This window comes from Scaptodrosophila lebanonensis, unplaced genomic scaffold (assembly GCF_003285725.1).
Source record: "Scaptodrosophila lebanonensis strain 11010-0011.00,11010-0021.00 unplaced genomic scaffold, SlebRS2 tig00000232-arrow-arrow-pilon, whole genome shotgun sequence".
Lineage (NCBI taxonomy): Eukaryota > Metazoa > Arthropoda > Insecta > Diptera > Drosophilidae > Scaptodrosophila > Scaptodrosophila lebanonensis.
This window is the reverse complement of record NW_022060622.1, coordinates 169,254-241,342: the sequence shown is the minus strand read 5'-3', so window position 1 is coordinate 241,342 and position 72,089 is coordinate 169,254. Positions and strand designations below refer to the sequence as shown.

The following is a 72,089-nucleotide window of genomic DNA, read 5'->3' as shown; positions in this document are numbered from 1 at the left end:
CTTAACGCCTGAGCAAAAGATACTCCTGAAATCGTAGTTGGTGGTATATACGGCAAGTTTTGTCGGATGACAGGGTTTCGAGCTGCGGTTTTTTGTTGGCTTATGCGACTTTTTAACTCTTTGTACACAGGGCAACCTCTATAGTTGGCAGTATGGTTTCCCCCACAATTGCTACATTTCTTCGCAGATGGGTCCTCCTTATTTACGGGGCAGGGCTCAGAGGGGTGTACATCCCCGCAGGCAACGCAGACTGCACGTAGGGTACAATAGGTTTTTGTATGCCCATATTCCTGGCAGTTTGTGCATTGGACAGGTCCATTTCGCGTATGCGGTTCCTCAACTGTAATTCTACGGTGCAGTAGATATTGCAGCTTATAAATTTGGTGAACTTCGTTTTTACCTTAGGCATGCAGGTGTCAATTCTACCTTGAACATTGGTTGGGGAATTTTATTTTTGTTTATTATGTTCATGGCCATTTTGACTTCAAAGCCCTTATCTTTTAGTGCATCTTTTATCTCTTCGACTGGAACGGTTGGCTCTATTCCTTTGATGACCACTTGTAGTCCCTTGCTACTTTTAAGTTGGTACGTGTAGTAACTAATTTTTCATCGTTGAGGCACATAAATAGGTGGCGGCTTTAGTTGCTTGGGCTTTGGTGTTTCAACGCTATTTTCTTCGGCTTCGCTGAGAATCGCGAATCTATTGCTTTTCAGCGCTTCATTTGGCACAGTGTTTTCCGATGTTTTTGTTGTTTTAGGTGCGTTGGTTTTTTTAGTTGATTGTCGACTTAACCTTCTTTTAATTTGGACATAGCGATCGAGCCCGGTCTGTATTAGCGTTCTGCTTGCGCTCTTCGTACTTTTCGGTTTAGAGAGGGGGAGCTGGTCGCACTGAGTTGACAATACCGGGCGCTGAGAGACTGCCGTTGTTGTTGTTGTAGTTGTCGTTGTTACAGTCGAAGACACAGTTGTAAGCGAAGACAATGTACTGGTCGTTGTTGTTATCAGAAGCTCGTTGGTAAGGCTGCAGGGGTCTGGGGACGGGCACTGGGCACTCCATGGCTCACTTTGCAATGTGCTGACTGAGCATATTATAGCGGACGAGAGAGAGCGTGCTCTCTCCGTGTCAATTTGCAGTGATACAGTTGTTTCAGGTGCCGTTACCTCTGGTGAGCGTATGGTGAAGTATGCGTTGTTGGTACGAACAGCCGAAAGTCGACGGTCGTCTTGTTGTTGTTGCTGCTGAGCACGAGTTTTGCTCATTTTTTCTTTGGTGTTTACCGAGCTTGTGCTCTTACTCAACAGCATTGCGCTCTTACTCAATAGCATTGCTTTATTTTAAGCAATATTCCACCCTTTAACAGATAATTTATATGGGTAACACGAGCCCAGGTGCTCATGCGTACCCTAAGCGTCTTTTCGCGAATTAAATTGGTGTTAATTGCACTTTAAATTTGTTACACGACGGAGCGATAAAATAACACGTCTGACGTCGCTCAACATTCGATGATTTGTATAAATACATGCGTATTCACATAAGGCATCTTGGACTAAATTGGTAAAATAGGTCTTATAGTCTCCGAGATATAGGCGATTATACGAATGGAAAATCAGGAAAACCCCCATAGGGGGGTAGTGGGGAGGAAAATCAAAAAAAATAAAACAAACTCGTATAGTGTACACACATAAGGCATCTTTGTGCAAAAGTTGGTGACTCTATCTCTTATAGTCTCTGAGATCCAGGTGTTCATACGGACGGACAGACGGACAGACAGACAGACAGGGCTTGACTCATCTCGTCATGCTGATCAAGAATATGTATACTTTGTGGGGTCTGCCACGCCTCCTTCTGCCTGTTACATTTTTCAGCTCCCACTCCTGTACATTTCATGTACAGAGTATAAAGAGTTAAAAAATTTTTCAATATCTATCCTAAAAGGACAATTATTAAATCAATTGAAATACCTTAGATATTAAGTTTAGGCGTCCCGGAATGGGCAAGTAAAATCTTTTGAGACGTCTGTAATGCTCGTTGTTGTCGAGGTGATTTATGGCAAGAACGTTTTCGCAAGCTGAGAGGTGCTGGACGTGCCAATCCGCAAGCTGTTGGATAGTTTCTAATATTGTTGACATGGCCAGGACTGTGTGTATGCAAATGTTGCGCATGAAGCTTGGTGTGCCGGATATTGTGCGTAAGACTTGGTCCCGTAGGGCCAAATGGGGCTTAGCATCTAGGAGCTTATTGCTCAAACTCAGCTTGAAGCGTGGGCCCAGCAACCAGTAGACTTTGCCAAACTTTTTTGTTAAGCTGGAAAGATGGTAAGACGCCTATCGACTCCAATTCTTACTGATGAGATACTTGATTCATTCTCACCTACTCTCTATGTTCAAAGTACGATCGGATGAAGAGTTGTGTGGGGAGCATTTGCTTTAATTTGAAAAGGTGCCATTTATGTCAACAGCTCCGTCGTCCAGATTGGCCACGTTTTTGGCCCACTGCGCCCGTTGCTGAAGTGCTTGAGTGCCGACAGCTGCCGCCACCGCGACATCCAGAAAAACAGCGGAGCAATACTCTCGTTTTTCAAATGCATTTCGTATCTCAGAGGTTATTCGGTTGACTTGTTCAATTGTTCCATGTTTTTCGCGAAAACCAAATTGGTGCAATGGGATTGCACTGTTGGTATGTAGGTGCTGTTTGATGCGATTCAGGATCAGTTTTTCGAATATCTTTGATAGACACGGCAGGAGACTGATAGGTCTATATGATGATGGCTGAGACTTGTCCTTTCCAGCTTTATGGATCATTTTGATGACCGATTTTCTCCATTGTTTAGGAAAATAGCCCCATTTCATCATGCTGTTGAAAATAATGGTGAGAAGATATAGTGCACAGCTCGGCAATTCGATGATCATTTTGGGGGAAATTATATCGTGGCCCGGCGCTTTTTTTTGCTTTGAAACTTGGTCCTTAATGACACTTGTAACTTCTCCAACTTGAAATACGATAGGCGTGGTAGCTTCAAGATAATTGGTTGGTGGGAGCACAAAGCTATTTGTTGCTGGATGTGGTTTGAAGACTTTTTCTAAATGGGCGGCAAATAGATTTGCCTTCTCTTCGTTGCTGCGAGCCCACTTTCCTCTTTGTGTACGTAATGGTGATTCACTTTCGATTGGTGGACATACGCCTGATTTAGCTTTCCACAATGGGAATCGTTTGCTGTTTGGGGAGAGTTGCTCCATATAATCCATTTGAGCTCGGTGTTTTTTCATCTTCTAGGGCTTTGCGTAGTAGATGGTTGGCTATTTTTAACCGCTCCTTCGATTCAGGTGATCTGTGGGCTTGCCACTCCCGCCGAAATGTTCTCTTATTGCGAAGCAGCTCTTCAACGTGCCTGGGGACACGGCTGCATTTGTGAAGTTTATTGGCTGTAGTTATTGGAGTCGAATGTTTTGCCGCCAGTGACATTACAGACACTAATGCTTCAACTGAGGTATCTATGTCATTTTTACAATAAATGCTAGGGCAGTCATCAATATGGGAACTTACGTACTTCCTGTATTTAAGCCAATCTGTTTTTCTAGAAGTTAGAAAATGTGGGCGTTCCAATAACTGTGGATGGTCACAAAGGTGCAGAAGGATCGGCGAGTGATCCGATGATAGGTCTGATAAGTGCTCCACACGAATCTAAGCCTGTGGCACTCTTCTTGTAACAGCAAAATCTATCAAGTCGGGTTGCCTCTTTGGATCTGTGGGCCAATATGTAGGCCAGCCTGGAGAAATAAAATCAAGCTTGTTTCTTGGTGTTATTATGGCGTTATATAGTTGTCTTCCTTTCGGGGTGATGAGTCGGGATCCCCAATGGGTGTGTTTGGCATTGTAGTCACCAGCTGCTATAAACCGGTCACCTAACAGATCGAAGAATTTTACAAATTCTGCTTCAGAAACAGAGAAGTGCGGTGGGCAGTATACTGCGGATATGCTTAAGTAGCCGCTTTGAGTTTCGATTTGAATTGTTGTGGCCTGTAAATGAGTTGTAGCAAATGATGGCAGCGGATAGTGTCTGATGCGATGCTTTATAAGAATGCCAGTACCTCCATGAGCCTTACCATCGGGGTGGCTTGTCGCATAGAAGTTGAAGCCAGTGAGATGAAAATAATTTTTGTTCGTTAGGTGAGTCTCTGATACAAGTATGAGCATGGCGTCAATGTCATGATGATCGAGGAACTGCAAGAGCTCGCATTTGTGCTGTGAAATGCCACTTGCATTCCAGAAACATATTTTTAGAGAGACCATTTAATTAGATTTCTGTTTGATAAGTAATTCCAGGAGGAGATTTTGATTGCGCATAATTTCCTGCATCGTTTGTTGTATTGCTACCATTGTATTGGTGAGAGTTGCCAGAATTGATTCAATTCCACTAGGCAATTGGGATGGATTCGCATTGGGCTGCTGAGCAGTCATTTCTGGCCTCCGTTGCGGTAGCTGATGGTGCATTGTTCCTGCAGTGGTTTGTTGAAGTTTCGGTTTAGAAACTGAGGCATACGACTCGTTAGTGTTACTTAACGCCTGAGCAAAAGATACTCCTGAAATCGTAGTTGGTGGTATATACGGCAAGTTTTGTCGGATGACAGGGTTTCGAGCTGCGGTTTTTTGTTGGCTTATGCGACTTTTTAACTCTTTGTACACAGGGCAACCTCTATAGTTGGCAGTATGGTTTCCCCCACAATTGCTACATTTCTTCGCAGATGGGTCCTCCTTATTTACGGGGCAGGGCTCAGAGGGGTGTACATCCCCGCAGGCAACGCAGACTGCACGTAGGGTACAATAGGTTTTTGTATGCCCATATTCCTGGCAGTTTGTGCATTGGACAGGTCCATTTCGCGTATGCGGTTCCTCAACTGTAATTCTACGGTGCAGTAGATATTGCAGCTTATAAATTTGGTGAACTTCGTTTTTACCTTAGGCATGCAGGTGTCAATTCTACCTTGAACATTGGTTGGGGAATTTTATTTTTGTTTATTATGTTCATGGCCATTTTGACTTCAAAGCCCTTATCTTTTAGTGCATCTTTTATCTCTTCGACTGGAACGGTTGGCTCTATTCCTTTGATGACCACTTGTAGTCCCTTGCTACTTTTAAGTTGGTACGTGTAGTAACTCATTTTTCATCGTTGAGGCACATAAATAGGTGGCGGCTTTAGTTGCTTGGCCTTTGGTGTTTCAACGCTATTTTCTTCGGCTTCGCTGAGAATCGCGAATCTGTTGTTTTTTAGCGCTTCATTTGGCACAGTGTTTTCCGATGTTTTTGTTGTTTTAGGTGCGTTGGTTTTTTTAGTTGATTGTCGACTTAACCTTCTTTTAATTTGGACATAGCGATCGAGCCCGGTCTGTATTAGTGTTCCGCTTGCGCTCTTCGTACTTTTCGGTTTAGAGAGGGGGAGCTGGTCGCACTGAGTTGACAATACCGGGCGCTGAGAGACTGCCGTTGTTGTTGTTGTAGTTGTCGTTGTTACAGTCGAAGACACAGTTGTAAGCGAAGACAATGTACTGGTCGTTGTTGTTATCAGAAGCTCGTTGGTAAGGCTGCAGGGGTCTGGGGACGGGCACTGGCCACTCCATGGCTCACTTTGCAATGTGCTGACTGAGCATATTATAGCGGACGAGAGAGAGCGTGCTCTCTCCGTGTCAATTTGCAGTGATACAGTTGTTTCAGGTACCGTTACCTCTGGTGAGCGTATGGTGAAGTATGCGTTGTTGGTACGAACAGCCGAAAGTCGACGGTCGTCTTGTTGTTGTTGCTGCTGAGCACGAGTTTTGCTCATTTTTTCTTTGGTGTTTACCGAGCTTGTGCTCTTACTCAACAGCATTGCGCTCTTACTCAACAGCATTGCTTTATTTTAAGCAATATTCCACCCTTTAACAGATAATTTATATGGGTAACACGAGCCCAGGTGCTCATGCGTACCCTAAGCGTCTTTTCGCGAATTAAATTGGTGTTAATTGCACTTTAAATTTGTTACACGACGGAGCGATAAAATAACACGTCTGACGTCGCTCAACATTCGATGATTTGTATAAATACATGCGTCTCCGAGATATAGGCGATTATACGAATGGAAAATCGGGAAAACCCCCATAGGGGGGTAGTGGGGAGGAAAATCAAAAAAAAATAAAACAAACTCGTATAGTGTACACACATAAGGCATCTTTGTGCAAAAGTTGGTGTCTCTATCTCTTATAGTCTCTGAGATCCAGGTGTTCATACGGACGGACAGACGGACAGACAGACAGACAGGGCTTGACTCGTCTCGTCATGCTGATCAAGAATATGTATACTTTGTGGGGTCTGCCACGCCTCCTTCTGCCTGTTACATTTTTCAGCTCCCACTCCTGTACATTTCATGTACAGAGTATAAAGAGTTAAAAAATTTTTCAATATCTATCCTAAAAGGACAATTATTAAATCAATTGAAATACCTTAGATATTAAGTTTAGGCGTCCCGGAATGGGCAAGTAAAATCTTTTGAGACGTCTGTAATGCTCGTTGTTGTCGAGGTGATTTATGGCAAGAACGTTTTCGCAAGCTGAGAGGTGCTGGACGTGCCAATCCGCAAGATGTTGGATAGTTTCTAATATTGTTGACATGGCCAGGACTGTGTGTATGCAAATGTTGCGCATGAAGCTTGGTGTGCTGGATATTGTGCGTAAGACTTGGTCCCGTAGGGCCAAATGGGGCTTAGCATCTAGGAGCTTATTGCTCAAACTCAGATTGAAGCGTGGGCCCAGCAACCAGTAGACTTTGCCAAACTTTTTTGTTAAGCTGAAAAGATGGTAAGACGCCTATCGAAAGATAGGCCCAGGTACCTAACATGCAGGTGGTAGAGCATTGCCGAAAAGCGGGCATTCGTCACTGCGCAAGGTGAACGTCAGTTGGTCGGACTTCTGACTGTTCACCACTATGTTCCAGACCAGCAGCCATGGCTCTATTGCATCTTTTTATCTCTGAACCAATGCCGATTCTTCGCATTCTGACAAGGTCGAGGTTTCAGCCTTAAGTCCTGGCTCTATATACTGCCCTGCGGGACTCCAATTCTTACTGATGAGATACTTGATTCATTCTCACCTACTCTCTATGTTCAAAGTACGATCGGATGAAGAGTTGTGTGGGGAGCATTTGCTTTAATTTGAAAAGGTGCCATTTATGTCAACAGCTCCGTCGTCCAGATTGGCCACGTTTTTGGCCCACTGCGCCCGTTGCTGAAGTGCTTGAGTGCCGACGGCTGCCGCCACCGCTTCAAAAATCCGGACCCGGCTCTGATTGAAGGCCCTTCGCGCCCGCCTTCGTGCGGCAGAGAAAGAAGAGGCTGTCCTATGAGCAGGCCGCGTCTTCCGATGAACCTTTTGAAAACGTTAAGAAAGGCATCAGTTGATAGATCTGTTACCAGCTCGAGGTGAACGGCTTTCGAGACAAAACAAACAAACACGGCGACGTAATTTTTAACGGGCGGTCTTCCTCGTATGCACTATGGTTTTTTTGCCCGTTTATTTTGGCAGAAATATTAAGATATTTACCCAAAATTTAGTTTGTACGTATATTTTAATACCTCGAGACGACATACCAATTTTGGCCACTATTTCATATAGCTGCCATATAACCAATATGACCGATTTTCACTAACCAGTATTTTTAACTATATCAAACCAAAAACTGCCCTATGCATGCAATATATTTTAGTTCACAAAATATAAATAATTGAATATGAGCTTATTTTATTTTTTTGATTTCCCCCCTCCCCCCACTACCAGGATACAGAATTTCGTTAATACTGTCCACATTTCAAAAGCTACATAAACAAAACTTTGCACACGTAATTAATATAGAATCATCTATCTTTGTTTTAAATTTCAATCAAATCGGTAAATTTTTAGAATTTGTATTTTTTTCTTGAATGGCTTTAAAGTTCGATTACAACTTGGCATGTGTTTTTTAATATAATTGGAGAAGGTTTTTACTTTTACCGATATTCACATAGTATTGTATTCATCTAAGATGCTTACGTTAATTTTCTGTAATATACTATATACAGCTTAAATGCGTCTTCTGAGTCTTTGTTGCTGCTACAAATGTCAACAATGTTTGCATGCCCAAACAGTAGTTTTGCGGCAACAAACGCAATTTTACAGAAAACGTGCAAATTGGGACGAAGTTCTTTAGTAATTCCATAATAAACATATATTAGTTAGTATTTCCACATTTATAACTTTTTGCAACTCTTTATTATTCAAAAGTACTACTCCACGAAACACAGCACAACTTATAAAGGTTAATTTAAAAAAAACACATGAACACATGGCACAATTACACGAAAATACTTCATAGCATAAAAATAGTTTTGGATTATAATTTTACATACCTTGCTTAACGTTTTCCATTATATAACTTAACTTTTGTTGGTTGTTTTCTTAATCCTGGAAGTTCTGAAAGTTTACCATAAATTGCTGTCAAAATCACAAATACATGTGTTTCACACAATCAGGTAACTTTGAATGCGCGCCAAGAAAATTGTGTTAATTTAATTTTCGCTTAATTAAACAATTTATAATAAAATAAAAATAAAATTTTTTTTGACTTTCTGTCAAAAAAACGGCCAAAAAAAACATAGTGGTATGGGGTAGCTTACATAAAAAGAACCGCAAAAATCGACCTCACAAACCCTGAACGGTCGACCTTCTCGGAGGCGATCACCTGGCAAATTTACCATTATTTGCCCCAACAACTTGGGCTTGTATCGGAAGCAGTGTACACAATTACGTACAATTGCTGAGCAAGCACTACGACCATTCACCACCCAGATCTGTTGCCTATGAAGCCCAAATAATACATTTGCACCTGCATGATAGTGCCTGAGGTGCAATTGCCGAATATACAATGCTACTATAGGTGCGTCTTTAGGCAGTAATAGTGGAAACTTATCGTCATAAGGAATTGGACCATGCAACAAACGTTCACCTACTCGAATCACACGAAACTTAACCCCAGTGTCTTCGAACTCATGCATAAAGGGATTAAGAGATTGCAAACTTGGGAGTGGCCCCGACTTTTCTAATGACGTGATCTCACTGCTGCATATATAAGCTTGCAGCACTACAATCAGCTTAAAAAACGACAATCTTCGTCCTGAAGCTGATACAACTAGAGAATTACTGCGGCTTTTCCTGTAGCAAAATCGCAAAACATAGCCAATATTCGAACTAGTTTAGGAAAGGATGAACGTCTAAACATAAGGTCTAGTATGGAACTTGACTCTACATCTGTTCGAATGGCTGTAAGTACAGTCGCATTCTTTTTATCTTCAGATGCCTTAATGTCTGACGAGAATTCAACTTTATGAAGATTGGGCCAATCACTTTCGCCGAATTTTAGAAAATTAGGGCCATTAAACCACAGTGATGACACAATTTCATCTATGTCAGTTCCACGAGAAACTAGGTCAGCAGGATTGCAGTGCGTAGGCACATGACGCCAAACAGTATTCTCAGAAGCCTTTTGGATCTCAGCCACTCTATTCGTCATGAATGTGGACAATGTGGATGAGTCTCTCTCCAACCAATACAGCACTATCTGAGAATCTGACCAGAATTTTACACTTTGTATATCAAACTTACTCAGCGTGGCGCGAACATGCTGCCAGAGTTTGGCTAGTAAGAGTGCCGCACACAACTCGAGTGGAGGAATCGTTTTCACGTTGAGTGGTGCCACTCAGGATTTGGCTGTAAGCAACGAAAACCCTACGTTATCATTGTTGCAAGTCCAAATGTAGATGCAATAGCCATATGCCTGACTTGAGGCGTCTGCGAAACCATGGATTTGCACTGTCTCATAAACGTTTAAAAAAGCGTATCGCGGAATGTGAATTTTGTGCAAATCACGCAGAGTCTCAGTGAACTTATTCCACAAAGTATGCATATTCGTTGGAATAGTTTCATTCCATTCCATTCATTCAAACTTAATTGCCTTTTCGGTGATGTTGCCATCATCACAGAACAAGGCTTGACAATTTGATGCCCACTTTGCTAAAGGGAACCCTCCTGAATCTAGTACCTCTCGTACTTGATTACAGATTTCTTTAAGCTCATCTAAAGAATCTGCTCCTGCCAGAAGCGACAGGGTAAGATCGAGCATAAATATTGGCCAATTCAAACAACGAGCGCACAGCTTAAAATGGCGCTGATGCAGTCCCGTATGTGACGGTGTTCAACTTGAAGGACCAGCAGCTCCTGTGAGGCGCTTTCTCGCCAGAGAATGAGCTGAAAATTTCTGTCTTTTTCAGACACGTTTAGTTACCTGTACATCTTGAAGATGTCGGCAGTAATTGCGTATTTATTCAACCGAAAATGTATGAACGTTGAATAAAGCTCCCTCTGAATAGTCAGCCCAACCATTAAAGTATCATTTAATGATAGAGCCGTTGACGACTTACTATAAGCGTCAAACACCACAAGCAATTTGGTTGTGGTGCTTTCAGGCCTCAGGACACATTGATGAGAAATATAGTAGTGCTGTCCTGGAGGAGGAAATTCAAGAGCTGAAATATGCCCAAGATCGCGATACTCTCTCATGAAGTCACGGTACATGTCATGGAGAGCTTTGTCTTTTGCGATTTTGCGCTAACGTTGCACAAATCGTCTTTCAGCAGTTTGAAAGGAAAGGCCTAGTACAGTGGAATCGGATTTGAACGGAAGCTCGACTTGGAAACGACCTGTAGACAGGCGCTGTACTGATTTTGTGAAGTGAGCTTCACAGGCCCTTTGTTCAGCTGTCTGGCGCACAGTCACAGCGTTGAACTAGAGTGTCGAGAGACAAACATTAACTTGAAAGGCAACGTTAACACTGAGTTCTTCACGAGGTATTTGTCCTGTATACCTACCAGCAACAACCCATCCCAGCAAGGTCTTCTGCAACAATTAAAGACCCGAATTAAGCTTGATTTTCCCAACGCACAACAAGCCGTAAAAGAACGCCTAGAAGAATGTCAACCTTGGCTGCTTTGTAAATCTCTGGGTCAGCCAACTCGTTGTGGACAAGTTACAAGGCTGACAAATGGATATGGATTTAAGAACACAAAAATCAGTGGCAAAGTTGTGAGCATTCAAACGAGATTGAATAGCAGCACACACCTCGTGCTTACTACCAGTTGTGGTCCCACCTGCCAGTGCAACTGCAGTGTCTTCACGCTTTAGTCGCAAGCACTGCGCAAGGTTCTCAGCCATGAGATTCAACTGTTAGCCGCCGTCAAGTAACACACGAGCAGGATGGTATTGGCCGAATCTATCTTTAATATTTACCAATGCTGTGGCAAGAATTACTTGATCGGCACTCAAGACATGACCTAAATATGCTTCTGGAGGTGCGACTGCTTGTAGAACGGGTAAGTTTGGCACAGCTACAGAGTATCTGTGCAACAACGAATGGTGTGGTTTTGAACACACCCGACACTTGGAAGCTTTGCAGCTGGAAACTATATGACCCACATTCAAACAATTTAGGCACAGCTTTTGAGTCTTAGCAAACTCAATTCGCTGCATAACGGGAAGAGATCCGAAAGATGGGCATGTATAAATATTGTGATCTGCAGAGCTACAATATGTGCACTTCGAAATCGGGTTTGAAGGCTTTGACGAACCCGTTGTGCAAGAAAACGAAGCTTTACTGTTTCTTGCGGGTTCGCCTCGCTGTTTATTTTTAACCCGAGTTATCTCTTCAGCTGCTAAATATTGGTAACGTCTGTTTAACTGCTTAGCGCAGTCATCCCAAGACGGCAACTCGTCATGGTTACGTGATCGATTTTGGCCATGACCATATGAATGATCATTGCGTTCGAAATATCTTTTTCACTCTCCAACGAAGTTAAAGACTCATAAATGGCAGAAACAGTGTCAATGATGGACCGCAAACTAGACGGTCATACTTGTGATGTCAAACAATTGCGAGATAGTGCCGAAAAATATCAATATCAGACTTAAGGCTGGCAATGGCTTTCGAGTAGTTGCAATCCGTTACCTGGTCCGGTTTCACAACTTCTAGAGCCTCACCTGACAAGCACGACACCAAATGATTAAACTCCTCGACGTTGGCCAACGAAGGATCGTCATGTACTAGGTTTTCAAATAAGCACATAAAATTCTTAAATTCGGCATGCTTTCCACTGAATGTAGGCTGCCAAATTTGGGTAACTGTGATCGTTGACTCGATATTATAGAACAGTCATGAGATGTCTGACTTTCAACTTTTTGTTTCGTTGCCTTAACATACATTGCCTTAGTTGCAATGCACAAATCCTCAAGTGGCCCTTTACTTCGTTATTTGGATTGAGACTATCCAAATCTGTAACAAACGAGTGGTTCGCTTACTGCCGCCACAAGTCAGCGGACCAGCATAGGAACGTACATATGTACAAAGGAGAGCGCCATAGAGAGCGCAGTAAAGGGCGATATAGAGAGCACAAGAGAAAGGTTTAAAAACTAAGTAGGGTGCTCCAACAATGGGCAAACATGTTCTGCGTATTCATATAAGGCATCTTGGAGTAAAATTTGGTGCCTCTAGCTCTTAAAGTCTCTGAAATCTAGGTATTCATATGGGAAGACGGTCAGAACTAAGTAGATATGCTCGTATGGACGTGCTAATCAAGAATATATACACTTTTAAGTCTCTGCACCACCCCTTTCTGCCTGTTACATTTTTCACATCCCGCAGACCTTTTATACCTCAGTAAAATAATTATATGTGACAAACTATTTTTGCTGTATATGCAGAGTATTAGGTAACGGCACTTTATTTTTAAGAATACAGTCTGTTTTGTTTATCTCTTCTTATGTATACACAACTATCATTTCCTTGTTCTCTGCATATTTACAATTCGCTCGCTGCTCCGCTTCATTAATTGGTTTTAAAAGGTTTAATTACAAGAATTTTATTCTAAATTTAAACCTGAGTATACATATATGTTATAAAATGCTTTTGCCTAAATATTGGTGTATTAGACTGTACAAAATGCCGCGTGGAAATAGCCTTTCGGAGTATGAGCAAGGATTAATCATTGGAATGCATGAAAGCGGTTCCAAAAATTTGAAACTGCTAAAAAACTCAATCGTCATAAAAATACTATTAGTAATTTCCTCAAAAAACCGAGTGAATATAAAACAACACCACATAATCCATGAAAATCCGAGTCTTAAACATACAAGTACTACCATGGTATCTAAACCTAAGCTTTTACCTCGCCATATGAAGGCACGTATTGAGTTCGCACACAGATACAAATTCTGGGAGGAGGAATGGAGTAATGTCATTTTCAGTGATGAAAAAAAGTTTAATCTGGACGGTCCTGATAGATGCAAAAAATATTGGCGCGATATGCAACAGGATCGACGCACGTGTTATAAGCGTTGTCATGGTGGGGGGACGGTAATGGTATGGGCTGCGTTTTGCTACAAAGGAAAGAGTCCAATGTGTTTTATAGGATGAATGCCAAAATGTATGTTGACCTATTGGACGACGAGTTAGTGGAGTTTGGTGTCCAGTTATACGGCGATGAGTGGACCTTTCAACAGGATAATGCTCCAATACATAGTGCCAAGCTGATCACCGAATATTTTAACGAGAAAAATATTCCAGTTTTAAAGTGGCCAGCAATGAGTCCGGACCTTAATCCAATTGAGGATCTCTGGGGTATTCTATCCGCTGAAGTGTTCAAAAATTGCCGGCAGTTTGAGACAGCAAAAGAGCTTAAATTGGGCCATAGAGCAAGAATGGGAAAAAATTGACCTATCCCACTTAAAATCATTGATTACCTCCGTGCCATTTCGCTTAAGTTCGGTAATAATGAATAGCCTATTTGTTATTAATTTCACTTAATTATATCGAATTTAATTCATTTAAGTTGAGTAATCCCAATAAGTTGAGCATATCATGAAAAGTCACATATAATTATTTATAATGAAGAAAAAGTTTACATTAAGTTTTATATGTATTGAAATACGATTTCTCTTTTTTCTTATTTTTTGTTTTCCATTACTATAAGCAATAAAACTGCAAACCTAAAATTTTTTACTTGCACGAGTACTTTTTTAAACTTACAAAAATATAAGACACATATAAGTATTTTACTGAGGTATTCTTGTACTTTTAAGATACAGGGTATAAAATATAGCAAAGTTAAGACTTCAATTGAAGAGCGATCCATCAGCAGATCAATTTTTAAATCAATTGTTGAAAGTTGAGTATTTGTACAATGCCAGTCAGCAGAATAATAATAACCGTTTCACTCATAAGAACTGAATCTTAGTTAGGCTAGCACGCAATACTGGACAGAAAGAACAAATATACCAATGGAATACCAGCTCCATTATTCGCATTCAAATCAGTGAAACGGCATGAAGTGATTAATTACCCACAGCGGAATAGATTTGCCAGGATTACCGTCACACGAATTGCAGGTAATAATTCGAGGACTAATTGGCGCAAAGCATCAACCAACCAAAACTACAAGAAAGGAATGCTCAAGTCGAGCAGGATCAACTCTTAAATACCCTGTAAATTCCACGTAAAAGGAAAAAATGAAAAAAAATTAAAAAAATTATATTTATTAAATTAAATACAATTTATTCAATACATATATACAAAAGTGGAGACATGTTCAACAGCATACAGTTACATCAGAATCGTGTCTCTGCGTGTTTATATGCAGCACAAAGTTGAACCAAAGCAGCAACAACAACAGCTGCGGGCAGAGCTGCAGTCAGCGCATAGGCATCGATTTTTTTATTGCTATAACTTCTTCAGAATTTACCAATCATGATAAAACTTAACATACGGACACATAATTACTAACTGGATGTATATGCCAAATTTGAGTTCAAAATTCCAAGAATTACAGGAGCTATGAAAAACATGAATTGCGGGGAAGTGGGGGGTGTATCAGAAAAAAAAAAACCACAAACTCGTCCTTTCTCGGACTTAGGAGAATCTGGATACCAAGTTCGGTTGTTCTAGCTCTTATACATGCTAAGATCCTTGCGTTCATACAGACGGACATGGCTATATCGACTCGACTTGTCATCCTGATTAATAATATATATACTTTGTGGGGTCTGCCACGCCTCCTTCTGTATGTATGTATGTAACATTCGCACAAAACTAGTATAGCCTTTTACCTTTTGGGTACAGGCTATAATAAGCACCAAACCAGACGTCAAAAAAATTCGAGAAATGCGATAGATTCGCCGTTGCCATTAAATGGACTATTGAAGATACACAACCTTTAGACAATATAATTTTTTCTCGACGTTAAAAATATCAGACCAAACTCAGAGTACCATTTGCGATGGTATTATAAAACGTATTTAGATTACAAAGAACCATTTTTATTAAATTTCTATATTACAAATATAAAGTCATCTGGCTAAAGCTGTTTATCATTTCTTCTCTTACGCAAAAGAGCTCGTTCTAAATCTCGAGCTTTTTGTTTTCTTCCTAGTACGAAAAAAGAAGGCCTATCAGATGTTGCTGTTTCTAGGGCAACATCATTTTTAGGAAAAAAATCCGTAGCTTTTGACGTTAAATAATCAGACGAATTAAAGTTGTATTCATCGTTTGAATTTGCTAATTGTCTTCGAAATATTGCCGCACTTTTTGATACCCGAGCCTTCGGATGTGACGGAGGTAACCATGATACTTTGTGAGATATCGGGTTATAGAAATAATAGCAATCACAACCGGGTTCATATATTTGTTTCCATCTCTCATCTAATGGATATTTTCGAAGTAGTCTTTTGTAGCGACGTAAGTAGTTTTCATTTGGCTTTTGCCGATCAATGGGCCATCGGTTGACACAATACAATGTACACTTATGCCAAATATTATATTTATTCGGACAAAATTTATATCCATGGTATGATTCTGCAACTCCTATTCGTTCTTTCATACGATCAGGCCACAGATGTTCTTCAGATAACTTTTTAGTCTCCACGAATTCATTTCTTATTTGGTGGTGCACCTTTTCGTCCTCGTCATAATTTTCTGCAATAATCTCTTCTAGCTCGTCCGGGTTATGCAATAAGTCTGAAATACAGAAATACATACTTTAACAAGATAGAACGCAACAGTCAAGCAAGCCCGACAAAAAAGAAAAAATTAAGTACAGGCTATAAAAAGACGAATTTCGGGGGAGTGGGGGGGGGGGGGGGGGGGGTGGATCAGAATAAAAAAATAAACTTGACCTGTCTAGGGCTTAGGGGAACCTGGATACCAAGTTTGGTAATTCTAGCTCTTGTACCTTCTGAGATCCTTGCGCTCATACAGACGGACATGGCTAAATCGACTCGGCTTGTCACCCTGATCAAGAATATATATACTTGGTGGGGTCAGCCACGCCTTCTTCTGTGTGTTACATACATTCGCACAAAACTAGTATAGCCTTTCACCCTTTGGGTACAGGCTATAAAAAGGACTTCTTTATGAAAATTACCATATTAAATTACAGAAATTGTGAATCCACTTGAAAACATTTTTTACAGTCTACATGAAATGTACAAGAGTATATTAGGTTTGCGCGAGCTGAAAAATGAAACAGGCAGAAGGCAGACCCTACAAAGTATATATATTCATGAACACCTGGATCTCAGAGAATACGCAGAAAATGTGTACATATTTTGGAATTTCCCTCCATCCCCGCTCTTCCACGCAATCACTTATTTTTCATAACAGTAATTTTTGGAATTTTTGACTCATATTCGCAAATACCTCCAGTTAGTGAATATGAGTCCGTATGCCAAGCATCATAATGATAGGCGGATTTAACAGGTTAACAAGTTATGGTCATATATGTATATATGACCAAGCAGTGCTAGGACATAAAGTACAATAAATACTATGTATGGTATGTATGTTTGTATATACATACATATGTATGTAAATCAAGGCAAGTCATTTCTAGAAATGAAAGCTGTATATTTGGCAAAGTTATTTGGTCAACTTATGCAACTGCACAACATTTAAAAGAGCATATGTAAGTTAACACGACCACTCAGCGACAAAGTTGTCAAATCTACATAGCAGAGCTGGCGTGATAATAGTGCAAGATCAGCAACGTCCGCGGATATTGCACAACGAAAACCGTCATTGCAGAGTGCAACGCTCCGCGATGTAAGCAGCTGATATGAGACACCATGCACGAGGCGCAGTGTCAGCATGTTTGAGGTACAGGGCTAGCTTTAGTTATAAGAAATAATGTTCTTAGCAGTTAGTTGACTTTTGGAGATTAAACCGTTGGGAATACACGAGCTCTTGTCTTTTATTAGTGCAACAATGCACTGTATTAATTGAATAATAAATCCTTAGTCGGTCGAACATAATAATCACCAACGTCAGGAACTTCTTAATTGGCGCCCAACGTGAAAAAACCCAAAAGTCACTCAAATTGCGGCAGCATAAAGCGTCACCATCGACAGCAGCAGCAAAAGAAAAAAATTAAATAATAAATTAATTTGATAAAACTGCTACAACAACAGCAACTGAAGCAGCATACAGCGTCAACACCGACGGCAGCAGCAGAAAACAAAAGTTAAATAATAAAGTGTTTAAATAAAATTTGTTGTAACAACAATAACTGACTGAAGCAGCATACAGCGTCAACACCGACGGCAGCAGCAGAAAACAAAAGTTAAATAATAAAGTGTTTAAATAAAATTTGTTGTAACAACAATAACTGACTGAAGCAGCATACAGCGTCAACACCGACAGACAAAATTGTTACAGCAACAACAAAACACAACGTCACCATCGACGGCAGCAACGGAATAAAAGGAAAAATTCCACCGGCAACAACAACAACTGAAGCAGCGTCAACACCGACGGCAGCAACAGAATACAAAAATTAAATAACAGATTTAAATAAAAAAAAAAATTTTTTTTTTTAAATCAATTCAAATTTAAAGAAGAATGTAATAAAATTTGTTACAAAGTTAAAATACCAATCTTTGCGTAGTGACAAAACTTATGTGTGATAGCGACATAGAAGATTTGCTGGACAAATTTAAAAAACTTGATAGTAAAGTCCGTGTAAAAAACCAAAACGAAAAAGATTTAGGTATGGCTATGTCTTCAGAGCAATTACAGACAGTAATAGAAGCGGCAGTCAACAATGCACTTGCCGATCAAAAAAGAAGTTTTGATGCACAGATACAAGATCTGAACCAACGTTTAGGCAGTGTCTGTGTTGGGGCTCCAGAAGTAGAAAAATACAGGGACGCAGAAATTCGTGCAATGATTAAGTGCAGTGAAACATTAGACATTGTGAAATCTTTGCCGGACTTCGAAGGAAAACATGAGACGTACGTCTCATGGAGGAAAGCGGCACACACCGCCTATAAAACTTACGAGAAATATGACGGTAGTTCAACACACTACCAGGCTTTAGGTATAATGAGAAACAAGATTAAGGGATCAGCGGACATGGTACTAGCATCATTCGACACGCCCCTGAATTTTAAAGCGATTTTAAATCGACTTGACTTTACGTATGCGGACAAACGCCCCATATATTTAATAGAGCAAAAAATGTCGACACTCCAACAGGGAAATTTGACACTCCTACAGTACTACGACGAAGTAGAGAAAAGAAACTCACCTTATTACCGAACAAAACGATCATGACTTACGACAACACCATAGGTGTCGCACTGAATGAAAAGTATAGAATGGACGCTTTAAGAGTGTTCATTTCAGGAACTAAGAAATCATTGAGCAACGTTCTGTTTTCGGCAGGATCGAACGATCTTCCTTCCGCTTTGGCTCTGGCCCAAGAGGTTGAATCCAATCACGAACGCTACACGTTCGCCAGTAATTATGCTCGAAGTATAGAGGAAAGGGCCCAAAGGAATGAACATAGGCAACAAGCCAGAGACAAAGTGCCGGCAGGGGAAAACGGTAATAACACATATTGGAAAAACCCCCATTTTAGTAAACGACAGGCACCTCCTAACGGACCTCCTCAGAGACAAGAACAACCTCAACCAATGGAGGTAGACAATTCATCAAGGTTTAGACAAGTCATGCAGTATCAAAACCAGGGTAATACTAACACTCAGGGACAGGCCGACAAAAGACCAAAACACCAAAGAATGAATCATTTGACCCAAGATGATTCCCTGCCGGACCCAGACACTTTTGAATACCAGACTGACGCAAACCAAGAGGCAGATGACATTAATGATTAGGCACAACTCCCTGCTACCGTTTATAGAAAGAACAATTGCAGGGAGAAATATTAAACTTTTAATAGACACGGGAGCTTCAAAAAATTATATAAAACCATTACAGGAATTAAAGGGAGTCGTACCAGTAGACGAAACTTTTCGGGTAAAATCAATTCACGGTTTTAATACAATTAACCAGAAATGCGTATTGCATCTTTTCAACACAAATGCAACCTTTTTTGTACTACACAACCTTACGACATTTGACGGTATACTATAATTGGACTTGACTTACTAAAACAAGCGTAAAACTAGACTTTAAAAACCAAAGATTAATAACTGACACGGAATCAGAAAAAATACAATTTCTTAAATGTGCAAGTGTAAATTTCACAAAAGTTGAAGATATCGAAGTTCCCCAAAAGATTACACTAGAATTCCGGGAAATGTTAAAGAACCGAACCGATGTATTTGCAGACCCTAATCAGGCTTTACCCTATAACACAAACATAGTCGGCACTATTCTAAATTGGGCGTAGCAGACTTTGTAAATTCCGAAATGCGAGACTTGCTCAAGGATGGCATAATCAGACCATCAAGGTCACCATACAACAACCCCGTATGGGTCGTTGATAAGAAGGGAACTGACGAACATGGGAATAAAAAGAAAAGATTAGTGATAGACTTCAGAAAATTAAATTTAAAAACAATAGACGACAAATACCCTATACCAAATATAACTTCCATTTTGTCAAATTTGGGGAAAGCAAAATATTTCACCACGTTGGACCTGAAGTCAGGCTTCCATCAAATCCTACTCGCGGAAAGGGATAGAGAAAAAACAGCTTTTTCAGTGGGAAACGGGAAATACGAACTTTGCAGGCTTCCTTTTGGCTTGAAGAATGCACCAAGCATTTTTCAGAGGGCCATTGACGACGTACTTAGAGAACAGATCGGGAAATCATGCTACGTTTACGTCGATGACGTCATAATCTTCTCAGAAAACATGAACGATCATGTAAAACACATAGCATGGGTCTTGGACAAATTATACCAAGCCAACATGAGGGTTTCGCGAGAAAAACCCAAGTTCTTTAAAGACAGTGTGGAATTCTTGGGCTTTGTGGTATCACGCGGTGGTATCACTACATGCCCTAATAAGGTAGAAGCTATTCGTAACTACGAACAACCAACCACACTGTTCAATGTCAGATCCTTTCTTGGATTGGCAAGTTATTACAGATGCTTTATTAAAGACTTCGCATCAATAGCAAGGCCTTTGAGTGATATCTTTAAGGGTGAAATCGGAAAAGTTAGCGCTGGCCAGTCAAAGAAAATACCAGTGAGTTTCGACCAAAAGCAATGCGAGGCATTCAGTAGGCTTAAAGAGGTTCTTGCATCGGAAAATGTAATGTTACTCTATCCCGATTATAAGAAGCCGTTTGACCTAACAACCGACGCCTCGTCCTTTGGTTTGGGGGCAGTCTTGTCTCAAGACGGAAAACCCATAACTATGATATCTAGGACTTTAAAGGATAGAGAGCTGAATTTCGCCACAAACGAAAGGGAGTTGCTTTGGAGAAAGGAGGATGCACAGTCCGATATTGCAATGATACATAGCGAGATGTCACTCACTTACACTGTTGAATCAACACACAAACCAGTCAACTGCTTTCGAAACCAAATAGTAATAGAAGAAAGTGGATCTGCCTCAGATAGGAGTATTATTATGTTTGTTTATACATTTCTCAAGTAGAGAAACGTTAATTCGGAGGGTATGTGACGCGGTCAAGAAGGAACTACCAATACTAGCATTCATTCAACATAAACTAATAGAAACATACCCTACGACGACATTCCGTTATACAAAACATATGGTAACCGATATTTTGAATAAGGGCGAGCAGAAAGAAATAGTTGTCACAGAGCACAATAGAGCTCATAGGGCCGCTTCTCAAAAAGAGAAGTATGATCGGCACCCTCAGAAGCAGGTACTTGGAGAGACACCTATTCCGTTGCGTGTGGGCGAGGTATTGCACGTCGATATATTTTCAACTGACAAGAAATATTTCCTTACTTGTATAGACAAGCTTTCAAAGTTTTCGATTGTCCAACCTATCGCCTCCAGAACAATAATAGACAACCGGCGATCTTGCAGCTCATTAACTTCTACAAGTACACTAAAACAATATATTGCGATAATGAACCTTCCATAAAATCAGAAACAATAAAATCACTTCTAAATAATCGATTTAACGTTCAGGTTGTAAACGCACCACCGCTTCATAGCACTTCGAATGGACAGGTAGAGAGATTCCATAGTATTCTTGTTGAAATCGCAAGATGTTTGAGAGCTGGAAGAAATATTGCCGATACAACCGAACTAATACTTCAGGCAATTATAGAATACAACCGGACAATACATTCAGTTACCGACAAACGACCTATTGATGTGATTAATTCTTCTCCTCCAGAGCTTGACGCAGAAATAAGAGATAAAGTCCTTAAAGCACAGAATATACAAATGCAGGGGTTAAATGAAGTAAGACAAAATAGAAATTTCCAAGTAGGAGACAGAGTCCTCGTAAGATCAAATAAGAGACTGGGAAATAAACTAACATCCTTGTACAACGAAGAAACGGTAGAAGCAGACTTGGGGACTACAGTCTTGATTAAAGGGATGGTGGTTCATAAGGATAATATAAGGTAACTATAATATGGGTTTTCTTTCTTACTTAGGATCTGGACTATGCTACTTCTTGTCACAATGACAAACGCTAAACTGACTGACTACTCGAACGCGGACTACATACCAATCATGGAGATTCGACAATTTGGAAAGATTTCCAATATTTAAAACACTCGACTAATCTAACAATGTACGCGGAAATGATGGGCGAAACAGAGAAGTTGAGGAATCATTTTTCTCAATCACACATGAGACAGATACTAGACTCGGACATACGACACACGAGACAATTTGAAATTAGCACCAATAGACATTCACCATCGGCACGCCAGAAGCATTAATATGTTAGGCACTGTTTTAAAGGTAGTAGCTGGGACTCCAGATTTTGACGACTTTGAAAAATTGAAACTAACACAACAGGAGCTCATTGAATTTGCAAATAGGCAGGTAAATATTAATACAAAAACGCAACGACAGCTAAATAAGTTAACAGACACAGTAAACATGCTAATGAAGAATTCAAAGAATAGCCATATAAACACAGAACACTTATACGAAACTTTGCTCTCAAGAAATAGAGTATTAATTTCGGAACTTGAAACTTTAATGTTATCTGTTACACTCACAAAGATTGGAATTATTAACCCAGCAATATTAGACACTAATGATTTAAATAACATAATCAATGAGCTTTCTACGAACATAACCATTACTGACTTGATGGAAGTAGCCCAAATCAGAGTTATACTAAGTAATAATTTTTTACATTTTCTAATTAAATACCCTAAGCCAAGTTTAATATGTAAGAAGATTCTCTTGTACCCTGTACAATCCATAACATAGCTGACGAAAACATCATAGCCGATTGCGGGAATGAAATATTTCCAATCGGAAACTGCAGCGCTGCACTCACAACAACTTTCTGTAGAAGATTGCCCTATACTACGTGCGCTCAACAACTACACTCTGGTGGCACGGCCCATTGCACCACTCGACCCAGCCATCTCGAGCCATTCACGGTCATCGACGACGGCGTCATCATCATCAACGACGAAACAGCGGGTTGTAACCGGCACGTTCCTCCTTACCTTCGACGAAAATGTCTTTTTGAATGGTTCTTTATACCGTAACCTGAAGAGTTATGTGAACAAGTCTCCTGGCCCAGCAGCGTAAACGTTGGTCAACATAACAGCCCACCAGGAGATATTAAGCCTACCATACTTACAAAGACTGAGTCTCGAAAACACGCATTACATTGGCGAAATCGAGAAGGAACTGATAAAGCAGCCCATATCTGGATTGACTGTGACTACCTTTTTGGTTTGTTGCTACGCCTCTTTCAAATTCTACAAGAAGCGTCAGGCGTTTCAAAGTCAACAAGAGATCCTGGCTGTCATCGATGGTTATAAGAAGTCCGAGGACGTCCTTCACTTAAGTGGGGGAGGAGTTAACACGACCACTCAGCGACAAAGAAGTTGCCAAATCGACATAGCAGAGCTGGCGTGATAATAGTGCAAGATCAGCAACGTCCGCGGATATTGCACAACGAAAACCGTCATTGCAGAGTGCAACGCTCCGCGATGTAAGCAGCTGATATGAGACACCATGCACGAGGCGCAGTGTCAGCATGTTTGAGGTACAGGGCTAGCTTTAGTTATAAGAAATAATGTTCTTAGCAGTTAGTTGACTTTTGGAGATTAAGCCGTTCGGAATACACGAGCTCTTGTCTTTTATTAGTGCAACAATGCACTGTTTTAATTGAATAATAAATCCTTAGTCGGTCGAACATAATAATCACCAACGTCAGGAACTTCTTAATTTGTATACACATATATCATATTTATTATTTCTAATCTTTATCGAAAAGTTACAAAAATACAAAACAGTTTATCTTGTATTCTTTCTCAGAGGAAATAAACCAAGTTTAAAGTTAATTGGATTTATACTTTTCAAAACCACTTCTTGGTGCCCACCCACACTTTGACAGCTTCTTAACGCTTATCATTTGGGCTGTGCGTTGATTGCACATACTTACATACCCACATATATCTATATATATAAAACAGTTTGTCCTAACTGACTGACTGATTGGTGATCAACGCACAGCCCAAACGGTAAAGGCTAGGTAGCTGAAATTTTGACTTAAGTATCCTTTCATAGTCTAGGTGCCCACTAAGAAGGGATTTTGGAAAACTCGAGCTCCAAAGGGGGGAAAACAGGCTCCACCGTTTGTATGAAAAATCTACAGTTTTCATCTGATTAACTTCAAACTTAGTTTGTATACTCTCAGAACAATTCCAAGTTTGTTTGAAAAATCCGCATTGGAGCTTGAATTATTGGGGTTTTCTTGGGTCACAAAAGGAAACCGCGTCAACAGCCCACAGCCCAAACGGTAAGAGCTAGAAAGCTGAAATTTGGGGTCAAGTATTCTATCATAGTGTAAATGTGCATTAAGAAGGGATTTTGGAAAATTCGATCTCCAAAGGGGGGAAAAGTAGCTATAAAGTTTATTTGAAAAATGCGCATTTTTCAACCGATCGACTTAAAACTTAGTTTCTAAAATCAATTAAAGAATACAAACAAAACAGCATACTTAGATTCGACATTTGTGTTGGAGCTTGAATTATTGGGGTTTTAATATTTATTCACTATTTCAAATGAAAAGTTTGTGTTATAAATTTAGTTCGATCGATTTAAAATTTGGGTAATGTAATCTACGTAACTAAATCTACAACTTTGCATTCAAGGATTTTCAAAATATGCATTTTACAAAAGCAGGCAGAACAAACAATACAAAATATCAAACAGTTGGGGACAACTAAGTATACATACACACACACACACACACACACACACACACACACACACACACATGCAAGCAGCTGTTAGTGTAACGCGTCTATGGCCAAGAAAGGCCAACAGGCTAGAAGACAACCCGTTTACTGGTGGAACAGACAGATTGCCGACCTCCGCAAGAAATGCATACGCGCACGTCGAATATGCCAGAGAGCTAGAGGTCGGGAAAACTTTGTCGAACTTCAAGAAGAGTATAAGGCTGCGAGAGCCACCTTAAAAAAATCTATCACCCAAAGCAAAAGGAACTGCTACAGAGAGATGTGCGACGACGTTGAGAATAACCCATGGGGCACAGGGTACAAGCTGGTAATGAAAAAGCTAAGCAGCTTCCGTACACCAGTCACAACATGCGCTACGAAGCTCAAGGCAATTGTGGAGGGCCTCTTCCCCCAGAGGGCAGAAATTACATACTCAGTGGCAAGCTGTGAGGCCACAGAAAACATCCCAGGTGTCACTCTTGAAGAATTAGAGGCGGCGAGCAGAGGACTAAGACTAAAGAAAGCACCTGGGGTGGATGGAGTCCCAAACATTGCCCTCAGGACGGCCATCGAACACGAAGCTGAACTATTCAGAGAGACCTTCGACGCATGCATTAAGGAGAGGAAATTCCCCCGGATCTGGAAGAAGCAAAGACTGGTGCTAATCCCAAAAGGAAATAGCGCCCAGGACGCTTCAGGCTACCGGCCGCTCTGCATGATTGACACTGCCGGCAAACTACTGGAAAAAATAATTAGCAGAAGACTGGACGAAGCACTGGAAGGAGATGGCCTCTCAGACCGACAATATGGCTTCCGCAAAGCCCGCTCCACAGTAGATGCGAGAGCAGCAGTTATACACACAGCGAAAGACGCCATTAAAGGAGTGCGGTGGCTCGAGGGAGAAAAAGAGTACTGCGCCATTATCACGCTGGACGTAAAAAATGCCTTTAACTCAGCAGACTGGGATGTCATTCTTGCAGCACTTGATGGGAAAAATGTACCAAAGTACCTAGTAGAGATCATTAGGGACTACCTTAACGACAGAGTGCTCCTGTGCGACACAGACGAAGGCAGAAAGCATTATGCCGTGACAGCGGGTTTACCACAGGGATCAGTGTTAGGCCCAATACTATGGAACATAATGTATGATGGCATACTTAGGCTGGAACTGCCCAAGAGGGCAGAAATCACTGGGTTCGCGGACGATATAGCAATAGTAGTGACGGGAAAGCACCTTGACATACTGACAAGAATGTGTAACAAAACTGTAGCAATAGCTAGGAGCTGGATAGCAAGCATAGGACTCAAACTAGCTGACCACAAGACAGAGGTACTTCTTGTAAGCAGCAGGAAAAAAGTAGAGTTCATAACAATAGAAGTAGGGAATGAACAGATCACCTCCAAAGCAGCAATCAAGTACCTGGGAGTCATGATAGACAACAGACTCAACTACAAGGAGCACCTCAAATATGTTGGAGGACGGTGTGCTGGAGTAAGCAATGCCCTAGCACGAATAATGCCCAACCTTGGTGGACCGATGCAAGACAGAAGGTTACTATTGATGAATGTAGTCACATCAATAGCCCTATACGCAGCGCCCATCTGGTCTGAAGCAATGGCCAAAACTTCATATAAGAAGCACCTGCTCTCAGCCTACCGAAGGTGTGCCCTTAGGGTAGCCTCCTCGTTCCGTACTGTATCAACGGAAGCAGCAATAGTAATCGCAGGAATGCCACCGCTGGAGCTGCTGGCAGAGGCAGAAAAGCAGAGGTACCTTGGCAGAAGAACCGGCGTAACATAATCCCGGGGGCTAAGTGATGAGGCGATGGCAACATGGCAACACCGCTGGGACACATCCACCAAAGGAAGATGGACACACAAGCTGCTAGGAAACATAAAGGAGTGGATCGAAAGGAGACATGGGCAGGTCAACTACTATTTGGCCCAGCTGCTAACAGGACATGGATGTTTTCGAGCATACCTGCACAAATACAAGCATGACAACAACAACACTTGCCCGGAATGTGCAAGTTGTATAGAAGATGCAGAACACGTGTTCTTCCACTGTTCGCGATACGACCGCCAGCGGAACCTGGGGGCGCAGGTTACACACAGTACGGTAGTAAACCTGATGCTGGCATCCATCGAAAACTGGACTCATGTCTGCGACTTCGCCAGAGAAGTCATAAAACGACAAAGGATGGCAGAAAAAGAAAGAGCTGCAACCCTAGAGATCAGCACTCGCTGAATCACCACCCCCTGAAGTCATGCTTGACGGCGGTACCGGGGGGAACACATGGTCTGGAGGATACGGAAAAGGATGGGGGTTTAGTACGTAGGCGCGAGCAAGCCAAAGAGTAAGTCTTGTCTCACATGCGAATCGTGCATATTGGTAGCTCGGGCTACCAATATCTTTCGAAGATTACCCAGCCTTTAGCTCGTATAGCTATAAAAAAAAAATGCAGCTGTTAGTGTAGTTGCGTGCAAACGATTGAAATAGCCAAAGCAAAATGTGAGACACTAATGTGTGAATGTCCATACATATGTGCACATCTATGTATATACATATGTATCTACATATGTATGTATGTACATTCGTCTTGCACTGACAGAGCAAGAAATGTTAATTAATTGAAAATTATATAACATTTTGAAAAGTAATTTTTTCTTTGTTTAGTGCATTTGGCATTAGGGTTTTCATTAATAACTTTATGCAGCAACAACAAATATCAAATAGTTGGAGACATCACATACACACACTCACACACACAACAAGCAACAGTTCGTGTCTATGTGTGCGGTTCTCTACGTACGATTGAAAAAGTAAAGAGAAACATACATATATATGTATGTATGTATGCCTGTGTATGAATATAGTATGTATGTACTTTCGTATTAATGTATACATTGGGCAATCGAACACAGTTGTTTGATTGTAAAAAAAATAATGCTCTAAAAACAACAACAACTGCAAGTCATTGCCTCGCTCTTCCTCTTTCGTTTTGACCATTTAATGTTAATTGCAAAGGCAAAACGCCAAAAGTTTACAGTTACCGTCGCTAGGCAACGACTGCGTAAGCGATAGTAAAGCAGAAACCGAATAACGGAGCTACGCATATTCTGCTTCGCATTGCGGGCAGATGTATGTATGTATATGATTTGTTCTTATTGATCTCAATAAATAATTAGATTTTATTATTTAAATATTCTGGTTATTGCATTCAAACTTCGATATTTTGATGGTATCGGTGGCTTCAACTATCGAAAGTTTTACTCTAGCAAATTGAGATGAGAATTGTCAGTGCTTTTTGATCGTGGCTCATCGCTGCACGGCATTGACACGAGTGCTGTGTTTCATATTCCGAGTTTGTGCGTGACCGTATTGACTCAATAAGGCACGAAAAGACTCAATTGTGAATTTAAAATTAGGATATACCTTTATAATTATTCCCCTTTTTTGCACATAGTCTATCTTAAAACGTTGCGTTATCTCTATATATAAAACAGTTTGTCCTGACTAATTAATGATCAACGCACAGCCCAAACGGTAAAAGATGAAATTTGGACTCAAGTATCCTTTCATAGTATCCATCATAGTGTAGGAGCACACTAAGAAAGGCTTTTGGAAAATTCTAGCTCCAAAGGGGGGAAAACGAGCTTTAAAAAATATTAGTTATAGTAGTCATGTTCGTTTAACGAAATAGTTTGGCAAGAACAAAAATGTAACGGACTACTGAACAATTTTTTGTCAAGAAAATGTTCATTTAAATAGCTTAAATGCCTTCCTACTGGTAACTTATAAGGTGAAAACATATGGGTAGGTTATGCACACAGAAAATAAATACAATTGGAAACATTATATTGAGCCGGGTTAAGACGGGCAATACCTGCTAGTTATGTATAAATTATGTGTGCAAAGTTTTGTTAATGTAACTTTTGCAATGTGGACGGTATTGACGAAATTCTGTAGCGGGGGAAGGGGGGGAAAATTCCAAAAAAATAAAATAAGCTCGTCTTTTCTGTGACATAGGAGAATCTGGATACCAACTTTGGTTATTCTAGCTTTTATAGTTTCTGAGATCCTTGCGTTCATCCAGACAGACAGACGGACATGTCTAGATCGATTTCTCTCGTCATGCTGATTCAGAAAATATATAATTTACGGGGTCGGAGATGCTTCCTTCTGCATGTTACATACTTTGCACAAACCTAATATACACATAACCTACAGGTACAGGGTATAAAAATGAAAAGTTGAGCCCGACTGCTTATACTTTTTGAAGCATATCAACTTAATATTTGTATAGCCTGTACCCAAAGGGTAAAAGGCTATATTAGTTTTGTGCGAATGTGTGTAACACACAGAAGGAGGCAGACCCCACAAAGTATAAGTATATATTATTCATCAGGATGACAAGACTAGTCGATATACCCATGTCCGTCTGTCCGTCTGTCTGTATGAGCACAACGATCTCAGCAACTACAATAGCTAGGATAACCAAACTTGACATTCAGGTTCCCCTAAGCACTAGGCAGATCGAGTTTGTGTTTTTTTCTGATTGATTTAATTTAGTTAATTAATTCAATTTTTTTAAAGAATTTATTTTTTTCTTTTATCATTTTTTTTTTATTTTTATTTTTTTGTGGAGAGTACAGTCTATTTTACTGTCGGGCTTGCTCGACTGTAGCGTTCTGTCTTGTTTAAATTTGAAAGTCTTGGTGAAAAATAAGGAGGTTTAGATGACGCCGACGATAAGACTATTTAAGATACAGACATCATAAATGGCATTAATAGTGTCATAGAAAAACTTGACGGCTTTATTGTCAACCGCACTATAAAAAAATGACCTATTAGTTGCTGCAATAAGTTCGTTTAGCAAAGAAAAATTTCCTTTGCGAAAGCACAAACTAGTATTATTAGGGATTAGTGTAGGAGTAAATATAGAGTTTGAATCTTCTGGCAATGTCAGGGGAGAAGATGTAGAGATAACTGTATTAGCAGGGTCAGTGACAATGACGAAATCATGCATTCACCTTAAGCGTTTAGGTATAGAATTAGGCAATCTAAACAGGCATGCTCTGCCGAGGGTAACAAGTAATTCGACTAATTGAAGATACCATTCAAGTTGGGCAAATTAAAACCACCTACTACGTCACTGTCACGTAGGAGATTAGAGATTCTTTTAATGCAGGGTATATTATCCATATAGACCTGAATGTCGGAAGAGTGTGGTATATAACAACAAGAGTGCAAAAGACAGCAACAAATTCAGCATCATTAACCACATTTACATCAATTATTTCCGACCGAAAGGAAGAATTGACTGCAATCAGTACGCCTCCGTCAGGACGAGTCGGACGATCTCGCCGAAAGATACAAAAATGATCTGATAAAATTTCGTTATGAGAAATCGTGGGATATAACCACGTCTCTGAGGCCGCAATAATATCAGTTCCCAGTTCTAGCCTGTACATGAAATGGGAATAGGGACACCAAATTTTAGTCCCAGATGCCTTATGTGAATGTGTATTTTGGACTTTCTTTCCCTCTCTCCCGCAATCAGTTATTTTCCATAACTACCGTATTTCTTGGAATTTTTCATTGAATATTGATCGAAAAATACCGCCAATTAGTGATTATGAGTCCGTATGCCAAGTTTCATAATGATAGGCCGATTTAACAAGAAGTTATAGCCATATATGTATATTTGACCAAGATGTGCTTTGCACAGGCACACGAGACATGCCACACACAAAAACACACATACACGCATAATTATTCTACACATATGTACAGAGTATTTCAAAGTCGGGACACCCGACTTTAGCTACTCAACTTACAGCAGACTGTAAGTTGATCAGCAAAGAACGAGCTCGCTTTATATGCCTGAACCATTTGTGGCGGCCAAAAGTTTTGATCACAAATAGTTGTGAATGATTCAGGCGGTACACTTATTTTGAAAGAGGCTATTTCTCGGGGCTCGGAGAAGCTAAACTTAGAAAAAGACATAACAGCTGTTGACTTACTTGCGATGTAGGCAGCGATAGTTTCACAAGAAGTATCGGGGGCAACCGAGACACAAAGACTTGCTTTCTGGTGACTACCACTGTGGGTGAAGGGGGCAGAGAAAGGGATGGGACTGCCGTACCTTCTAAAGTTCCAGAAGAAACTATAGGAGGTGGTGCCCAAGTCTTAGAAGAAGCCATTGTTCTTACAGGTTTAGACATATTAGCCACAAAAGTAGCTACCAACGGGACCAACATAACATAAGGAGGCGAAATATAAAATAAATCTCCTGACGAAGCAATGAAATTGCCGGCGACTCATCTACATTAAACAGCGAGGGAAGCGGGAAGCTAGCTGAGCCGAGCTAGGTGGCACCTCTAAGAATTGAGGTTCAAGTATACGCTTAGTTGGAGACTCAAACTTATATTTACTAAGCAAGTCAGTACCTGAGTCAGACTCACTTGAGAGTTGCTTAGTAATTCTATGAAATTTCAAAAATTTATTTCTCACATTGTCATCCATACCTGGGAAATTAAATTGTATCTCTATGGAAGCAGGGCATGACCATTTAAAACCACCACAACCTTTTTTAAATGACTTATTGCAGCACGAAAATTTGAAACGACCAAACATAGGGTTAAACAAGTGCAGCAGCTAAAGTCGGGTTTTGTTTCGTTTGGTGTCTCCTATAGTCTCTGAGATCCAGGTATTCATACGGACAGACAGACAGGGCTAGATCGACTCGTCTTGTCACGCTGATCAAGAATGTATGTATATACTATGTGGGGTCTGCCACGCTTTTTTCTGCCTGTTACTTTTGTCAACTCGCGCAAACCTAATATACTCTTGTACCTCCTAAGTCGAGTAGATCCGAAGAAGTGCTGCAAAATAGGGAGTACTTCAGAAAAAAAAGTTATGAAAAACAATGAACATATTGTTAATAACAATGAACATTTGCTCTCCGATGGACAACATGAGGTACATTCAAAAATATTAGAAAGCATTGAAGCTGAACAAGGTGAAATCTTATGAACTTACGAGTCCATTTATTTATTGTACTATATGCCCTAGCTTTCGGTACGTATCAGAGTAGTTATAGCCTGTACCCAAAGGGTAATAGGCTATACTAGTTTTGTGCGAATGTATGTAACACACAGGAGGCGTGGCAGACCCCACAAAGCATATATATTATTGATCAGGATGATTAGACGAGTCGATATAGCCATGTCCGTCCGTCCGTCTGTTTGAACGTAAGCATCTCAGACAGTACAAGAGCTAGAATAACCAAACTTGGTATCCGGATTCTCCTAAGTCCGAGAAAGTACGAGTATGAGTTTTTTCCGATACAGCCCCCCACTCCCCCGCTATTAGTGATTTTTCAAAATTGATAGCATTCTGTTAGTGTATTTGTGTCCGTATGCCAAGTTTCATCATGATAGGTTAATTATTATTGCTCTGCCTGTAGGTGTTGTTGCTGCTTTGGTTCAACTTTTTGCTGCATACATACACGGATATAAACATGAATATACGCGATTCTGATGTAAATGTATGCTGTTGAAACATAACATATGTCTCCACTTATGTACAGTATATCAACAAATTGTTTAATTTTAGTCACAAAATTTCAACTTTAACATAAAGTTTATAAATATGCAAAGGTATTATTTTGGAACATTTTATTTATCAATTATTATTTAGATATGTATAAGCTATGGGTAAAAGAAATGAAGAAAACAAAACAACGACATTTACAACATTGTCAATAAATTCTTTGAAAAATAAAAAACTGCTTGAAAGAAGATCATAGAAAAACTAACGGGACAGCCAAATCGAAAACGACTGATCGGATGATGTAGATGAAATGTACAAGAGTATATAAATTTTTTGCGGGAGGTGTAAAATGTAATGTAAGTAATAGCCATAAATATAATTGCTGCTCAAGCGCTACCCGCAGCTGTTGTTGATATTGGTGCTTTGGTTGACTGCAAGCATGCTCACACAGACACGAATAGACATGCATACACTCACATAGACGCAATTATACACCCTTTACGTGAGATCGAATACCGACAGAGGTATAATTATTCTAAACATATTTACAGGGTATTTCAAAGTCGGGACACCCGACTTTAGCTTCCCTACTTTTTCTAATCTTCTTTGCACTCATTCCTTGAAAATTTGACTTCGGTTCGGTCACTTTGAGGGAGTTGCAGCAGCAACAACAACAGCTGCGGGCAGTGCTTGGGCATTATATATTTGGTTGTTTTTGAAAACCCCTAAAAAATACGTCGGTGTCACAGAACTTCGAAAGATTTCATTTTTGTCGAACTTCCCATCCAAGCCAGCTGTCAGCAAAAGCTGACTGTCGACGCTCACATTTGACTGACTAATTCTGTAAAAATCCTGTAACGCACTCAGCTGCTAGCAACAGCTGACTGTCGACAAGTACATTTGACCGACTAATTGTACTTAAATTCTGTAACGTACTATGTTAAATAGAAAACAAATATACCATTTGCATTAATATTAGCCCGCGAGCTATTGTTGAAAAAATACAAAACAAATGTTTAAGAAGCGCACCTGATCCCACAAAAGAATGTTGCTTATTAAAAATTAAATTTATTTTACATTTCATCATTTCGATTTTTTCGCAATTATGTACTTTCATAAATCGGACGAAAATTGCGTCCTGTTGTGGCGATCTATGTTTTGCAAAAATTAGCATTTGAAATTTAATTCAAAAATAAAAAAATTTACATACATTTTGTTTCCCTAGTCCGTATTGTATATTCAAATGGTAGTTTAGGGCCATTCACATTTTCGCTAACAAAAAGACTTGCCCAATCGGCGACACACAATTTTCGCCAAGTTTGTTTAATTAATACACAGTTATGTGGTACTTATTATACTCTGTAGATGAAATGTACAAGAGTATATTAGGTTTGCGCCAGCTGAAAAATGTAACAGGTAGAAGGAGGCGTGGCAGACCCCACAAAGTATATATATTCTTGATCAGCATGACAAGACGAGTCGATCTAGCCCGTCCATCCGTCTGTCCGTATGAAAACCTAGATCTCAGAGACTATAAGAGCTAGAGATACCAAATTTTGCACAAAAATGCCTTATGTGTGTACGCTGTGCAAGTTTGTTCTATTTTATTGATTTTCCGCCCACTTTCCAGCTATGTGGGTTTTCCCGGTTTTCCGTTCGTATAAGTAAATATATCTCGGAGACTATGAGACCTAGGGCCAACAAATTTTAGTCCAAGATGCCTTATGTGAATACGCAGAAAATGTGTATTTTGGAATTTCCCTCCCTCCCCCCTCTCCGCAGCAAATCGTAACTCCCGTAATTCTTGGAATTTCGAACTCAAATACTTCCAGTTAGTGATTATGTGTCCGTATGCCAAGTTTCACTATGATAGACCTATTTAACAAGAAGTTATAGCCATAAATATATTTGCTGCCCAAGCGCTGCCGGCAGCTGTTGTTGATGTTGCTGTTTGGTTGACTGCAAACATTCTCACACAAACACGAATAGACGCGCATAAAGATACATACATTAACATGACACAATTGGTTTGTAAATGTGCACTTATACACCCTTTACGTGAGTTCGAATACCGAGAGAGGTAAAAATCGATCAATACTTTTTTTAATTCTATTAATTTTTAGCTTTTTTACTTGTTTGAAACAAGAGTTGCGTCAATTGTTTGTTAATTGTTCAGAAAAACTATAAGGTTTATATTACAAACAAAACATAAAAATTTGGTGTCTCTAGCTCTTATAGTCTCTGAGATCCAGGTCTTCATACGGACAGACAGACAGTGCTAGATTGACTCGTCTTGTCCTGCAGATCAAGAATATATATCCTTTGTGGGGTCTGCCACGCCTCCTTCTGTCTGTTACATTTTTCAGATTGCGCAAACCTAATATACTCTTGTACATTTCATGTACAGAGTATAATAACTGCAAGAAAGTGTGCCATGAAACCATTAGAATCGCCACAAGCACACGAGACATACACAGACACACACAAACACGTACACGCCCGCATAACTCTGCGTACACACAAAAAATATAAAAATTTTAACTTTAAATGTGAATATCTTTTAAGATATGACGCTTATAAAAAAATTTTTTGGTTTACACAGGTTTAATATTTTTCTTAATAACTATTATTTTTTAAATATGTATTTTTATAACAATGATTACGTTTTATTTCTTAACAAAACCTTCTTGAAAAATGGACCCGCAAAAGAGAGCGTTATCTCTGGTCCCCAGATGTGGCACAACTGGTACAAGATAAACGAAGGCTTTGACGTGTCTGGAACGTCTCACGTCACCCCATCGACGAAACTGCCTACAACAGAGCTGCCAAACACCTTAAACTCTTGTTGCAGAGTCTGAAAAATCAGGCGCTGGAGGAATACATCTGTCAGCTAGAGCCGTACTGTGACAGGCAACTCGTTACATAAAGAGACCCACCAAGAGGCTGGCGCCCATTCAAAACGCTAATGGTTTATGGTGTCGATCAAATCGCGACAAGGCGGTGGCGTTTGCTGACCATCTGCACAATACGTTCTCGCCGTTCCCGTCAGCATCTGCTCACGACAATGTTATCGTTAGTGAGTACTTGAACGAGCCGTGTTCAATAGATCCACCTATACCGCAAGTAACCAGTGGAGAAATCGCCAACGAAACCAAAGCCCTTCAGTCGTCAAAAGCCGCTGGCTACGATCGTCTGGCTCAACCATCAAGCCACTACCAGACCGCTGCTAGACGCTGCTTGCTAACATCTTTAACGCCTGGCTGTCTCTTGGCCATTTTCCCAGCCAATGGAAGTGTGCTGAAGTTATTCTAATACCCAAACCTGGCAAACCCGAACATCTTGAAACATGCAACGGCCCATTAGTTTATTGCCAGCGCTCTCCAAAATTCTTGAAAGAGTTTTCTTACGACGAGCTCTGCCAAAGATCGAGGAGATGAGGCTTATCTCAGAACACCAATTTGGGTTTAAGATAAGACATGGCACTCCGGAACAGTGTCACCGTCTCGTCGAGAAAATCCTGCAATCCTTCGAGGCGAAAGAATACTGCGCTGCTATTTCTGGACATTAAGCAAGCGTTCGACCGCGTCTGGGACGACCAACTGCTGTTTAAGATTAAAATGCAGCTGCAATCTCCCTTTTATAAGTTTATTCGACTCTATCTTGAGCATAGCTTAATTTATTTGAGAGTTGGTGAGGACGAAGCTTATTTATGTTCCAACAGAGCTGGAGTCCCCCCAGTGTAGTCGGCCCGATCGTGTACTTACTGTATACGCCGGTATATGCCGGTGTTAAGTGAACCCAAGGAGGTGTGGCAGACCCCACAAAGTATATACATATATTCTTGATCAGCATGGCAAGACGAGTCGATCTAGCCCTGTGTCTCTGTCTGTCCGTCCGTATGAACACCTGGATCTCAGAGACTATAAGAGATAGAGACACCAATTTTTGCACAAAGATGCCTTGTTTTTTTTTTTTTTTTTTTTTTTTTTTTGATTTTCCCCCCACTTTATGGGGGTTTCCTGATTTTCCATTCGTATAATCGCCTAGCTTTTTTACCTGTTTTTAAATTATAATAATAGAAAACAATGCAATCCCTTTTAAAATACATATATGTATATTTCGTTATCAACAAATTGGCGTTTAAATTTTTTGGCTATTCATATTTTGCATGTAATGGCATTTCAAAGTATATTTTTGCACCTGCACGAAATAGGCTGTGACTATGACTACATATGTACATATGTACAAACAAACATACATTAGTGTATACTTGCACCAAGTTGATACACAATGCACGCCGCTAGCAAGGTACACATTTTTGATATACACACATACATATGTATGTACATGCATACATATATGCAACTAACGTCGTGTTTAATCAATTTCACTCAACAATCATGAAAGACATTCAATGTCTTTACTTATCCGTATGTATTTATTATGATTAAAGATATTTACCATTGTCCTTTAATAAAAGGCCTCGTTGCCTTAATCGCTGAAGTAATGTTGGAGGTAAATTCATAACAAATTTGAATGAAATATGTATATACTCCTTATTTGCAAATCTTCAGCTTAATGCGGAATTTGAACAAAACAATTAAATAAATCTAATATCTATATATTCAAGCTAGTGGTTCGATTTTGCCAACATCGATTTTTTTTTGGAGCTAGAGCTATGAGCGATTACCAGTCGTATTCGTGATTTATCACTAGTACTAAAATGTAGGGATGTAAGAACACATCGAAGTGTTGAGAATCGGCGATGTTTTTTCACGCGAGGCATCGATGTTTTTATGTTTGTGATGCATCGTCGATTCATCGATGTTTGATCAAATATCGAACATTTTACATGTTTAGTTGTGCGGTATAGGAGAAGGTATATTCATATTACGATATTTTTGATGTTTTACTAAAATGTATATTTGATCTGCATACATATACATTCAATCTTCATTTTGTACAAATATAATATTTAAAAAGTATGCGTATGGCCAAACCTTATATTCTTAAAAAAATGTAACGGCAAAGAGTGGAATGATTTGTTGTTAAAAATGCTCTTAATCAGGGATGCCACAGAAATCTCTTCGGACCAATTTTCACCTGAAAACCAAATCTCAGGGCCACAACCTTTAGGGAGGTTTAAAATCTCGTATGTGTCACAAACAATGACATTTTTCCACTTAAAAATAATCATTAGAACAAAAGCCATATAGCTTTTCTCAAAAAACTGCATTAACAATATTTTGTATATCCTATGTAAATATTATTAAATTAGCAATTAGTTGTTTTTAAAAACATGGATGTATCGTCAAACATCTAATTGACACACAGAATCCAAAACTACCGAGCAATACAGCAATTTTTCGAACATCACATTTTGCTAAGTCTTATTTTGTGAGTCAAATGTAACAAGTAAAAAAGCTAAAGTCGGGTGTCCCGACTTTGAAATACTCTGTACATATGTTTACAATAATTATAGAAATTAAAAAAAGTAAGAGAATTCCAAAAAAAGTTTTTGATCGATTTTACCTCTTTCGGTATTCGAACTCTCGTAAAGGGTGTATAATTGCACATATACAAAGCAATTGCGTCTATGTGAGTGTATGTATGTATATGCTCGTATATTCGTGTCTGTGTAAACATGTTAGCAGTCAACCAAACAGCAACATCAACAACAGCCGCGGGCTGCGCTTGGGCAGCGCTTAAGCAGCGCTTGGGCAGCAAATATATTTATGGCTATAGCTTCCTGTTAAATCGGTCTATCATAGTGAAACTTGGCATACAGACACATAATAACTAACTGAAGGCATTTGCAAAATTTGCAATTTAAAATTCCAAGAATTACGGGAGTTAGAGATTTTCGGAGGAGATGGGGGAGGGAGGGAAATTCCAAAATACACATTTTCTGCGTATTCACATAAGGCATCTGGGACTAAAATTTTGTGTCCGTAGGTCTTATAGTCTCCGAGATATATGCGATTATACGAATGGAAAATCGGGAAAACCCCCATAGGGGGGAAGTGGGGGGAAAATCAAAAAAAATAAAACAAACTTGCACAGCGTACACATATAACGCATCTTTGTGCAAAGTTTGGTGTCTCTACCTCTTATAGTCTCTGAGATCCAGGTGTTCATACGGACAGACGGATGGACGGGCTAGATCTACTCGTCTTGTCACGCTGATCAAGAATATATATACTTTGTGGGGTCTGCCACGCCTCCTTCTGCCTGTTACATTTTTCAGCTCCCGCAATCCTAATATACTCTTGTACATTTCATGTACAGAGTATAACAAGATAAAACGCTACAGTTGAGCAAGCCCGACAGTAAAATAACCTGTACTCTCCACAAAAAAGGAAAATTAAACCGAAAAAATTATTGAAAACAAAATTAAATGAATTAATTTAATTAAATAAGTAGTGAAGCTAAGTCGGGTGTCCCGTGTGTAAATCCAAAAAATAACGCATAAGGCATCTCTTCCATTCGTATAATCGCCTATATCTCGGAGACTACTTTTAGGTCTTAACCTAGGAACACCAAAATTTAGTCAAAGATCCCTTATGTGAATACGCAGAAAATGTATTTTTTTTAATTCCCCTCCCTCCCCTATCTCTCCAACAAATTGTAACTCCAGTAATTCTTGGAATTTTTAGCTCAAACTTGGAAAATACCCCCAGTTAGTGATTATATGTCTGTATGCCAAGTTTCACCAAGCGCTGCCCGAAGCTGTTGTTGATGCTGATGCTTTGGTTGACTGCGAACATGTTTACACATACACGAATAGACGCGCATAGACATTCATACACTCATATAGACGCAATTGCTTTGTATATGTGCAATTATACACCCTTTACGTGAGTTCGAATACCGAGAGAGGTAAAATCAACATTTTTTTTTTTTAATTTTCTTAATTTTTTAAATTTCTATAACTATTTTATGTACAGACTTTAGCTTTTTTACTTGTTAATTATGTAGTTGAATTATGAGTTCATCTAAACTCACTGCCTCTTCGTCAAGATAATAAACCCGGTTGCTTACTGCTCGCAACCACTTTTGAGGCAATGTAAACTCGAAGTAGCATTTGTTGTTACGATTAAGTCCGTATCTTAATTTGAAAATAAAGTAATACTAATATTAAAATAATAATATTAAAACTAACCTTACGATTAAAATGGAGTTAAGAGTATTTAAATTCATCCCATTTCTTAATTTGGACTTAAATAAGTTCACCTGGCTGAAGATCCGCTCCAGTTCTGCGTTTGACCACGGTAACTTATGAAACCGTTTGTTTCCGCCGGAATCACGGTATGCGAAATCTTCAAGCCAACCTCGCGAACACTTTGTTTATACACTTTAGACAGTTCTTAACGCAGCAAAGACAAACTTATAAAAAACAGGAAAGAAATGCTAAAGTCGAGCAGGCTCAACTCTTAAATACCCTGTAAATCTTAACAAAAAGGAAAAAGTTAAAAAAAAAAATTAAATTAATTTTAACAAACTATATTAATTAAAATTTTTAATTAAATTAAATACAAATTATTCAATACATATATACAAGAGTGGAGACATGTTCATGTACAGTTTCAACAGTATACATTTACATGAGAATTGTGTCTCTAAGTGTTTATATGCGTGTATGTATGCAGTACAAACTTGAACCAAAGCAGCAAGTTATGGGGTGTATCAGAAAAAAAACACAGACACATCCTTTTTCGTTCTTAGGAGAATGTGGATACCAAGTTTGGTTATTCTTGCTCTTGTACTTGCTGAGATCCTTGCTTTCATACAGACGGACGGACGGACAGACGGACGGACGGACAGACGGACATGGGTATATCGACTTGACTTGTCATCCTGATCAATAATATATATACTTTTTAGGGTGTGCCACGCCTCCTTCTGTATGTTACATACATTCGCACAAAACTAGTATAGCCTTTTACCCTTTGGGTACAGGCTATAAAAACAGCTTATGCTCGAACCTCGTTTATCACTGCTTATATTATTGATTTTATGTGTTGAAAAAAATAATTTAAAAAAATATATGGTGTAAAATAGTGTAAAGCTAAAGCCTAAATACATTTTTTAAAAGCTAGAATTCCGACCCCGTTTTTTTCGAAATTTTGTCGTACTTGCATTTAAAAAAAGCCATATCTAGCGGGGAAAAACTAAAATTGCTGCACTGCTCATCGAAAACGGCAATAAAAATTAATATTGTTCAGCTTTACGATTAATCGATTTTTGTTTGGGTAAAATCGCATAAAAATCTAGAAGGATCGATGCAGTCGCCATCGATTATTTTGCAGCTCTAGGGCCCAGGCACTAACCTACAACAAAGAAGTTTCATTTCATACAACGAAAACGTTCCATCAAAATTGTGAGCTGTTCGGCTATGAGCTGACTGGGAGCTGTCGCATTCGTGCGCTCTGTGATCGAATTTCAATTCATATTCTTTAGCTGCTTTGCGAGTAGCAGCTTAAATTTCGATTTCAGATTTTAGATTCTTCTGTCTGTAAAAATGTCAGTTGGCAAATTAGCCTATCTCTATACATATATGTATATAAAACAGTTTGTCTTGACTGACTGATTGGTGATCAACGTACAGCCCATACGGTAAAAGATAGGAAGCGGAAATTCGGACTCAAGTATCCTTTCATAGTGTAGGTGCCCACTAAGAAGGGATTTTGGAAAATTCGAACTCCAAAAGGGGGAAAACAGGCGCCAACGTTTGTATGAAAAATCTACAATTTTCATCTGATTAAATTAGTTTGTATACTCTCAGAAAAATTCCAAGAAAAACTGTATAGATTTTTTGAAATTTTTGTTGGGGACTGAAATATGGGATTTTTCCTGTAAAAAAAAATGGGGCACAAACCGCGTCAACAGCCCACAGCCCAAACGGCAAGAGCTATGAAGCTGAAATTTGGGCTTAAGGATCCTATCATAGTGAAGGTGCCCAATAAGAAGGATTTTGGAAAATTCAAGCTCCAAAGGGGGGAAAACGAGCTCCAAAGTTTGTTTGAAAATTCTGCATTTCTGCACCGATGCACTTTAAATTTGATTTTTATAATCTATAAAAGAATACAAACAAAACTGCGTACTCGGATTTTGTGGTGGTAAATTTGTGGTGGAGCTTGAATTATTGGGGTTTTAATATTTATTCACCTTTTCAAATGAAAAGTTTGCGTTATAAATTTTTTCCGATCGATTTCAAATTTAGGGACTGTAATCTACGTAACTAAATCTACAACTTTGCGTTCAAGAATTTTCAAAATATGCATTTTACAAATGCAGGCAGAACGAACAATACAAAATATCAAACAGTTGGGGACAACTAAGTATACATACACACACACACATACAAGCAGCTGTTCGTGTAGTTGCGTGCATTAATATTTTGGTAAAGTAATGCACGATACATTTAAAAAATATCTTATGCATATGATCAATGAAAAACCTAAACAAATCCCACTCAGATCCATTTTAAGGCGAAATAGTGCGTCATAATAATGAACGTGTGATCGACTTTATATGGCAACATATTTCTAGGTGGGGCAACGGCCCCCCTGCCACCACCCTTGTGTACATACATGTGTATGTATGTATGCCTGAGTACGTACATATATACTTGCATTTAAAAAAAGCCATATCTAGCGGGAAAAAACTAAAATTGCTGCACTGCTCATCGAAAACGGCAATAAAAATTAATATTGTTCAGCTTTACGATTAATCGATTTTAGTTTGGGTAAAATCGCATAAAAATCTAGAAGGATCGATGCAGTCGCCATCGATTATTTTGCAGCTCTAGGGCCCAGGCACTAACCTACAACAAAGATGTTTCATTTCATACAACGAAAACGTTCCATCAAAATTGTGAACTGTTCGGCTATGAGCTGACTGGGAGCTGTCGCATTCGTGCGCTCTGTGATCGAATTTCAATTCATATTCTTTAGCTGCTTTGCGAGTAGCAGCTTAAATTTCGATTTCAGATTTTAGATTCTTCCGTCACATTGTGTGTTTTAAGATCCGTTCAAGTGAACTTTAATTCCTATAAAAGCACACAGACATACATAAGTATATTATATGAACGCGTGGCAGTATCCCTGACATTGTCATGCCTCAAATTGTATTTATGCACAAGCAATTTTGTCGACATGCTTTTAATTTATAAATATTTGTTTAAATTTGGTCTTGGTAAAAATGTCGGTTGGCAAATTAGCCTATCTCTATACATATATGTATACAAAACAGTGTGTCTTGACTGACTGATTGGTGATCAACGTACAGCCCATACGGTAAAAGCTAGGAAGCGGAAATTCGGACTCAAGTATCCTTTCATAGTGTAGGTGCCCACTAAGAAGGGATTTTGGAAAATTCGAACTCCAAAAGGGGGAAAACAGGCGCCAACGTTTGTATGAAAAATCTACAATTTTCATCTGATTAAATTAGTTTGTATACTCTCAGAAAAATTCCAAGAAAAACTGTATAGATTTTTTGAAATTTTTGTTGGGGACTGAAATATGGGATTTTTCCTGTAAAAAAAAATGGGGCACAAACCGCGTCAACAGCCCACAGCCCAAACGGCAAGAGCTATGAAGCTGAAATTTGGGCTTAAGGATCCTATCATAGTGAAGGTGCCCAATAAGAAGGATTTTGGAAAATTCAAGCTCCAAAGGGGGGAAAACGAGCTCCAAAGTTTGTTTGAAAATTCTGCATTTCTGCACCGATGCACTTTAAATTTGATTTTTATAATCTATAAAAGAATACAAACAAAACTGCGTACTCGGATTTTGTGGTGGTAAATTTGTGGTGGAGCTTGAATTATTGGGGTTTTAATATTTATTCACCTTTTCAAATGAAAAGTTTGCGTTATAAATTTTTTCCGATCGATTTAAAATTTGGGGACTGTAATCTACGTAACTAAATCTACAACTTTGCGTTCAAGAATTTTCAAAATATGCATTTTACAAATGCAGGCAGAACGAACAATACAAAATATCAAACAGTTGGGGACAACTAAGTATACATACACACACACACATACAAGCAGCTGTTCGTGTAGTTGCGTGCATTAATATTTTGGTAAAGTAATGCACGATACATTTAAAAAATATCTTATGCATATGATCAATGAAAAACCTAAACAAATCCCACTCAGATCCATTTTAAGGCGAAATAGTGCGTCATAATAATGAACGTGTGATCGACTTTATATGGCAACATATTTCTAGGTGGGGCAACGGCCCCCCCTGCCACCACCCTTGTGTACATACATATGTATGTATGTATGCCTGAGTACGTACATATATAGCATGTATGTATGAGCACTGTTGTTTGATTGTAATAAATAATGTTCTATAGTTTTAAATCAAATTTTTAAAACGAAAAACAACAACAATTGCATGTCATTGGCTCGCGCTTCTTTTTCCGTTTTTATTATTTACGCCTGTTAAATTCAAAGGCAAAATGCCAAAAGTTTACAGTTACCGTCGCTAGGCAACGACTGCGGAAGCGTTAGTAAAGCAGAAACCGAAAGCGGACCTACGCATATTCTTCTTCGCGTTGCGGGCAGATGTTCATATGTATATATGTATGTTTGTATATGATTTGTTCTAATTGATCTCAATAAATTATAAGATGTTATTATTTAAATTTTCTGTTAATTGCATTCAAACATTGATGGAATTATTGATTGTATCGACGGATTCAACTATCAATAGTTTTGATGCTGTAGCATATAGAGCATCCGACACATGCCAATCTCTAGCATCTCAGCTGATCGCATATTTACAGCGACTTACCGTTTTAGTGTTAGCTAACAATGCTACAAATGTATTCTGAACAAATCTAAGAATCATTTACCGTTAAGCCTATTTTGTGAGTGTATTCATGCGATGTACAAAAGCAGAAACATACTTTTTACATTCACAACAATCATATTTGGAATTGAAGACATAAATTAGTGTTGAATTAAAAAATTTAATACATACTTATATATGTATGTATAGCGTTGCCGAACGCTCCAATTTTGGCAGGACGTCCCGATTTATAAATCAAAATTAACTTTTCGGGGATAATTCGACCGTGCATACAACGTGCTGGAGGTCTGGAGGTGTATGTCGTAAGGCAAAGTTGCTGATTGGTTCTACTGGTGCGCGATCCTTATTTGACTGCGCCTCAAGCCGACTCATTCCCTCCACGTGGGGACCTCTGGTAACATTGGACTAGCATCCGCTGGAGCAATGGCTAAAATGAGCGACGAACGCTACCTCGGTTTGAGGTTGGTGCGCTGGGCTTGGTACCCGCCACTGTAAAAAACGCCAAACTAATGAAAACGTTGAGAAAGCCTCGGATACGGACCCCCTCTGATGACGACCTACGCAAACGTTTTAAGGACCACGATATACGGATATGCACTTGGAATATCCGAACCCTCCATAGGGAAGGTGCCACTATCCAGCTGGTAAATGTCCTACAGAAATATAGAGCTGACATTACCTCACTCCAGGAAATGCGATGGACTGGACAGGGATGCTCGAAAGTATCTACCTTCGACATCTACTACAGCGGCCATATAGAAAAGCGCGAATTCGGATGTGGATTTGCTGTGAATCAAAGACTGCGACATCTTGTCTCCAGATTCATACCGTTCGATGAACGACTGGCAGCAATCCGCATCAAGGCAAAATATTTCTATATTAGCATTATTTGCGTCCATGCCCCGACGGAAGAGAAAGACGAGTCCTCAACATGATGTCAAAATCGTACTTGGTGACTTCAACGCCAAGGTTGGAAGGGAAGGTATCTGTTTGGTCACTTCGTAGTTTAAGAGAATTAAATTCAATTAGATATTAAGAATGTTTTGAAGTTTAGATTTAAGTAAAAATGAATTGTTTGCACATATGTTATTGTTAGGCGCTGTTTACAGCTGTAAGTTTTTTTGTTGTATGTTGCTCTCTCGCGCTCTTGAATGCGATCCAATTGCGCATGAGAGCAAGCATAAGCATTGCATTACTCGACAATAAAGTCACTTAGAAAACGGAGATCAGACTGTGCAGTTCGCTTTTGTACCTTTCTGCTTAAATTCAGTGCGAGCCAAAAGCAGTCTGCCATTTTTTGTGAATTTACTTCGTTTGGAAGTAAAGAGTTGGAATCTGGACCTTCGCTTTTGCCATACCGGCAAGTTTCCGGCTTAAGCCGTACATTTTGGCGCCCCCGGGTGGACTTTGGCTTTTCTTGGTCGCCGCTGGACTTCGTTCTTCGTTGGATTCGTTCCTGTACGTGGATTGCTGAACTTGGGCCTCACATTGGGTTTGGATCTTGGCAAGTTCATCCAGCATCCATATGACTTTCCATAACTGTCAGGGAAGTGCACAGGTAACGAATACAAATTAAGTTTCGGCCACATATGTACATATGTGTACATTGTCGGCCTGTGCATAAATAAATAAATGCCAATTGCCAAGCGACAACCATACATATGGATGTACGTACATAACTGCGCTTAGTTGCTGCAAGGTGGACCGTGACTTTTTTTGGAAATCGGAAAATTATTTGTACATACATATGTACATATATTGACATTAGTAAATGCAAAGCTTTAATAAAGAAACTAAGTCAAATAGTACTTAATTGATTTGTATTATTTAAACTGGTTGCGCTTGGCATAAAATTATTCCCAGTATATACATACATTTACATATAAATATATACACGCTCATGTATATATACACACATACATACATACATAATAAAAAATTTTAGTCGCGCCAAATTCTCGGCTGGGTCGTTGCGCTTTACCAATTTGCCGTTGCTTTTTGTTTGGTACTTGTGTCCACTGTCCGTCGTTGCAGCTCGGTCTGCAAACGGTTACATCTGTACATAAGCACACACAAAGCAACAAGCAATCGTGCGTTGGCTTTGTGCATTCTTCTAGCGACTGTGAATTTGCAGCGATTCTCTTCGCACTTGCTGCTTGTGCGCTTTCTCGTTGCGCCAGCCGTCGATGTTGGTTCTGCTAGCGCCTGCGTCGCTGCCGAATATTTACTCTATTGTAGCTGCGCTGCCAACGTTTGATAACTCAAATATTAATTCGAGTTATTGAACTTGTGTTTGCTTTGCGTCGATCAGCTGCGCTAACTAATAGAACAGTGCCGGCCAAATATATTAGGCACACTTTTGAGTTTGTGCATATTTAGGCAGCTTAACTTAAAACTTAAATATATTAGCCATCGTACCTGTCCATTAGTATAGTAGCGTTAGATTTGATAATCGCCAGCCATTATTAAAATTTATCAATACACCGCCTTTAATAAAAAATAATCAAAATGCCTAGTAAAAGATGCAAGCAAGTTCAGAGCAGAGAACTAGACGAGTCGAATTCTAGTAAAGCCGACTGCTGGCTACAGTCGTATGATAATGTGGTTCGCGACATTGAACGCATTAAACGCTCCATTCAGAGTACCCCAGTCATCGAACCGTTCGAGGTTGAGTGCAGGCTAGAAATTTTAAATAGGTATATAGAAAAGGCATTCAAAATACAAGAAGAGCTCGACAACATAAATCCTTCTCTAGCTTCTAGAGCAGACTTAGAAAGTCTGTGCATCACAGCAAAGGCATTGCTCATGAGCAGAGGTGGACGGGCAAAACTCCATACGGATAGTTTAGCCAATTCCACAATGAGTGGATCCTCTCACAGCCGGCAACTTCCAGCAATGAAGTTGCCGAGATTTAGTGGAAACTATTCCGATTATAAAAACTTTATTGGTCTTTTTGAGAGCTTGGTCGACGACGATCCATCTTTGTCCAATATTGAAAAGTTCAACCACCTACTTTCATGCCTAGAAAAAGAAGCGCTCGGTACCGTAAGAGCCTACCAGGTAACCGAGGATAATTATCCTAAAGCGCTTGGAGCGCTTAAGCGCGTGTACTATAATAGTTGCCTTATCGTATTTGATAGCATTGCCAAACTTTTTGATTTGCCCAAATTGCAAAGCCCGTCAGCTGTGTCGTTGCGTTCATTGATTGATAATGTTCGCGCCAGCTACGAGTCGTTGTTGTCAGGCAACGATAAACAAATTTCAAACTTAATGCTTATACATTTGGTTATGAGCAAGGTTGACCTAGGAAAGCCTTGACTACAGCCGTCTTCCGTCTTGGGAAGATTGCGAGGCTGCGCTCAATCGACGTTATCAGCATTTGTCCGCTGAAGAATCGTCTTGTGGCCGTAGTCAAAAAAGTTGTGCCAATTATGCAAAAAAGGGTAGTAAAGTTGCGCTACCAGTTGCTCAGCCTAGTCAGCCGTCTGGTCCGAAATGTCCGTTCTGCCAGTCGAATACAATTGCAGCGATAACTCGAGACGAATGTTTCAATTTCGTGAAACGGTCTCTGTTGTGTATAAACTGCCTTAGAAAGGGTCATACAACGAAAGTGTGCAAATCAGTTGGGTGTAGAGTTTGCTCAAAACCACACCACACAATCCTGCACAAATATGCTGAAAATTTCCCACATCCTGCATCTGTTAGTCAGTCAGTAGCTGCCCAGCCGGCAACGCCAGCACAAACTTCGGTTGTTAACCATGCAACTACTGTGTTTGACCAGGTCATATTAGCTACGGCAGTTGTTCGAGTTATGGATCAATCAGGATCTTTCCAACTTGCCAGGGCCTTACTCGATTCAGGTTCCCAAGTCAATTTCATGACGGAAGAGTTGGCCAAATCGTTGAGTTTACAATGGGAAAGAAAAGATATAAGCTTGCTTGGTATAGGTAAACGAAAATCTGCTTCACGCGTCGGCAACTTCACATTCGATTCTGAATTTGGAATTTTGAGCGCTATTTCGTTCTACTAGCCTGAAAAGGCTGTGGTAAACGTTGATGTGCCTGAGGGTCTTCAGTTGGTAGATCCTCAATTTCATAGGCCACAACGTGTTGATATGCTTCTTGGAGCAGATGCATTTTTCGAGCTTTTGAGAGAAGGGCACGTAAAAGGAACAAGTGAGTCTCCATCTTTACAAGCAACAGCCCTCGGCTGGATAGTGGCTGGCCGATGCCAGTCTGCGAGCTCACCCAAGTCTTGTTCTGCGTCCCTTGTAAGCTCAAGTCATGATATCTCGCTTGATCATGAGGTAATTAATTTAGACACACTTGTTCGCAGGTTCTGGGAGTTGGAAGAAGTTCCAAATTTAACTGAAACAAATTTATATACCCCAGAACAGATGCTTTGTGAGAAATCATTCGTGAATTCAATCACTCGTTTGCCCTCGGGTCGGCTTAGTGTCGCATTGCCATTTAAATCTAGCCCTCAGTGTCTTGGCAACTCATTCGAGAATGCTAAAAGGCGTTTTTTGGCACTAGAGAGAAGAATGGCTAAGCAGCCAGAAATACATGTCATGTACAACAACTTTATGTTGGAATATATTTCGTTGGGCCATATGACTGCCACCGACAATAGAATTCCGAGAGAGCCACATTATTTTATTCCATACCAGTGTGTGCTAAGACCACAGTTTTCGACGCGTCGAGCAAGACGTCGTCACAGAAGTCATTAAATGAGATTCTTATGGTTGGTCCAACCATGTTTGTACTCCACTTTGTTGAGGTTTCGAATTCGGCCATTTGCACTGTCGGCTGACATTGCCAAAATGTACCGGCAGGTTGAAGTCGAAGAATCACAGCGCAATTTCCAGTTAATCACTTGGAGAAAAGGCCCTACAGAGCCACTTCAAATATACCGATTAAATACGGTCACCTATGGTACCGCATCGGCACCGTTCTTGGCAATTCGATGCCTAAAATATTTGAGTGAGCTGCACGCCCAGTCACATCCACTGGCTTCTAAGTCATTAGTTTCTGACTTTTATGTGGATGATTTGCTATCTGGCGCAGATACTGTGGAAGAATTGCAGCTGTTATATTGCGAACTTAATGCAGTTTTAAAACCATTTGGGTTTGTTCTTGCAAAATGGTCATCTAATTGTAAGGATTTTGAAGTCTAGCCTTCTGACGAATTCGTCATTGGACATCAAGAGGACACAAAGGCTTTAGGCATCGTGTGGAATCCTCATGATGACGCATTCAAATATTCTACAGCAAACATATCGCTAGACGTAGGTCCTACAAAACGGGCAATTCTGTCGTTTATATCGCGTCTGATGGTCTGGTTTTGCTGATGCCTCAACAAGAGCGTACGGGTGCTGTCTCTACATCCGAGTAGAGCATGAGCAGAACGTGACAGTGCACTTGTTGACTGCGAAGTCCAAAGTTGCACCATTGAAGACCAAATCGGTTCCACGCCTGGAGCTTTGCGCAGCTCAGTTATTGGCCAATTTATGGGACAAAGTCAGGCAACTTCTGCACACGCCATTGGAGCAAGTAATTTTCTGGTCAGATTCAGAATTGGTGTTACATTGGTTGCAAACGCACCGGTCTCATCTTAATACATTCGTTGCCAATAGAGCAGCAAACATTCAGGAACTAACGTCAAATGTGTTGTGGCGTTACGTTCCCACAAAAGAAAATCCAGTGGATTTAGCTTCGCGTAGTTGTACCACAACTGAACTGACTGATTCACATTGGTTCAATGGTCCGCAATTTTTACTTCTGGATCGTTTCCTTTGGCCTCAGAATTCACATCTTGAACTGACCAAAGAGCAGTCAGAGCTGGAGCTGCGAAAGAGTGCTACGGCTCTCATCGCGTCCGATGTACCTTCTAACCCACTTATTGATATAGTGGAAAGGTTCTCATCGTATCAAAAAATTATTTGCATTGTTTGCTACATTTTTCGATTTAGAAACGAAAAACGATTTAATCACAGCTTTTGCAGATGAAATCTCGAAGCTGGACAAAACACGAACTTTGCAGCCCTCGTATCAAACGCTAAATCCTTTTCTGTGTCCGCATCGGAACGGTCCACATGAACTTACATTGGTACGAGTGGGCAGTCGCTTATTAAAGGCACCAATTCCTCATAATGCAAAGTTTCCGTTGCTAATGCCAAAAGGATGCCGGTTTATTACCTTGTACATACAATATTTACATGTAACAAATTGCCACGCTGGTCCTCGGGCACTTGTCGGCATTCTTCGTCAGCAAGTATGGCTGATAAATGCGCGACAAGCCTGTAGCGCAATTGTGCAAATTATGGGAAATTTGCCCGCTGATCGGCTACATGGATGTAGACCGTTTGAAGTAAGCGGAGTGAACTTTTGTGGTCCAATACCTGTCTCGATGGGAATTCGTGGCAGAGCCCCGGTCAAAATGTATGTCGCAGTATTCGTGTGTTTTACTTCTAAAGCTGTGCATATAGAAATCGTAACCGACCTGACATGTAATTCATTTGTAATGTGTTTGTCTAGATTTGTCGGCCGCCGTGGGCTTGTGAAGCGCCTGTACTGCGACAATGCCACCAATTTTGTGGGTGCTGCACGCATGTTGGCGGACTTCAAGAGCAGCTTCAACGCCAACAAGGATGCCATCGTTTCAGCTGCTGCCACGAAGGGAATAACATTCGTGTTTATTCCCCCACGAGCACCGCATTTCGGCGACCTTTGGGAGGCGGCGGTCAAGTCCGTAAAAACGCTTCTCCTAAAGGCAATAGGAAGAGCCCGACTGCGGCAAGACGAGTTGGCGACCGTGCTGGTGGAGGTGGAGGCCATACTCAACTCGCGGCCGATCATCGCAGACAGCACCAACCCAAACGACGGCGAGGCCGTCACACCAGCGCATCTTCTCGTAGGAGAAATGCTCACAGCGCTGCCGTCCGAATCAACGCAGCCCGTGGTCGAAAGCAAGCTGACCTACTTGCAACGCTGGCAGCTGATCTGCGGCATCAAGCAGCGGTTTTGGGCCGATTGGTCCAAAGACTACCTGCTAAGCCTGCAACAGCGCCAGAAGTGGGCAGTAGGTCAGCCCGATCTGGAGGTCGGCACGGTGGTTCTCGTCCACGAGGACAACCTTCCACCGCAGCAGTGGATGCTGGGAGTCGTCGAGGGAACGACTCGAGGAGCAGATGGAAGAGTGCGCGTGGTGACCGTCCGAACTAAGGCGGGCCAGTACACTCGCGCGATCCATCGTTTGGCCCCTTTGCCAAAAAATATTTCTTGAAGCCCTACGGGCGTTCAACGCGGCCGATGTTTGGTCACTTCGTAGTTTAAGAGAATTCAATTCAATTAGATATTAAGAATGTTTTGAAGTTTAGATTTAAATAAAAATGAATTGTTTGCACATATGTTATTGTTAGGCGCTGTTTACAGCTGTAAGTTTTTTTGTTGTATGTTGCTCTCCCGCGCTCTTGAATGCGATCCACTTACGCATGAGAGCAAGCATAAGCATTGCATTACTCGATAATAAAGTCACTTAGAAAACGGAGATCAGACTGTGCAGTTCGCTTTTGTACCTTTCTGCTTAAATTCAGTGCGAGCCAAAAGCAGTCTGCCATTTTTTGTGAATTTACTTTGTTTGGAAGTAAAGAGTTGGAATCTGGACCTTCGCTTTTGCCATACCGGCAAGTTTCCGGCTTAAGCCGTACAGTTCCACCTGTCGGAAAACACAGCCTACACGTCAACGCGTCCGATAACGGAATGAGGCTAATTGACTTCGGCGGCCCGGAATATGGTTATTAGTAGCACCAGATTCCAACATCTCGACATCCACAAGGCGACCTGGCTATCCCCTGATCGACAGACCCGAAACCAAATCGATCATGTGATGATTGACGGAAGACATGTATCTAGTGTGCTACATGTTCGCACGATCCGTGGAGCCAACATTGATTCGGATCACCACCTTGTAGCAGCCAAGGTACGCACCCGTCTTAGTGTGCATTATAACGCACAGGTAGGCACACGAAGAAAACTAGACGTCAGTAAGCTGCAATCACAAACGGTAGCTAACGCCTTCACCTCTAGACTCTCGGATCTGCTTCGCCGAAGCACCTCCTCCGAACCCGAAACAATATGCTTACAGTGGAGTAATATCTCGCACTCTCTCGCTACCGCTAGCAGAGAGGTGGTAGGCTACTACCGCCCCAAGCGAAATTGCTGGTATGATGATGAGTGCCAACGTACCAACGAACCCTACAGTCATCAGCGACGCGAGCTGTTATAGAACGATACAGGGAGAAGAGAAAGAATGAGAGACGCCTTTTTAGACGCAAAAAAAGGGAACAAGAAAGGCGTGAGGAAGAGGAGATAGAAATGTATGGAAGCAGAAGAGATGCCAAAAAATTCTACGACAAGGTAAAGCGTCTTACTGCAGGTTGCAAGCCCGGGCCAACATTCTGCAAAGATGAAAGCGGAAATCTGGTAACACCCGACTATGATGAAGTTTATTCAGCCATATCCAGGCTGAAAAATGGCAAGGCTGCAGGAGCGGATGGACTCCAAGCCGAGCTGTTCAAAACTGGCGGCGAACAGCTGATCGGGTGCATGCATCAGCTCTTATGCAAAATAAGGTCGGAGGAAAGTATGCCCCCCGATTGGAGTCTTAGTGTACTATGTCCCATATATAAAAAAGGCGATCCTGCAAATTGCGCCAACTACCGCGGAATTAGCCTTCTACCCATCGCATACAAGGTTCTTGCTAACGTAATGTGCAATAAACTGAAGCCGTACATAAACGAACTGATTGGACCTTATCAGTGTGGCTTCAGGCCTGGTAAATCAACAATAGACCAGATATACACATTGCGACAAATCCTGGAGAAAACCCGAGAGAAACAAATCGACACCCATAATCTTTTCGTCGACTTTAAAGCCGCTTTCGACTCGCCCGATAGAACGAAGTTTTTCGCAGCCATGTCTGAGTTTGGTATCCCTGCAAAGCTAGTACGGCTTTGTATGATGACGTTGAGAAACTCTTGCAGTTCCATGTTGGTAGGAAAGGACCTCTCTGAACCATTCGATACCAAACGAGGTTTCAGACAGGGTGATACCCTATCGTGCGACTTCTTCAATCTTCTGCTGGAAACTATTTTGCGAAGGACCGATGTCAATCGGGCAGGCACTATTTTTTATAAAAGTGTCATGCTACTAGCGTATGCCGACGATATTGACATCATTGGCACAAACGCACGCGCAGTGAGCGGAGCTTTCACAGAAATTGAGAGGGAATCGAAAAACATGGGTTTGGCGGTAAACATGGACAAGACAAAATACTTCCTATCTACAAGCAGACAGACTGGAAACAGTGTCTCTATAGATAGATATGACTTTCAAGTAGTAGAGGATTTTTTCTACCTAGGGACCAGCATAAAAAACAGCAATAACGTCAGCTTGGAGATTCGCCGTCGGATAACCCTTGCCAACCGGTGCTACTATGGGCTAAGTAAACAGTTCATGAGTAGATCACACTCTCGACTCACTAAGCAAACCCTCTACAAGTCCCTTATCTTGCCTGTGCTTCTTTACGGCGCTGAAGCATGGACATTAACAACACCTGATAAGGCGACACTGGGAGGTTTTGAGAGAAAAATCCTGAGACGAACCCTAAACGTTGACGGCAAGTATCGAATACGAATGAACTATGAGCTGTATGAGCTATACGGCGACATTGATGTAGTGAAGCGCATTCAGATCCAACGACTGCGCTGGCTAGGTCATGTCGTCCGCATGGATGACAGTGCTCCAGCCAAAAAAGTATTCGAATCGGACTCTGCTGGTGGACGACGCAGAAGAGGGCGACCGTGTCTGCGATGGAAAGACCAAGCTATGCAGGACCTTAATAGTCTTGGTGTGACCAGTTGGCGACAGCAGGCACAAGACAGAACACGCTGGCGAGGATTACTCGACGCGGCTAAAACCGACATCCGGTTGTAATGGCCACAAAAGAAGAAGTACAAGGACTGGCATTCCGCCAGGTGCGTAACGAAGATATGTACATATGTATGTATGTACGTATAACAATACATAGTAATTATTGTACTATATTTGCTATTTTGCTAACTTTAGAGAGCGTCGAAAGAAGAATATTATATAGTAAATAAACTTATAATTATAAGCACATTTTACTTAGCCGAGCAAAGACGGACAAGACCTGCTAGTACTATATACATAAATATTCATATGTATTTACATATGTATGCACATATAACCATACATAGTATTTATTGTACTTTATGTCCTAGCTCTCGAATCGTACCAAAGTAATTTGCTGTTTTGGAAATGAACTCTTTAGAAACTTTAGAGTGTCGGAAGAGAAATATCATATAGTAAATAAACGTATAATTGTAAGCACAAAAACTGAGCCAGCAAAGACGGGCAAGGTGTGCTAGTATTTAATATGAAAATATGTTCATCTATAGAGAAAGTTGTCGAAGAAAGCAGACGTGTTATTTGTTCGCCCCGGAAAATTCTATAATTATAAAGTTAAACCAAACAGTTTCTACACACATAGTGAAAGAAAAGAAGAATAGTCAAATTAATGCAAATCGGTGTTGTGCTCCGTTCAATCAAATTGTTGAAATAACTTTAAATTACTAATTTAAAGTAACCCTACTGTAAAAAGGCGCAGGGCGTCAGGGCTGAGAGGTCAAAGGTCCACAGGCAAATAAAATGGTGGCTTTTCAATTTTCACTGTGCTCTTCCGCACGTATGTATTATTCCCTTGTCACAATTTTCAGACTGACCTTACCTAGTTACATTTTATGCCCTTAACTAGCGCGTGGGAGAGAGAGGGCGCTGACGCCAGCATATGTGCCAGCAGATGTTGCTGGCAGGTGTTGCCAGAAGAGCGCTGCCACAGCAACACCCCCCCCCCCCCCCTTGCAGGATGCAAAGCCGGTGCCTTCTAGGGGAGCGCGCCAGCGAGGACCCAGCCTAGCTGGGGAGGATCCCTTGGTAAATCTCTGCCCCGAGCACGACGGATATCGTGTTTGGGGTGTTCCAGCGTTCGTCCGCCAGGCGCACATTGCCATATTGGCCATCCGCTGGCAATGTAATGCGCCGCTGGGGGCTGCGATGTGCGAGGTCCGTCAACTCTGCTAGCGCCACGTCGTGACGCCAGCTGGACGCCCTGGACTCGACCTCAGCACGGCCCACTTCGGTCCCGTCCGATGAGAATGATGTCCAGCCGAGCGCCCGCATGAGTGCCCTGCAAATGGTGCTGGTCGGTGAGCAGGCGTTGAGTAGAACCTTCACCTCCCATCGCTTACTCCTGCTCGTCATGAAAACCGAGGCGGTAGGCAGGACACTGGTGCCCCACAAGGTTGGGCGCTGGACCGGCGCTTGAACATATCGCGGCGCTCGATCTGGCGACGGCGTGCGGGGATGAGCTGACGCGCGAGGAGGCGATGGCGTGCTGCTGTAAGCCAGAGCGCATGGAGGCGACGGCGATCTGGCGTCTGGTGACGATGGAGGAGGTGCTGTTTTGCGGCTTGGTGGTTGGCGCGGCGACGAGCCGACGTGCAGCAAAGTGTGGTGCGAGGCCCCCCTCGTGTGCGAGGTAGTTCCGGCAGTACTGGTTGATGCCCACTACACGGGCACGTTTGACGGGAGGCAGGTTCAGGAACCGCGGGCACTTCTTAAGGGCGTGTACACCACGACACATCCTGCATCGGTAGGAGTTCAGTCCCCTTGGCTGACGAGTGGCAGAGGAACGGACTGGGCGATGAGATGGCATGTTGGTAGTCTGTGGGTTTAAAGAAAGTATGAGTGATTGTGTCAAAAATGGAAAGGGAAGTGGCAAGCAGTGTGTTAGTGGGGATTTAGGAAAGCATAGGGAGTAGGACGAGTTTCGCGACGGGCCGTTGGATGACGCCACGCGCCGTTCGGATGTCGACCACCCGGACCTTGCCGAGGAGCCATTCGTTCGCAGGAATATTGTCCTCTTTGACAATGACCATGGCGCCAGGTTTGAGGTCCTCCTGCGGCTGCTGCCATTTGTGGCGCTTCTGCAACTCCTTCAGATACTCTTCCTTCCAGCGGAGGCACAGCTGCTGATTGAGCGCTTTGAGGCGCTGCCATCGATTGATAACGGATAGCGCGTCCTGCGCAATTTCCGGCTCAGCAATGGAGAGGAGAGGCCCGCCGGTGAGGAAGTGGCCTGGCGTTAGCGCCTGGACGTCGGTGGCATCTTCCGACATGGGCGCGATCGGATGTGAATTAAGAAGCGCCTCAATCTTGCACAGGAGTGTGGAGAGCTCTTCAAAGGTGTACTTGAAACTTTTTACGCCGGCTTCCCATAAGCCGCCCATGTGGGGTGCGCCTGGCGGGATGAAACGCCATGACACGATTTGGTGCCCGTAGGATCCGACTATCCGTGCCCGGGCTGCTTCCAGGAAGTCACGCTCTAACGCTTTTGCTGCTCCAACGAACGTTGTCCCATTATCAGAGTGAATTTGCTGCGGACATCGCCGTCGGGCGACGAAGCGCGCGAAGGCCGCCAGAAACTTATCGGTGGTCAAGTCGGAGGTTGCTTCTAAGTGGATGGCCTTCGTGCTGAAACACATGAAGACACACACGTAGTCCTTCGTGATGAGGCAGGCGCGGCCAGTATAATTTTTAATTTCAAACGGGCCCGCGTAGTCAATGCCTGTATAAGTGAACGGAGGAGAAAAAGTACTACGTGGGGCCGGAAGGCTGCCCATCAGCTGGGTCTGCAGTCGCTTTTTATACACGACGCAGACCTTGCACGAGTTGATGGTTGCCTTGGCCAAATTCCGCAGTTTGGGGATCCAATATTTCGCCCGGATGAGGCTGACCGTCAGCTGGTTTCCGCTGTGAAGGGTTAGTCGATGGACGAAACGGACTAGGAGCCGTGAATAGGCGCAGCTGTACGGCAAAATAACCGGATGTCGCTCGTCGTAGGTGAGCGCGTCGGAGGAAGACAGTCGGCCGCATGCCCGGATGATACCGACATCATCCATAAACGGATTTAAGTTGAGGATGAAGCTGCCGGAGGATATCTTCTTTCGGTTTGACAAGGCGCCGCATTCAAGAGGGTCCTTTGGGTGCAAATCGTTAGGATCTGCTGGGTCCGGACCAGCTCCTGGTGTGTCAGCTCCATGGAGGACGGAGAAGAAGCCTTCCGGCCGCCTTGCACAAACCGTTGGATGTACGCCATGACCCTAAGCGCTCTCCCGAAGTCGGAGAATCGCTCAAGAAACTCTGGAGCTGAAGGCAGTGTGGCGAGATGCGTTTGGACGCGGCGTTGTTCCATGTCCGTCTCTTGTGGGGGCTGCTCTTGAGCAGGCCAATTCTCTCTCGGCGTCAATCCGTCCAACACTGAGTCGGAAAGCTACTGATCGGAAGGTGTGGCAGAATCGAAGCACACATGTCGGCCAATAGGACTGCGCCCCATAGCTCCAGACGTGGCAGTGACACCGTTTTGGTTGGGGCCACTCTCGTTTTTGCTGTAAGGAGATGGACTCGGACTTCACGGAACTCTACTCGGACGTAGACTGCGGCTCCGTACGCCCGCTGTGATGCGTCGCAGAAACCGTGGTATTGATACAGGCAATCAGGGTGGAAATCGACCCATCTCGGGATTCGGATCTGGTTCAGCTCTGGGTAGGTCTGCATGAATATTTTTGACTGCACGATGACCGGGGCCAGCCAGCCTGCCGGATCAAACAGTTTCGATATTTGAGACAGGACCTTGCGCTTTGTAAAATGGAGCTCCTTCTCCATGCCATTTACAATGAAGAGGAAATCGTCGGTGGTGGCCTTCCAGCGAATACCCAGTGTTTTGGCCAAGCTGGCTTCTTCCTGGTCCAAAAAGTCGGCCCGCAACAGGTGCTCTACCGGGAGACTCCGCAAAAGCTCCTTCTCGTTTGCCGTCCATTTCCGTAGCGGAAAATCGGCAACTTCAAAAGCCTTCTGAAGTTGCCCAATCGATGACAACGTGTCCTGCCTCGAATGCGCGCCAGTTAGCACATCGTCCACGTACATGAATTCGGTCATGATTCGGCTGGCCAGTGGGTACTGCGCTTGTGAGTCTTTGGCCAGCCGCTGAAGCACTCGGATGGCCAAGAAAGGCGCACAGTTCACCCCAAAGGTGACTGTGTCCAATTCGTAGTCGCACAAGTCCCCATCTAGATTGCGGAACAGGATCCTCTGAAACGGAGTGTGTTCAGGGTCGACTCGTATTTGTCGATGCGTGGTGAGGGAGGTAATAATTGGAGCGGCATGTTGGCGGAAAGACTTGGCGCATGTGCCCCAAATCCAGGTAATCCTGTATGACCGCGTCATATTGCGCCTTCAATTGCGCGTTCCGCTTTAAACGCGCCTCATTCCTCAAGAACTGAGCCAGCGCGATCGATCTCGAATGGCCCAACTCGACGCTTTGCGGATCCTTGAAAGGAAGCGAGACCAAGTATCTCCCATCCGCCTGTCTTCTGGTCGTGCGCTGGAACAGCTGTTCGCAGACCAGATCTTCTGCCTTGGAGCGGTTGGCTGGGACTTCCTCCACCTCCCAAAACTTTGTGAGCAACGGGTCAATAGTTGGCTCATTATCCAGTGTCACCCTTGTTGCGAACGATGAGATGGAAGTTTCGCCAGCGGACACCACCGGACCAATCAGGATCCAGCTGAACACGGTTTCTTGAGCCAAATATATTGGACTTTGCTCCGGCCAAAAATATGGAAGGTAGGATGTCAGCGCCGATGAGCATGTCTACTGGCGAGCTGATGTAAAAGGTGGACCCCGCCAGAGGCAAATATGGCAGATTTTTCAGTGCCTTTGGAGGGAATGAGCACGATGGAATATTCCCAGCCAAGCGTGGTAGGACAAAAGCCGATGTCGACCATTGGCTGGGTAGGCGAGAGCAGCTTAAAAGTGCATACCTTGGTGGTATGACCCGAGACCGTTCTATTGAGCCCGGAAACTTGGGCTCGAATTCTTTTGAAGGGCAGCTGGAGCCTGCTGCGTAAACGCTCTGAAATGAAAGTTCCCTCGGAACCTGAATCAATCAGAGCGCGTGCTGTGTAAACGGTGCCCACGTGAAGAAATCTGACGATGGCTGTGCCTAATAGCACGCCTTGGGTCTGCGAGGAAAAGTAAGTCTGGACATTAGGCGGAGTGGACTGTATTTCGTGGAGTGACGACGGAGGAGCCAATGTGGGAGGCGCGAGTGGAGATGGGGCACCGCGGTGCATTAACGTATGATGGCGCCCCTTACATGTGGAACAGGTGTACTGACTCGTGCAGTCCTTCAGCTGGTGCCCTCTGGCGAAGCAGTTCAGACACAGCTTTTGCTTCTTTATCACACCAGAACGCTCCTTTACCGTCATCGCGAGAAAACGCGGGCATAGACGAATTGGGTGGTTTTCTCTGGAGCAGAGGTTGCAGGTCTGCGCCTGTACGCTGACCTTTGCCTCAAACGAGTTGACCTTCCTCGCCGCCGGCTCCTTTTGAGCTGGCTTCGTCACGCGGACGCTGGTGCTCGATCGCACATCACTTATCGCTTCGAGAGTTCGATAGCGATCTGACAGGAACTGGTTCATATCGGACCAGGGAGGAATCTCAGTCTTCTCTTCAACGGACTGTTCCCATAAAGAAAGGGTCAGCTGTGGGAGTTTGGTGGAGCAGAAAAAGACTAAGCCGCAATCCCATTTCGGATAGACGCGAATTGCTAATGTACACAGCCGTAAAAAGATCCCGGAACGTAGGCCATTTCAAATAATCGCCAGAGAACACCTCGGTATCCACTGGTGGAACATTGAAGCCCCGAGCTTCGACAGCAGGCGCCGGGGTATTGTGTGAGGCGGATGCCTGTTCAATCTGCCCGGATACCAGACAAACACCCCGCTCGTAGACGCGATAGCAATTTTCGTATCTAGATTGCATCGCCTGCTTATCAGGAATACCGGCCTCTAACTGGTTTAGAACACGACCGCTTTTCTTGCTCAACCCTTTCCCAAAGGACCTTGACTTGGTCTAAATGAGTCTTGAGCGAGGCAATTGGATCTGATGCGGATGAGGAGCCCAAAAGTGCCTCGAATTGGCACAGGTTATCGCTAACCGAAATAAAGTTTTCAAAAGCCATTTGAATTTTTTGGGCCGCAATCTGGACAGCTGATCGCGTAGCTGGACTTGTTCTCGTTGCAACTGGAACTTCCAAGGAGCCCTTCTCATTATCGCTTGGCATTTTGAGATTCCACACGAGCCAGACAAACGAGAAGCAGAAGTGGGAGCGCGATAGGCGTTACGGATGGACACGGACGATATGCGCCGAATTCAACAATTGGCGTTTAGGACTACGCCTCGCTTGTTGGCGATGCAAAGCAGGACACAAAAAAATAATGGAGGTGGAAGAATCCTTAATTCGGCTTCGCTGGGTGTCCCAATATGGCTTACGCACCGTACTGCTCGTAACCAAACACCTGGAGGTACCGTTTGGCTCTTTGGTGAGTACCGCTAATACAGCTGGAGACGCTGAATAATTTCGAAGAACCAGCAAGAAGAATAAAGGCGGCCACACAGAACTTGGTTAATGGCACCGAATTGACGATGGATGAATGTTTGCTACGGGATTGGCAGCCCCGATGAGATACCGATAGAATCGTTCTATGAGAACGGTAACGGCGATAATTAAATTATTTATTAAATTTGGTTCCCTTCTCATGATGCGCTGAAATATTGCGACGAAAAATCCAGAATGAATAACCACAGCCAGCAAAACAATCAAAACTCCGTTTAAGTAAAGTTGAGGAAACAGCGCAGCAACAAAATATATGTGCACTTAATATGGTGAAAAACCAGCTGAAATATGCGATGAGGATCCAAAAGAAACAAAAAGGCACCAAAAATTTAATTTGTATTTGATTTTATTAAGTTCCAGCTGTGATAAAATCACTGCCGCCAGTAGCAATCGGTTCTACTGGATTATCGAAATTAATCAATTAATTATCTGCTACTCGTGACCGCGACTAGTATTTGGTCACACTCCAATTTTCGACAACTGTGACTTTGATTATTTCCGATAAATCCAATGCACATCACTTGTTGCTTAATTGGGCGATTAAAATGTTTAAGCGAAAAAGAGATTGTTGCCTCGCGTAGTAAATTGATGATGACTCGGTTCGTTTGCCCGTAGGTCTGCCAATAAATGTGTATGCCAATAGATGTGTTGGCTGATGATGGCGCGGTAAGGAAATGGTGCGAAGTTTGTGTTATGGGTTAGTGGAAATGGATAAAACGTAAACAAAACCCATATATGTATAGTAAATATAACCAGGCGCGGCAAATATATGCTGTGCCGGTATGTGGTGTTAGGGTTTAGGTTATATATGTGTGGATAATGTGTATATAATATATACATACATATGTGTCGATGCAATATACAATGTATGTAATGTATATATGTATGTGGAATATATGTATGTATGTATGTAAATGTAGTCAAATGTGGATTTGAACTATATATATGTATGTATGTCGTATGTGTAACGTGCAAGAGTATAAATATATACGCATATATTTATTGTGCTTGGAAACATGCAAGCGTTAAAAAATATGTTTCTTGTATGTGGAACATGCAAGCAATAAGAAATATGATTGTTGTATGTGACGGTGATTGTGCAGTGGTAATGTGTTCAGGCGGCAAATCCAGTTGTGTTTTTCACTGGGCACTTGTTGCATATGTGAGTGAATATGTCCCAAGTATGCCGAAATGCAATCGCGAACGGACAGATAAGTTTTATGTTGTGAATTAATGCACTTTATTTCTTGTATGAGCTGACCGGCGCGGTACCAGCCGTATACAAAGGGGCCCTTGGATCAGGGACGGAAAGCGGGATGCGGATTCCGTTTTGGGGGTCGGCGGCCAGACCGACAGAGAGACCAAAAATGGCGTGAGTATTGAGCCGAAAGTAAATTTATACATAGCTGTGGTTCTCCTTATAGGACTCCAACGCCAGGAACAAGCTGGGGCGACCGGATGAATTGCACAGAACGAGGGATATTGTCGGAGGTGCAATCTTGGAGAGATCTGGCTCGAAGGACCATGTAAAAAGGCGCAGGGCGTCAGGGCTGAGAGGTCAAAAGTCCACTGGCAAATAAAATGGCGGCTTTTCAATTTTCACTGTGCTCTTCCGCACATATGTATTATTCCCTTGTCACAATTTTCAGACTGACCTTAACCTAGTTGCCAGCCGGCCAGGAATGTTGCCAGCAGAGCGCTGCCACACCAACACCTACGAAATTGACTCAAAACATAAAAACACATATTCTTTAATACAAATACACATCACAATACCAATACGCGAGCTATTAGTTAAAATCCCAAATACACATACCCCTGCAACGCTTAATTGCATCAACGGTCAGCATAACAAGAAAAAACTCAAGTACACTGTCCATCATGGCATCGCAGCGAAGCCACAAAAATGGGAGATGATGAGCAACGCATTCTTACCGTGCTGCTGGAGCGTCTGGATATTATGGCTGGTGAGATGAAGTAGCTGCACGAGAGGGTAAACTCTTTGGAGCGTGAGGTCGGGGAGCTGTTGGTATTACGGGAGCGGGTCGGTGGGCTGGAGACGAAACTTGCTTCTCAACTCAATGCAAACATCGTATGTGACCTGCGAGTGCATGGAGTCCCCCACGCTAAGGGTGAAAATGCACGAGCACTGTACAGCGCCCGCTGTTTCGCCATCCAAGCTACACCACCGCCGAGGATACGGGAAATTTTCCGCACGAGGAAATCGCAAGTATCTACGGTCGATCCCGGCATAATAATTAGATTCTACAATGTTTATGAAAAAACACGTTGCTGAGGGCAGTCGCAGCTTATCGTCGAACAGATAAAAAACCACTAACCTTACAAATGCTGGCCTTTGACTCCCTACCCCCATATATGTAAATGAGCAGCTTTCAAGGGAGAATTATAGGGACATTTTGGAAATCTCCTTACAAAAAAATATTGCCCCGTCTTTTGTTGCCCGAACGAAAGGCAGTGCAACAGTACGAAAGATACGATTTGATGCTCGTGCACTGTGTTCGTCATCAAGTAACAATAACAAATATATATGGCAAGTCTCGCTACTTTGTTCGCTCGTCTAATTACACCAACAAATATTAGGCAAATGACGGTACTTTTTTAGCTACTTTTATATTTTGCGTTTCCCCTGCCTCAGATTGCTTTGTCTTGTTCTGACATTTAGTTTGCCTCAAAGTGTTGCATGTGACGCGTGTGTTACTTGCGTAGTCAAAAACAAATAGCGTTTTGATAGGTACAACATATAAAAAGGTACTAATGAAGTATTTATACAAATAAATGATATACTCGTACAATTAAAAAAAATTACAATTTCAGAATTGCATATAAATTTATTGTGAAGGCTCTACAGAAGACGAGTTGCGCAGAGTTCTGCAGCTGTCCAAGAAGAGGTCGTACAGAAGACAGGAGAAAAATATTAAAAATAAAGAGTTGATATAAATGTTAATATTTGTACACCTTAATTTAATGTATTAAGTAATTATTATGTATCCAATAAACATAATTCGGACGAATTAATTTTTATTTGTGTATTAATTTATCTGTCTGGCAGAGCTATACCCAAATGGGGTAATCACGGACTAGTTCATCACAGACCAGTCCATTGAATAGACCACTCGTTTAAAAGGGACCAGTCCATTTACTAGCCCGATGTTGGCGAGACGGGGACCACCCCCAAAGACTTTAGACCCATAAGTCTCTCATCTTTCCAAGTAAAGACGTTCGAGAGACTTTTAGGCTTCCATTTAAGAAGCAAGAATCTGCTCTCAGAGCTTTCAAGCTCTCAACATGCCTACTGTAAAGGCAGATCCACAGAAACGGCTCTCCACGCCGTTACTTCGAGTATTGAAAAGGCCCTCAGTACCAAACTTTACACACTAACCGCCTTCCTAGACATAGAAGGCGCTTTCAATAATGTGTCCCCAAACGCCATTACAAGCTCACTTACAAACCTGGGGGTAGACGACTCCACTGTGGAACTGGTAAGACAGCTTCTCACCAGGCGGTCCATCAAATCCACACTGGGGCTGTCCACATCATCCAGATATGTAAGAGCGGTGTTCTCTCACCCTTCCTATGGAACGTGGCAGTCAATACACTCCTACGATCTTTGGATGGCATATGGCTTATGCATATGATGTGACCATCCCCTTCTCGGGAAAATTCCCTCAAATTCTGTTCGAGCGCATAACCGATGCACTGAGCATACTGACTACTTGAGCGACGTCAAGTGGCCTAAGTGTAAGCCCCAGCAAAACAGAGCTGGTACTATTCAAATGGAAGTACAAAATTCCCCCTTTTCATGCCCTGTAAGGTTATTACCGCCGGCCAGAGTTTATGCTGTAAATAAATAAAGTGCCAAGGTGTCCGCCAATAAAAGGAGGGCGGTATGCCAAGTGAATATGTTTCCACGTGTTTTATTTCCTTACTTTAAAAACAGGAGGGTGCGCTTCAGTGCGCGTTCGACTAAAACAGAACTGCCCTACCAAAACTCCTTACATTTCATCAGCTTAAACTACTTGAACTTCATGGGCTTACAACTACTTATTACTACTACTCGACGCGTTGCGCAGCAGGCAGCCGCGCGTCGTTACAGCCCCATACTGAATGGGGTACCATTATCCTTCAGCAGTTCAGTCAAATATCTAGGCTTGATACTAGATAGGAAGCTGGACTTTAACCTGAATATCGAAGACAGAGTGAGGAAAGCCACAATCGCACTCTACACCTGTAGGAAATCCATTGGACGTATATGGGGCATGGCCCCGTACGTAGTCAATTGGCTACATACCTCAATTATCAGACCAAAACTCCTATATGGAGTCTCTATATGGTGGCCATCGCTGACAAGAAATTCGTCTCTTCAGAGACTAAATAAAGTTCAACGGCAAGCTGAACTAACGATCTCTGGTGCACTCCGCACCACCCCCAGCGACACACTAGATGCGATTCTGGGAATACTCCAAAAACATCTCATGGGGAAAATGAACGCCACGCTGGCGGCCCTTCACATGAGAGAAACCAACCAATGGTCAGAGGAATGTGTTGATCACGCCAAAATCCTGAGAGGAAACGACATAATCCCCTCAGTCACCGACTATTGTACCCCAAAGGAGTACCTCCATACTCCCTTTCACACCATCATTCCTTCCAGGGATGAATAGAATTTAGGCCCTCCAGGCCCCGAAAATTCAATAAAAATATATACAGACGGTTCTAAGCTAGGCAACCGCGTAGGCGGAGGTGTCTTCTGCGAAGAAATCGGCATCAGAAAAGCCTTCAGGCTCCCGGATCACTGCAGTGTATTCCAGGCCGAAATCAAAGCAATTCAAGAAGCTCTCTTCATACTGCCAAGCGCAGTTACAAACATCAGAGAAATCTGCATATATTCGGATAGCCAAGCGGCAATAAAATCCCTAGACATCCCTTCCAGACAAGGAGAGCATCGGTATGCCGATGGCCAACTGTAAACTGTCCATTCGGAACCACTTCGATTTCATTGCAAATCAAATGTGGACCAACGACACAAACCACCACAAAATCACACGTCAAACGTGGCCCATCCGCGATAGTAAACGGACTTTAGAACTCTGTAGGCTGAGCAGAAGCTAATGCTCACCTGTAATCACGGGGCACTGGCTGGTGGGCTTCCATGCCGCTAGACTACGACTTCAGCAGAACGACTTCTGTAGAAGTTGCAGAGACGAAGAAGAGGATGAAACAGTTTCCCACCTCTTCTGCGACTGCCCAGCCTTGTGTAGGACCAGACAACGCTCTCTAGGAGATGGCCACCTCCCAAATCTTTCGGAACTAGCAAAAAGAAAGCCGATAGACATTTCTAAATTCATCCGGGCATCCGGATGGGTGTAACAATTTGCGCAGGAATGCAGCCAACCACGGGATATGGTAAACGGACTTTGTCCTACCTACCTACCTTTGCTGAGCCCCGTGAAATAGCCTCGTTTAAAATGAGTGTTCCGCCTGAGGCTTTTACAATTATATGGGATCCAAAATGTTGGCCTCCACATATGTTTGTTCAGTTTAGGCAGAAAAAACGAGTCTCGTCACTGCCTGTTGATTTACAGCCTAGTACTCTTTCTTCGAAACCAACGTCAAGTATGGCTTCAAAAAACTAGACTCGCGACCTTTTTCGCCTAATATTCTGTATCAGAATGTTAGGGGTCTTTTGTCCAAGCTCGGGAATTTATTTCTGAGCAGTTTTTCTTTTGATTCTAATATTATTGCGCTTTCAGAAACGTGGTTAAATCCTACGATTTCTGATAATGAAATTTTATCAGATGACTTTTTTATTTTTCGTCATGATCATCCGATTCGTCGAGGCGGAGGGTTACTGATTGCAGTCAAACTCAACCTTCGGTCGGAAATCATTGACAGTGATGTGCCAAATGATGTTGAATTTGTTGCTGTTAAAGTAACTTTTCCGTTTTTTGCTCTTTACATCACTTGCTCGTATATACCTCCCTCTTCCGATATTCAAGTTTATATGCAACATATAACTTGTATTAAAGGAATTTCCACTCATCTCCGTGACAGAGACGCATTTGTTTTGCTAGGTGATTTTAAAGTGCGTAACATAGAATGGTCATTTTTCAATGAGTCCCATTTTTTGGTGCCCTCAGCAAAACATGAATTTTTGGATTGCCTGTTGGACCTTTCTTTGTTTCAAATTAATTCTATACTTAATCACCTCAGCAAATTGCTTGATATCGTCTATGTCACTGACCCTACTAGCGCAGTTGTCTCTAGGTCTTCACCCCTGTCAGTTCCTGAAGATACTTACCACCCTACTTTAGAAATCTCACTATCATTTTCAAATCACACTTTTATTCCTACACTTAATTCTAACAAAATACGTCGTTGATTTCGCAAAGGAAATTTTTCTTTGCTTTACGAACTTATTTTAGCAACTAATTGGTCCTTTTTGTACAGTGCAGTTGATATCAACATTTTCTATGACACTATTAATGCTCTTTTTGATGTCTGTATCGCAAATAGTGTCATATCGTCTGCTTCATCCAAACCTCCTTAGTTTTCACCAAGACTTTCAAACTTTAAAAATGTTAAATCTAGATGTTTTAAAAAGTATAAGCAGTCGGGCCTATCTCTAGACTTCTATAAATACTCTATAGCGAAATCGAATTTTGTTCTTCTTATTTAACGTTGCTATAATAATTACCTTGCCCGATGCAAGATGCAATTTGCACAGGACCCTAAACAATTCTATAAGTTCGTTAACTCTAAACGTAATACTGTTTCTCTACCTTCATAATTTTTCCTTGATGACAAAAAAGCCAGCAACGATTCTGAAGCTGCTGACTTGTTTGCCAACTTCTTCCAGTCAACTTATTCCTCTGTCTCTATTAGTAGTACCTCTTATCCTTATAGCATTTCATCTTCCCACACTATTTACGCTCCCATAATTACTGATAGCTGTCTACTTTCTGCTATCAAATCTCTAAAATCTTCATACTGTCCTGGAGCAGACAACATTCCTAGTTGTGTTCTCAAGGAGTGTTCTAGTTCCCTTTTACAGCCATTACTTAAAATCTTTAATCTGTCACTTGGTTCCTCAATCTTTCCAACTATTTGGAGAGAATCTTTTATTATTCCTCTTCATAAAAAGGGTGGTAAGTCTGATATTTCAAACTACAGAGGAATTGCAAAGTTGTCTGCCATACCGAAAATATTTGAAAAAATAGTTTGCAGCACTTTGCAGCACCTCTATAAATCTGTCATATATCATTGGGTCAACATGGTTTCATAAAGAGACGGTCTACTACGACCAATTTGCTGCTAAAAAATGCAGACTGATGTCGTTTACACTGACTTCAGCAAAGCATTTGACTCTGTGAACCATGATCTTCTCCTCTTTAAGCTATATCGTATAGGATTTCCCTCCGCTTTTTGTGTTGGATTTCGTCTTATCTAAAAGACAGATCCCAACGGATCTTGCTTAGGTCGCACATTTCTAAGCCTGTGTTTGCATCATCAGGTGTGCCTCAAGGTAGCCATCTTTGCCCCTTCCTTTTTACATTATGTATTAATGACCTCCCCGCTACCTTGTCACACTCTCATATACTTATGTATGCTGGTGATGTGAAACTTATTCTGACTTACAAAGACCCTTCTCATTTTCATCGCCTGCAGGATGATCTGAAATGCATGCAATCTTGGTGCTTAGCTAACCACTTGCACCTCAATTACTCTAAATATAAAATCATGACATTTCACCGAACCTTGCCTCATTTAGGGACGTATACGATTGACAATGTGCCATTGCAACGTATATCGACTGTTGAAGACCTTGGGGTTCTTTTCGATTCCAAATTGAACTTTAACCTTCACATATCCAGTATTGTCAATAAGGATAAGGGATTACTTGGATTCATTAAACGTTGGTCCAAGGAATTTAATGACCCTTATACCACTAAGCTTCTTTACACTGCTGTAGTACGCCCTGTGCTTGAATACTGCTCATGCGTTTGGTCTCCATAGTATAGAAAGCATCAGGAAAGTATTGAGTCTGTTCAGAAGCAATTCCTTCTTTTTGCTCTACGTGGTTTAAGCGGGGATCCCAATCTTTGCTTGCCATCGTACTCTAGTAGCATGATGCTTATAAACCTTCCTTCCTTAGTAAATCGAATTATTTGCCGTTCATATTGGCAAGATGCACAACTGATTACGCTTTGCACAATCGTTTTCGGGTCATGTGCAGAAATTATAATGATCTTTCACATTTACTTTCGACAGGACTCTCTCTCTCTCTGTTCTATCAAAATTATTCTTTATAATTATCTTCGGGGAAATCTCTGACCACTTACTGCTGTGAGTTGGAGCATACCTTGCCGAACTGGCATTTAAATTTTCCCCTACCGGGTTGGAGATTTTCCTCTTTCTCTTTCCACCTCTCTCTTTCCCTGTTTCTCTATCTCTCTTTCCATCTTTCTTTTTCTCTTTCTCTTTCTACTTCGTACTTTTTCTAATTAATTCTTAAATATAATAAATTTTCCTCCTCTACTTACTTTTTGTATTGTTTTTTATTGTTTTTATTGTTTATTGTTGATGTACTAAATAAAATAAAAATATTTGGTACACGTCCACAATCAAACTCAAGCCACGTTTCTTACTTATACTACTATGGAATTCAATACATATCAAGTTGTATACTAAACTTATAAACTAGGCTTACAACTACATCCACGCCTACAGCCATTTCGCTCGTAACGACGCCCTGCGTGTCGCAGCATCCAGCTAGCGCGTCGGTACAACATACATGGTTATAACTTCCTGTTATCACATTATCACTAATTTCAATGAAAAATTCGAAGAAATTCGGGAGTTATGGAAAGTAACTAATTGCGGGGGAGAGGGGGAGGGAACGAATTTTGATGTCTCTAGCTCTTACAGTCTCTGAGATCCAGGTGTTCATACGGACAGACAGACGAACGGCAGGGCTAGATCGACTCGTCTTGTCATGCTGATCAAGAATATATATACTTTGGGGGTCTGCCACGCCTCCTTCTACCTGTTACTTTTTTCAGCTCGCGCAAACCTAATATACTCTTGTACATTTCATGTACTGAGTATAAAAAGAGATGGTGCTCAAAAATTAAGCACATAATAAGAGAGAATGTAATATAAAAGAAACAAGAACGCTACAGTCGATACCTTGAAATACCCTGTACCCAGGTAAGCTTCCGTCACTGAATTATATGCGCCCATAGCAGAAGCAAAAAGAGGAAGAAGAAGAGCGAACTTGTTGCTGCGGTTCGGGGGGGTTGTACTGTAGAGAATTTGTTTCGCTAATAACTCTTCTTAGAATTATCCGATTTAAATGAAATTAGAAACAAAATTAGTATTGAGTATGAATTATGTGTGCAAAGTTTGGTTTATGTAGCTTTTGAAATGTGGGCGGTACTGACAAAATTCTGTAGCGGGGGAAGGGGGGAAAATTCCAAAAAATAAAATAAACTCGTCCTTTCTCGGACCTAGGAGAATCTGGATTCCAACTTTGGTTATTCTAGCTTTTATAGTTTCTGAGATCCTTGCGTTCATCCAGACGGACAGACGGACGGACATGTCTAGATCGATTTCTCTCGTCATGCTGATTCAGAATATATATATACTTTGTGCGGTCGGAGATGCTTCCTTCTGCATGTTACATACATTGCACAAACCTAATATACCCTTTTTAACCTACGGGTACAGAGTATATAAAATTATTACTCAATAAAATTCAGTGTAAGTAAAAGTGCGTGACTTTCAATAAGGTATATTATTAAGGTATATCTTTGGAGTTCCTCGTTTTAGTCGGCCAGCTTGCGCTCAACAAAAAAAGTGACAATCTTTCGAGCAGCCAAGTATCCTAATGTATTCTTAACTAACCATGGTTCAGTAACTCAGGGAAAAACTCATTTGTGTGATATAATGATAGCTGTTGGAAAGCAAGTGTTCTTGTGGAGTCTCAACTAACCAAGATTGGTCATTAAAGGGCTCCGTAGTGTAAAGGAGGGACTTCAGCAAGGGAACAAACGAACGGTGACGTTTATTAATTCCCACATAATCACTGAGTTATACGCGCCCATAGCAGAAGCAAAAAGAGGAAGAAGAAGAGCGAACTTGTTGCTGCGGTTTGGGGGGGTTGTACTGTAGAAAATTTTTTTGGTTAATAACTTTTCTTAGAATTATCCGATTTAAATGAAATTAGAAACAAAATTAGTATTGGGTATGAATTATGTGTGCCAGCAGATGCATCCACATCTTCCGGCCAAATTCCATTCGCATTTTCAATCACGAATTAACATAGTGAGTGTGTAGATTTTCAGAAGCTGAGTTTTGTTTACAATTATAAGTTCGCCAACTGGTCTACTTGCTGTTAATTTATGTGCGCCTGTTAATATACTATTGGTGTACTTGAAAAATGTAATTCTATTTGGCATTAAAAATCACCGAAAAATACAGGAAACAGCGACTCTTCAAAATCATAACCTACCAAGTCATAAATAAGCAGCAGGCAAATCAGCTGCTGACGATTGCGTATTTATTTTAATGCAGCGGTGGGCCCGAAGCTTTTAATTAAGAGCCCAACAACAACGTCTACAAAAAAATCACCAGTATAGTTGTGAGTAAATTCTAAGGAAAATCGAGGAACGACACACGCACTCCGTGTATTTTGTTTTTGCATCAATCTGCGGTTGCGTCTGGCTGGCGCTATTACACAAAACTTTGCTGATCCAACAGACAAAACAGTGACAGAAGAAGTTTTACTTTAAAAAAATGTATATGTGAGTTCAAATTACGTTTACTTGACAAAAAAACCATAGCAAATGTATTCTAATAAAATTATGATATTTTAAATCAGATTTACTCTGAGCTAGTAGCTGAGATTGTACAGGTGAAATTTAAATCATTTGTACTTGAAGACACTGAAAATAAAGGTGAGACCACAAGAGCACGAATGTTCTTTTTGTTCTGTCTGCTTAAATGAAATGCAAGGGTTTATATTCAAAATTTGAGTGTACGTAGGTCTAATTATTTCTAATCCAAGTGTCTAAAAATATATCCTCTGTAGGAGGGAGGGAAAATCAAAAAATAAAATAAGCTCGTATAGACTACGGACTAGGAGCACCTGCATACCAAGTTTGGTTAATGTGCGCTCAGCTGTTTTCGCAATCCAGGCGTTCATCCAGATAGAGAGACAGACGGACATGTCTAGATCAACTTCTCTAATCATGCTGTTCAAGAATATATATACTTCCTTCTGCCTTTTACATACTTTGCACAAACCTAATGTAGG

General features: G+C 41.6%; 1 protein-coding gene and 1 long non-coding RNA gene across 2 annotated transcripts; one reads left to right on the top strand and one right to left on the bottom strand.

Annotated features, from left to right (window-relative positions):
• Positions 1–15,401: 15,401 nt before the first annotated feature.
• Positions 15,402–36,929, bottom strand: LOC115630041. Its single transcript, XM_030526674.1, has 2 exons — positions 36,797–36,929; positions 15,402–16,120 (listed from the first exon to the last, which is right to left on the bottom strand). The coding sequence occupies exons 1-2, from the start codon at positions 36,858–36,860 to the stop codon at positions 15,462–15,464; spliced, it is 723 nt and encodes a 240-aa protein (XP_030382534.1). The 5' UTR covers positions 36,861–36,929; the 3' UTR covers positions 15,402–15,461.
• Positions 36,930–61,736: 24,807 nt separating this feature from the next.
• On the top strand, positions 61,737–63,790 carry LOC115630039. Its single transcript, XR_003995978.1, has 2 exons — positions 61,737–63,523; positions 63,590–63,790. It is a non-coding gene; the product is annotated as an uncharacterized LOC115630039 (long non-coding RNA).
• Positions 63,791–72,089: the final 8,299 nt, after the last annotated feature.

Excerpts from the sequence above, each read along its gene's own strand:
- LOC115630041 (XM_030526674.1), bottom strand. The coding sequence starts at position 36,860 with ATGAATTTACCTCCAACATTACTTCAGCGATTAAGGCAACGAGGCCTT. Across the intron at positions 16,121-36,796 it reads CCTTTTATTAAAGGACAATG|ACTTATTGCATAACCCGGAC; the intron begins GTAAATATCTTT and ends TCTGTATTTCAG.